The following is a 72,089-nucleotide window of genomic DNA, read 5'->3' as shown; positions in this document are numbered from 1 at the left end:
GGCAAGGTTTCGGGCTATGTTAGTGTATGCATGAGTGTTTGTCTTGTGCCTGAGTGTATGTATCAGTGTCTATCTGGATGTGTCAGTGCCTGGATAAGTGTGTGTCTGCATGTATGAGTGTATGGGTGAGTTTGTATCTGGGTGTGTTAGTGCATGCATCAGTGTTTGTCTGGGTGTCTCAATGTATGAATCAGTGTCTATCTGGGTGTCTCAGTGTTTGAATTAGTACGTGCTTGCATGTATCAGTGCAGGGATGAGTGAGTGCCTTGATGTGTCAGAGTTATCACCAGTGTGTGCCTGGGTGTGTCAGTGTATGTATTAGTGTCTGCCTGGTGTGTTACTACGTATGTCTGTGTGTGCTTGGGTATATGAGTGTATGGATAAGTATGTATCTGGCTATGTTAGTGTATGCATCAGTGTTTGTATGGGTGTCTCAATGTATGCATTTCTATGTATATGGGTATGTCAGTGTGTAGATTAGTACGTGCCTGCGTGTATCTTTGTATACGTGAGTGAGTTCCTGGTCATGTCAGGGTACATATCAGTGAGTGCCTAGGTGTGTTAGTGTATCCATTAGTGTCTGCCTGGGTGTGTTAGTGTAGATGTCAGTGCGTGAACGGAGGTTTGAGTATATGGATGAGTGTGTACCTGGCTATGTTAGTGTATGCACCAGTGTTTGTCTGGGCATGTCAGCGTATGCATCAGTGTCTGTGAGTATGTTAGAAGACATGTCAGGGTGTGCCTGGGTGTGTTAGTGTTTGGATAAGTGTGTGCCTGGGTGTATGAGTGTATTGATGAGTATGTATCTGGATATGTTAGTATGTGCATCAGTGTTTGTCTCAGTGTCTCAATGTATGCATTGGTGCTTATCAGGGTGTGTCAGTGTTTGAATTAGTGCGTGCCTGCATGCATCTTTGTATACATGAGTGAACCTTTGGATGTGTCAGGGTGTTAGTTTATGCATCACTCTTTGCCTGGGTATGTCAGTGTATTCATCATTGTTTGTCTGGGTGTGTCAGTGTCTGGGTTAGTATGTGCCTGTATGAATCAGTGTTTAGATCAGTGTGTCCCTGGTTGAGTTAGGCTATATATCAGTATGTCCCTGGGCGGGTCAGTGTGTGTATATATGTGTATGCCCGGGTGTGTTTTTCAAGTAGTGTGTATTGCTGTTTTAATATTATTAACTATATGTACAAGGTATCTGTATGGATAATGTATGAGTGAACCAATATAACATTAGCTACTGACATTACTGCAAAAAAGACGTCCTTTAACCCCTTTGCAACCAAGGACGTAACTGTTACGTCCTTGGCTGCTGCGCTGGGGCGCCAAGGACGTAACCGTTACGTCCTTGGACTGGCTAATGGAGGGAGCGCTAGAGCCTCGCCTCGGTGCCCCCACTGCAGGGATGGAAGAGGAATCGCTTCCTCTTTCACCCCCACCCCTCCCCCTGCCTCCTCTGTGGTGACTGATGACATCAGCGCGCGATCTTGCGCTGACTTCATCAGAGGCCTGCCTCTCCGCACTGGAAGCTCAGCTTCCAGCGCCGATCGGAGGAGAAATGCTTTTGCCGAGAAAGGCATCACAGGAAAGGAAAGGCCTTTCCTTTGATGTCTTTCTCAGCATTTATGCTGCACAGGCAATGCGATCTGGCACCAGAAATGCCCACTAGACACCAGGGAGTTTTTTTTTTTAGGTTATTGATATGCAAGGAGCGGCCCTTTGGGCAAGGGCTGCTCCCCAGGGGGCCAAATTATTTTTAGCCCATTTCTGCCCCCCCTGGGGGGAGAAACCCCCTAGACACTAGGGATGATTTTTGTTTGTTTCTTTTTTTTATATGTGGGGAGCGACCCCTTAGGCAACGATCGCTCCCCAGGGGCAAAATTACGTTTAGGCTATTTCTGCCCCCCTTGGGGGCAGATCGGCCTTTTTTTATTAGGCCAATCTGCCCCCAAGTGGGGCAGAAACCAATAGACACCAGGGAATTTATTTTCTATATTTATATTATTGAATGAGGGGAACGGCCCCTCGGGCCAGGGCCGCTCCCCAGGGGGGGCAAAATATATCCGATAGACACCAGGGATATATATTTTTTGTTGACCTCGTTTTTTTTTATATATGGGGAGCGACCCCCTTAGGCAAGGGTAGCTCCCCTGGGGGGGTGGAAATTGTATTTAGGCCATTTCTGCACCCCTTGGGGTAGATCGGCCTATTTTTATTAGGCCAAACCACTAGACACCAGGGATTTTTATTTTTTTTGTGTCAATTTCATACTAGGGGAGTGACCCCTTAGGCAAAGGTCACTCCCTGGTGGGGGGGGATTTATTTTAGGCCATTTCTGCTCCCCTTGGAGGCAGATCAGCCTATTTCTATTAGGCCTATGTGCCTCCGGGGGGCAGAAAACACTTAGGTACAAGGGATTGGTGTGTGTGTATGTGTGTGTTTTGTTTAGGCAAGGGTCGCTCCCCATGGGGGCACATTACTGTTGGCCATATCTGCCCCCTTGGGGGCAGATCGGCCTGTTTTTGGAAGGCCCATCTGCTCCCAAAGGGGGCAGAAAGCCCACCAGAGACCAGGGAAGATTTGTTTTCTAAAATAAGAGGTTAGGAGTATGGCCATACCCCCACCCCAAATAAATGGGGATAAAGTTATTCTGCCCACCAGGAGGCAGATAGGGCAATTACCCCCGATCCACACCCAGGGGTGGCAGAAAGTCTACTAGATGCCAGGAAACTTAAAAGAAACAAAAAATATAGGGGTGGTAGCTACCAATCAGTAAGGGCATGGTTATGCCCCCACCCCAACTGAAGGGGGTAACAGTCTTTCAGCTCTCCGCCCCACACACTAAAACATTTTATCCCATGGCAAGCAAGAGGAAATTTGATTATTTTGGGTTTTGGTTTTACATTTGGACCATGAGAGCTTGGCTAACTCTCAAAATCGTCCCACTTGGAACGGTGAGGGCTGCACTTTTTGGACTTTGGGATGCTGCATCACATCAGAAAACTAAACTTCTGGGTGAGTCCAGGGTGATGTGCTTCACATGCACCCCCCACCATTGTCTTACCCACAATGCCCTGCAAACCTATAATTTTGCTGGAAATCACACATTTTTCAGCATTTTTGTGATGGACCCTTCCAGAATCTGCAGGAATCCACAAAATTCCTACCACCCAGCATTGTCTCATCTATACGGATAAAAAGTCTGCCCCACTTGTCAACCTAAAAAAAAATTTTTCCAACTTTTTTCAACTGCCCTTTTGGGCCCACTTTGTTTCCTTCTCAGTTTCAACATGTTTTTGGCTCTTCCCTGTTACAGGCACTTGTCCACCTACACAAGTGAGGTATCGTTTTTACTGGGAGACTGAGGGGAACGTTGGGTGGTAGGAAATTTGTCCTGGTGCATTGATCCCACACAGAAATGTTGGAAAAATTTGATTTTTAGCTAAATTTGAGCTTTGCTGAGGACTCTGGGTAAGAAAACACAGGGGATCCACGCAAGTCACACCTCCCTGGACTCCCTCGGGTGTCTAGTTTTCAGAAATGTCTGTGTTTTCTAAGTATTCCTGTATGGCTGCTGAGCCCAGGACCAAAAACGCAGGTGCCCCCCCGTAAAAACAGGTAGTTTTGTATTTGATAATTTTGATGTGTCCAGATAGTGTTTTGGGACACTTCCTGTCACGGGCGCTAGGCCTACCCACACAAGTGAGGTACTATTTTTATCAGGAGAGTTGGGGGAACGCTGGGTGGAAGGAAATGTGTGGCTTCTTTCAGATTTCAGAACTTTCTGTCACTAAACTGTGAGGAAAAAGTTTTTTTTGCCACATTTTGAGGTTTGCAAAGGATTCTGGGCAGCAGAACCTGGTGAGAGCCCCACAAGTCACCCCATCCTGGATTCCCCTAGATGTCGTTTTTAAAAATGCACAGGTTTGGTAGGTTTCCCTAGGTGCTGGCTAAGCTAGAGGCCATAATCTACAACGAGGAACTTTGCAAAAAACACGTCCGATTTCAATGTTAAAATGTGATGTGTCCATGTTGTGTTTCCTGCAGCGAGCATTAGGCCTACCCACACAAGTGAGGTACCATTTTTATCGGGAAACTTGGGGGAACACAGAATAGCAAAACAAGTGTTATTGCACCTTGTCTTTCTCCACATTTTTTCCTTCCAAATGTAAGACAGTGTGTAAAAAAGACATCTATTTGAGAAATGCCCTGTAATTCACATGCTACTTAGTGTGGGCACCCCGGAATTCAGAGATGTGCAAATAACCACTGCTTCTCAACACCTTGGCCCTCATTCTGACCCTGGCGGTCGGTGATAAAGCGGCGGCCAAGCCGCCAACAGGCCGGCGGTCTAAAATATGCAATTCTGACCCTGGCGGGAACCGCCAACACAGCCCGCCAACTTAACACTCCAACCGCCACAGCGGTACAAACAAACAGCGCGGCGGTTCCCGCCAACAGCCCGGCGGCAGACAAAGTACCGCCCACCCTATTACGACCCACCAATCTGCCACCTTTTCCGGGGCGGGAGCACCGCCGATAAGAACACGGCGGAAACAGACTACGAACGGGAAAACGCTCACCTCTACGCACTCCACGCGAGATTCCGGCAGTATGGAGCCAGAGTTACAGGTCATCCCCGCACTCCTATTCCTCCTCATATACCAGGAGCACGCCCGGCGGCGCGGAAGACATCGGTGAGTACTGCACCTACGACACAGGGGAGGGAAAAGATTACCGGCACACACCCACCCACCCACACCCACTACAACACACACATCAATGCATTCCCACAGATCACTGTCACAACCCACAAACCACCCCCCTCCGAAATAATGCAAAGACCAAAAGAAGAGATCATAAACGGGCAGATATATTGAAATATGTACGCCATTAATCCCAATAAATAAATAAACTATGTACAAAATATATACAGCTACTAAATGTAGTCCAACCACTGTCCGTGGATCACAGGGGTCCTGTGCAAAGGGGCAAGGCCCAGTCCCACGACAAGAACTCCACGGAGAGAACACTGCAGGGGCATCAGAAAGAAAATAGGACAGGCACCTCAGGGGGAAGGGAAGGGGGGGCACCTCAGCCACTTGAGTACACGACGCCAGATCCACGAGGGGACTCCATGACCACTGGGCCATCCTGGGGAGAGCAAAGCCACAGTCCAAACAGTCCATACAGTGGGTGGCCTGCCCACTGGCCCATCCTGGGGAGAGCAAAGCCACAGTCCAAACAGTCCATACAGTGGGTGGCCTGCCCACTGGCCCATCCTGGGGAGAGCAAAGCCACAGTCCATACAGTCCATACAGTGGGTGGCCTGCCCACTGGGCCATCCTGGGGAGAGCAAAGCCACAGTCCATACAGTCCATACAGTGGGTGGCCTGCCCACTGGGCCATCCTGGGGAGAGCAAAGCCACAGTCCATACAGTCCATAACAGACCCCACTGCCACTGGAGGAGGCAAGTTGGCCAGAGGACATCCTGCAGCCCTGCCCGAGATAGATCCTGCCCTGTCACGTCTGCCAAAGGGCCAGCGGTTCTTGCCCTGAAGGGCCCAGTTCAGCGGTTCATGAGACGGCTGGGCCCAGTTCAGCGGTTCTTGAGACGGCGGGGCCCAGTTCAGCGGTTCTTGAGACGGCGGGGCCCAGTTCAGCGGTTCTTGCCTTGAAGGGCCCAGTTCAGCGGTTCTTGCCTTGAAGGGCCCAGTTCAGCGGTTCTTGAGACGGCGGGGCCCAGTTTAGCGGTTCTTGCCTTGAAGGGCCCAGTTCAGCGGTTCTTGAGACGGCGGGGCCCAGTTCAGCGGTTCTTGAGACGGCGGGGCCCAGTTCAGCGGTTCTTGCCTTGAAGGGCCCAGTTCAGCGGTTCTTGCCTTGAAGGGCCCAGTTCAGCGGTTCTTGAGACGGCGGGGCCCAGTTCAGCGGTTCTTGCCTTGAAGGGCCCAGTTCAGCGGTTCTTGCCTTGAAGGGCCCAGTTCAGCGGTTCTTGAGACGGCGGGGCCCAGTTCAGCGGTTCTTGCCTTGAAGGGCCCAGTTCAGCGGTTCTTGCCTTGAAGGGCCCAGTTCAGCGGTTCTTGAGACGGCGGGGCCCAGTTCAGCGGTTCTTGAGACGGCGGGGCCCAGTTCAGCGGTTCTTGCCTTGAAGGGCCCAGTTCAGCGGTTCTTGCCTTGAAGGGCCCAGTTCAGCGGTTCTTGAGACGGCGGGGCCCAGTTCAGCGGTTCTTGCCTTGAAGGGCCCAGTTCAGCGGTTCTTGCCTTGAAGGGCCCAGTTCAGCGGTTCTTGAGACGGCGGGGCCCAGTTCAGCGGTTCTTGCCTTGAAGGGCCCAGTTCAGCGGTTCTTGCCTTGAAGGGCCCAGTTCAGCGGTTCTTGAGACGGCGGGGCCCAGTTCAGCGGTTCTTGAGACGGCGGGGCCCAGTTCAGCGGTTCTTGCCTTGAAGGGCCCAGTTCAGCGGTTCTTGAGACGGCGGACGGTCTATGGCCAACTGCTAAATGCCTGGTGGTGCCCTCCTGGGCAGCGGGGATGGTGCTCCTTCACTGCCCACCTGGGCTGTGGGTGGTGGGGCCCTCCTGGCCAGCTGGGCTGGGTCCTCCCTGGGCAGCGGCTATGGGGCTGGTGGGCTCTCCCGGGGCAGCTGTGCCGGTTCCTCCCGGGGCAGCGGCTATGGGGGTTGTGGGCTCCTCCTGGGCAGCAGGCCTGCTGCCTGACCTCTCCAACTTGCTGCCCTTGCCCTCCTTAGTCGTCGGCCTGTGGCCCTTTCCTCCCTTTGGAGCTGTGGCTGGTGACTGTCTCTGGGTGGTGTCCGGGGGGGATGTAGAAGGCGGGCTCCTGCGGCGCCCCTTCCGCCTTCTGCTCCTCTTCCCAGGGGGTGGGCTGGCTGTCCCCTTGCTGCTGGGCGAAGATCCAGACATGCGGGCTGGCGGGCTCCAATACCCCTGCACCCTTGTCAAGGGGGCTGCAGGGCTGGTGGTGGCTGAGGTGCTCTTCTTACCCCGACGAGAAGGAGGGGGGGGCTCAGGGTCAGGAAAGAAGTTAGTAGTGGCGAGGAAGAGCTTCTTGGGACAATGGAGAGTGGTAGGTACAGTGGGAATGGGAGTGGAGGGAGAGGATGTGGTTGTAGGTGAGTCACGTTTGCTGTCTTTGGGTGCAGGTGCAGGAGGGATAGGCTGTCGTGAGGTGGATGGCTGTTGGGTGGGTGGGTGGCTGCGTTTGTGTGGTGTGGAAGAGGGTGTGACAGACACAGTGGGAGAGGACACAGGGGACGTGTAAATGGCAGTGGGGGTGGTGACTGCACGTGTGCGGACTGGAGTGGAGGGTGTGCTGGTGATGGAAACACTGGCTGATGGTGAGGTGAATGGAGGTGTGAGTGTAGACATCACAGGGAGGGAGGAGGGAGACGAGGAGGTGGGGGTCACAGAGGTGGTAGTGACTGTTGGCATGTCTGCATCGGAATGTTGCGTGTGTGAATGTCTGCGTGATCTGTGGTGCTTATGTTTGGATGAGCTTCTCTTGGGTGTTGAGGTGTGTGCAGGCTGGTCTGATGGTGTGGGTGGGACAGGCAGAGGAACAGGAGACTGGGAGGAGGGAGTTAGTAGAGGCAGGCAGGAGACAGGGACAATGGCTGCCGTCAGTGCTGAGGCCAGAGCCTGGAACGATCGCTGATGGGCAGCCTGACCCGAATGAATGCCCTCCAGGTACGCATTGCTGCGATGAACCTCCCTCTCCACCCCCTGGATGGCATTCAAAAGGGTAGTCTGCCCAACAATGAGCGTTCGGAGGAGGTCAATGACCTCCTCACTGAGGGCAGCGGGGGTAACAGGGGCAGGGCCTGAGGTGCCTGGGGTGAAGGAGATGCCCGGCTTCCTGGCAGAGCGGGCACGGGGCGAACGCGGAGGGGCTGCTGGGAGGGCGGAGATGGTGCGCTGGGTGGCGGCTGTACCTGTAATGGCGGGGGGCACGGATGGTGCCACCCCCGCAAGGGAGCCCCCTTCCGAGGACGTGTCCGTGTCGCTGCAGGCTCCAGTCGTCCCCGTCGTGGAGCTCCCCTCGCCCTCCGTCTCACTGGTCCAGTCTGACTCTGTGGCATGGCCCTCCTGGGCCATGTGAGATGCAGCTCCCTCCTGCCCCGATGCCACTTCTCCTCCGCCTGATGATGCTGATGCACACAAGCACAGAAAGACAAACAAAAAGGGGGGGGGAGAGAGAAATAAAGGGATATTGAGTACATGGATCTCCGGTACAGTTAGCGGACATGGCAGACACAGATGCCCCCTGCACTAAGTTGCGCACTTGGGGTACGCTACGCATTCCGTGGAACATGCCCTACACGCCTAGAGTTGACAACTGCACCCATGGATGACACGGCCCAGGGATGGCTGTACTGACAAACTACTGAGGGTGGTGGCTGGGGACACAGGGGCTTACGGGGGTGCCCAGCCTACAGATATCGCCCTGGCCTAGGGGGACCCCCAGCCCTCCTCCCCCACCCAGACACCTCCACTGCGCGACAACAGAGTAGATAATGCTTGTACTCACCCCCTTGTGTCTGCTGTGCTGCCCTCACGCGCCCATCCAAATCAGGGTAGGCCACCGCCAGGATCCGGAACATCAGGGGGCTCAGTTGACGGCAGGCACCCCGCCTACGTTGGGAGGCCATCCCCAGCAGAGACTCGGCGGTCTTCTTGGTCCCGCGGCGGATGTCCTCCCACCTCTTGCGGCAGTGGGTGCCCCGTCGATGGTGGACCCCCAGGGCCCGGACTTCCTTGGCGATGGCACGCCAAATCCCGATCTTCTCATGGGCGCGGACCTATGTGACACGTACAGGGAGGGAGAAATACCACGTTCAAGTTACTCAGCATTTTCCTTTCCAGTGGCCCAACGCCCCCCATCCCCGCCAGGCCCCCCGCCAGGCCCCCCGCCATGCCCAACATGCCCCCCATCCCCGCCAGGCCCCCCGCCAGGCCCCCCGCCATGCCCAACATGCCCCCCATCCCCGCCAGGCCCAACATGCCCCACATCCCCGCCAGGCCCCCCGCCATGCCCCCCGCCAGGCCCAACATGCCCCCCATCCCCGCCAGGCCCCCCGCCAGGCCCAACATGCCCCCCATCCCCGCCAGGCCCCCCGCCATGCCCAACATGCCCCCCATCCCCGCCAGGCCCCCCGCCAGGCCCAACATGCCCCCCATCCCCGCCAGGCCCCCCGCCATGCCCCCGCCATGCCCAACATGCCCCCCATCCCCGCCATGCCCCCCGCCATGCCCAACATGCCCCCCATCCCCGCCAGGCCCCCCGCCAGGCCCCCCGCCAGCCCCAACATGCCCCCCATCCCCGCCAGGCCCCCAAGCCAGCCAGTGGCCCCAAATCCATATTGAATTAAACTCACTTGTTGGTCTGGAGGACCGTAGAGTAGCGCATACTGGGGGAGGACCCCATCCACAAGTTTCTCCAACTCCTCTCCAGTGAAGGCAGGGGCCCTTTCCCCAGTCGCAGCAGCCATTGTCCCTTCCAGACCGAGGTCACAGCAACACTTGCAGTATAGGTCCTCTCCTGTGAATGTTCAAGTCGCAAGTGGATAAGTAGATAGAAAATGGCGGTCACGTCCGCGGCGGTGCGTACCGCGGCGGTGCGTCCCGCCACCGCCGGCGCCCTTCGCCATTGGCTCCTGAAACCCATAGGCTTCAATGTTAACCAATGCGGCTTCGCGCCACGGTCTTGGCCCGCCGCCCGCCGCGGTGTGCCACGCCAGCGCATTGACCTCACATCCCATTGTCACACTTCACAGGTCAGGCAGCCGCCATTTCCAGGGCCCACATGGCTCAATTTCAACTGCGTCACACAGGCCTAGGCCTTGCATAGCCACTCAGACACGCCATTCACTGCATAGAGAATCGTATACTGTGCTAGCTGTGAGTACGTACCTGTGGGTTGCTTGACTGTGTGCTCCATGTTGTCCTTCCTAGGCACCGTCCGCTGGGTTGGGCGAGGAGACGGATGAATCCTCCCGTGTACCGACCGCTGGTGGACCTGTCGACAATGGAAGAACGCCACATTATCCTGACCTACCGTCTTAACCGTGCCACTATCCATGAACTGTGTGCCCGGCTGGAGCCCGACCTGATGTCCCCCATCCGCCAACCCACAGGGATTCCCCCTCTGGTGCAGGTCATGTCAGTACTACATTTCTTGGCAAGTGGGTCATTTCAGACAACAGTGGGAATTGCTTCTGGGATGTCTCAGCCCATGTTTTCGAAGGTGTTATCCAGAGTGTTGTCTGCCCTGATGAAATACGTGAGGAACTACATCATTTTCCCTGAGGTGGGCGAATTGGCTACAGTGAAGGGTGATTTCTACGCCCTTGGACATATTCCCAACGTAATTGGTGCCATTGATGGGACCCATGTGGCTTTGGTTCCCCCAAGAGACAGGGAGCAGGTGTACAGGAACAGAAAAAGTTACCATTCCATGAACATCCAGGTGGTGTGTTTGGCTGACCAGTACATCTCGCATGTAAATGCCAAATTCCCAGGGTCAGTGCATGACGCCTACATCCTCAGGAATAGCAGCATCCCTTACGTGATGGAACAGCTACAGAGACACCGTGTCTGGCTAGTGGGGGACTCTGGGTACCCCAACCTGTCGTGGCTACTGACCCCAGTAAGGAATCCCCGGACCAGGGCAGAGGAACGGTACAATGAGGCCCATGGGCGTACTAGGAGGGTGATCGAACGCACCTTTGGCCTCCTGAAGGCCAGGTTTAGGTGCCTGCATATGACAGGTGGATCCCTAATGTACTCACCTAAGAAGGTGTGTCACATCATCGTGGCCTGCTGCATGCTTCACAACCTGGCTTTGCGCCGCCAGGTGCCTTTCCTGCAGGAGGATGGTCGAGACGGTGGTGTTGTGCCAGCGGTGGAACCTGAGGAGAGTGACGAGGAGGAAGACGACGGGGCTGAAACAGACAACAGGGACAGAATCATTGAACAGTACTTCCAATAGGACACAGGTAACATTTCAAAGATAATTTAGTAAATGTTAACTACTCTGCTGCATCTCTGCTGCCTGTCTATTTGCCCCAGTGTATGATGACTGAGTTTTGGCTTTTCCCTCCCTATTTCAGATCTGGGGTCCCCACTACGAGTCCTGTGCTTCGTTTCCCCATGGACTACAGCTTTGTGGCAGCTGTTTGTTGACTTCACCATGTACAAGGACATATTTGCACTGTCATGTCAATTACAATCTATTGAAATCACAGCCAGACTCCTGATATTTTGGTGCAAAATAGGTGTTTGTTGAAGTGCTCAAAATGGGATGGGTGGTTTCAAGTGGGTGGGGGCTATGGTGAAGGAATGTCCATGGCAGAGTCCAGAGTAACAGTCACACAGGTGCATTGTCCAGAGGCCTGTGGAGAGATGGAGCATGGGCAGTTCAAGGATGGACAGGGTGACAATGTGGGACAGTGGGATGACATCAGGTGGTATCCATTGCTGGCGGGGGTCTTGACATCCTACTCTGTCTTCTTGCGAGATCTCAGGGCCCTCTTGCGGGGTGGTTCTTCTCCTGCAGGAGGTGGGGGTCTGGTGGGCTGCTGCTGTGCGGGGGCCTCCTGTCCACTAGCGCCGGCGGAGGTGGATGGCTGTTCTTGGTCCAGGCTAGTGGCAGGGGCCCTTGGGTGTTGTTCAGTGTCCGCCCTGCTGTTTACGAGGTCCTGCAGCAGCCCTACCATGGTAACCAGGGTGGTGTTGATGGCTCTGATGTCCTCCCTGTACCCCCGATAGTGTTCCTCCTGCAGCACCTGGATCTCCTGGAACCGGGCCAGTACCGTCGCCATCGTCTCCTGGGAGCGGTTGTATGCTCCCATGATGGTGGTGAGGACCTCGTGGAGAGTGGGTTCCCTGGGCCTCTCCTCCCCCCCCTGTCGCACAGCTGCCTGCCGAGTTGCCCTGTTTCCCTGGGCCTCTGCCCCCTGGCCGGTGTGCCCACTACCACTGCCCCCAGGTCCCTGTTGTTGTTGGGGTGGTGGGTTATCCTGGGTGCCCTGTAGTGGTAGACACACCGCAGATTGACGCGCCCTGGAGACAGAGGCATGGGCCCGCTGGGAGGGAGCTGTGCTGGTGTTCCCAGAGGGGTTAGGGTCTGTAGTGGCCTGTGCCTGTGTGAGGGGAACCGACTGTCCAGAGGTCCCCGATGGTCCGGGCTGGTCATCGGTGTCCAGGTCGACAGAGCTGCTGTCATCGCTGACGGCCTCTTGGGTGGGGGGTGTGGAGAATTCTGGCCCCTCCGCCGCGGTGTGTTGACGGTCGGGTCCTGCAGGGGTATAGAGGTATGGTTATAGTTTCCATGTGTGGCATATGGGTGTATCTGTGGGTTCTCGTGTCCCCAAGTGCTGGCATTCGTGTGTGGGGGCTTTGGTGAGGGTGGCTTGTGAGGGGGATGTGTATATGCATTGGGCATGCTTTGGTGATGGGTGTCCATGCTTAGTGGACGCATGCAGGCCTAGGTTTTGGGATGTGTGGGTTGTGATGGTGAGACATTGGCGGGGAATAGGTGTGCTGGGGGTGGGGGTGAGGATGGTGGTGGGGGTGAGGATGGTGGTGGGGGTGAGGATGGTGGTGGGGGTGAGGGTGGGGGTGAGGATGGGGGTGGGGGTGAGGGTGGGGTTCGAGGATGGGGGTGAGGGTTGGGGTCTGATTTGGCATGCAGGTGGGGGGGAAGCAGTATTGAAGCTTCAACTTACCAGTATCCATTCCTCCGCCGACTCCTGCGAGGCCGTCAGGATGCAGGATGTTCAAGACTTCCTCCTCCCATGATGTGAATTGTGGGGGTTGAGGTGGGGGTCCTCCGCCAGTCTTCTGCACGGCGATGTTGTGCCTGGATACCATGGAACGCACCTTCCCCCGTAGGTCGTTCCATCGCTTCCTGATGTCTTCCCGATTTCTGGGGTGCTGTCCCACTGCGTTCACCCTGTCGACAATCCTCTGCCATAGCTCCGTCCTCCGGGCAATGCTGGTGTATTGTATCTGTGTGCCGAACAGCTGGGGCTCTACCCGAACGATTTCCTCCACCATGACCCTGAGTTCTTCGTCTGTGAAGCGGGGTTGTCTTTGGGGTGCCATGGGGTGGTGTGTATGATGTGTGGGGTGGAGTATGTGTATTTAAGTGAGTTGAGTGTGGTGGTGTGTGTTGTTTTGTGTGTGGATAGTGTGTGGGTGATGGTGTTGAGTGGCTGTGGCTGTTATGTTTTGGATGCTGGTGTCTCGCTCTTGTCTTCTTTACGAATTTTTAAGCGTAGGGGTTTGTGGGTGATGTGGGTGGGTGTTTTATATTGTATTGTGTGTGTGGGAGTGGTGTGTGTATGTGTATCAGGTGTGTGGGATTCAAATCGTCCAATGTGGGTGAGTTTTGTTCGTTTGTGTGTATTCTGACCGCGCCGGTGTGTCCCGCCAATGGAATACCGCGTTTGAATGACCGCCGCGTGGATTCGTGGGTCGTAATGGCATGGGCGTATTTCTGTTGGCGTGGCGGTGGAGGTTTGGTCACCTCCACCTTTCCGCCGACCGCTGGTCTGGCGGTCTGTTGTGGCGGTCGGATTTTCGGAGGTTTGCCTTCTGCGGGTCAGAATGACCGTGGCGGGTTTCCGCGACCGCGGCGGGATTATGGAGGATTTCTGACCGGCGGTAGGCGCCTTTTACCGCCGAGGTCAGAATGACCACCCTTATCTTGTGCCCAGTTTGGAAGTTCAAAGGTTTTCTTGAAACCTTTTTTTCACTCTTTATATTTCAGCAAATGAATTGCTGTATACCCAGTATGGAATGAAAGCCCATTGCAAGGTGCAGCTCATTTATTGACTCTGGGTACCTAGGGTCCTTGATGAACCTACAAGCCCTATATATCCCCGCAACCAGAAGAGTCCAGCAGACGCTCCTTCCATCTTGCAGGCACATTGCCCACCAAACCAAGTGCTGCTGCCTAGGCCTGCAAGCACTTCCTGGAACAGGACCAGGCCAGTTCCATCAGAGGAACATCACCAACCACCGCAAGCCTCACGGGCAAACATTGGTATCAACCCATCCATGCTCACTCAACCACATCTGCCAGACCAACCCCGACAGCCAACCTTACAAACCCCAGGCATTTAGACAGGATAACTCAGCCACAATCTGGGGTACGACTTGTTTCATGGAACGTGGCAGGTCTGAAATCAATTCTTCCCCTCCCATCCTTCTCCTCCTTTAATGACGAACATGACATATGCCTCCTCCAGGAAACATGGTCACTCGATCCACTTTTCCGAACAGGCTACACAAATTTCCACATCCCTGCTGTGGCCAGTACGAGAGGCAGGCCCTCAGGGGGCCTGACAATCTGGATCAAAACATCACTTAGCTGCCACATATCACAGCTACCTACCGTCTCTCCCGACCTGTTAGGCCTTCGTCTATCCTTTGGGACTGACTCTGTGGTGAACATCTTTAATATCTACACTCGAGGGGTCAGGGGGGGTCAAGTCTCCAAAACCCTCTGCGCCCTTGTAGCCTTTTTACAAACTTATCCCCGCCATCACAAAACCATTGTGGCTGGGGACTTCAACGTCACATTCGAACCCCTTGACTGGGATGATCTCAGGTCCACCCGCGAGGAAGATCAAGCCTGGTCTATCCCCGCCCTGTCAATCCCACCCATCAAGAGATGGACGTCGGTCGCTATTCAGGTCAAATCACTGACCATGGAGTTTGGGCTCAGGGTGCTAAATGGCAGAACCAATTCAGACACCAATGGTAGTCACACGTACAACAAAACCAACCACACCAGCAGAATCGATTATTGCCTATTCGATATAAGATTATGGCCTCTAGTCATCGATATGACGATCATCGAAAGGACTGAAAGTGATCACAACCCTCTCTCTGTCCACACATTAGCCCTAGGTAACCTCCCAGCCACGTCTACCTCCGCAGCAGTAGCACCCGAGGGTATTAGCCTGGCCAACAATAAAAGACACCTAAAATGGGACAAGATCGTGGCTCGGCCCGCACTCATCAACGCTGCCAATAACACCCTAAAATCCACACTAATGGACCTAGAGGCAGGTTCTGCAACTCCCCACCAGGAAATAAGCTCAATCCACACCTCCTACTTTAGGGATATCGCAGCACACTTCTCAGTACCCCCTGCCCACGACGACAAACGACCCAAAGGCAGGCACCGCTGGTTCAACAAAACGTGTCGGTCCCTAAACAAGCGCCTAGTTCAAGCCATTAAATCCAAGGACCCCACCGCCATCCGCGTAGCTAGGAAGTCCTATAAATCTGCAATACGCATAGCCAAGCGTGATCAAGATATCAAATGGTGGACAGCACTCAGCGACGCTGTGCGCAAGAGGAATTATAGTCTGTTCTGGTCCTTGGCAGCGCGAGGCCCAGAAACTAGTGGTTTGGTCATTACAACCAACATTGCCCCAAGAGACTGGATAGTTCACTTTAGTAGTCTGTACTCCCCTGATCATGATAGCCCCACCTCTGTTTGTACGGGCCCCCTCCTAATTCACTCATTAGCACCCACCACCGCAGCACCCCTGCTGTTCCATCAAAGTGATATAACCTACTCTCTAAGCACTTTAAAACGCGGCAGGGCCCCTGGATCAGACTGCGTCCCAGCAGACCTATTCTCAACAGACCTAGCATCCTGGTCAAGATACCTCACCATTCTAGCTAACGCAATATGATCTGGGGCGCCAATTCCCGACTCTTGGAAAGTGGCAATTGTTATTCCAATCTTTAAAAAGGGCGACAGATCTCTTCCCTGTAACTATAGACCTATTAGTCTAATTGACTGTGTCCAAAAAGTCTTCTGCCACTGCCTCCTAGGAAAGATCGAAGAATGGATGACTGACCACGATATCCTTAGCCCCCTCCAAGCCGGTTTCCGAAAGAAGATTTCCACCACCGATCAAGCCCTCAGATTCCTATTATTATATTGGAAAACAGTGTTCATTGGTAAAAGCAGCCTCTATGTAGCTTTTGTGGACCTCAAATCTGCTTTTGACTTAGTACCTCGCAACAAACTTTGGGTCACTCTCTCTCGGATGGGAATCCCGGAGCACACCCTTGCCATTTTGATACGACTCCACGAGGGCAACTACGCACAAGTCAGGTGGGGCAACAAGGGCCAACTAACTGATAGAATCCACGTTTCCCGGGGTGTGCGGCAAGGCTGCGTACTTGCCCCGACCCTCTTTTCCCTGTATATCAATGAAATTGTCCCCTCCCTCCTCAGACTGCAGGCTGACGCACCTTCACTTGGCACACAAAAAATCCCAGTCTTACTTTTTGCCGATGACACTCTTTTGATATCCAAGACCCCCAGTGGTCTAAGGAAACTCCTTGCGTGCTTCGAGCATTTCTGCTCATCACAGGGACTCGAAATAAACGCCTCGAAAACAAAACTAATGACCCTTAATCCCCACAGATCTTTCAAAGGGAAGTTTACTTTAGAGGGCTCCTCACTTGAGAAGGTGGGCATTTTCAGCTACCTGTGCATAACACTCACTGACAACATGTCCTGGAAGCCACACATAGGAAAACAAGCCCTTAAATTAAGACAAACAACTGGGGCTCTACTAAAAAACTTCCACCTCTCACACACAAAACCAATTCGCCCAGCATTACAGTTATACGAAGCCCAGGCCGTTTCCTCAGCGCTTTACGGGGCTGAACTTTGGGGCTATACCAAAACCCAAGACCTAACCACAGCTGAAAACAACTTCCTAAGAAACCTTGTATCCCTTCCGCTAAGCACCCCACTGTTCCCTCTTTTCAAGGATCTCGGCATCAAACGCATTGGTCACAAAGCCCGCCTGCGACCTCTGCTGTACTGGCGGCGTCTCTGGACCACTCCGGAGCTCGACATCTTCACTGAAGCTCTACAGGTCATCCTAAAAGCCAACCATCTTCACAGAATCCCCTGGCTACGATGCATCAAGGATTTACTATACTCACTCGGGCTCGATGATCTCTGGAACTCACCAGCCACGTCAGTCTTTCCCTCGAAAAGCGAACTAAAGAAACTATACTGGCAAATGGCCAACTACGAAGACACAAGGGCTGCACTCCACACTACATTATCTTGTGACTTTGCCAACCTAAAAGAGTCATGCAAGTACAAAGCTTTTTGGGACCTAATCACGGCCCCAAGGGAAAGGAAACTGTACTTCCAGCTCCGCATTGGAACACTCCCATTAAAACTTTTCACCAGCAGCTGGTCACACAATGAATCTACTGCATGCCCAGCTTGCAAAGCCCCCGTCGAGAATCTCCCTCACCTCCTTTTTGCATGCCCCGCGTATACCGCCCCCGTAGGAAATGGCTGGCCCCGGCATGCAGACTACTGGGAGTACGCTGCTCTGCGCTAGCCCTGCGAATCCTCAGATCAGACACCAGGCCAACGCTAGTGATCGCCATCGCCAAATTCCTCGGAGCTAGTTGGCTTGTCAGAGGGAAAACTCTTCTGGACAAAGACTCCAAATAAGACTGTCCCAACATCCTGCGCAGCGCATTTAATTTTATTTCATTTTATTCCATTTATAATCCATTTTTATCTCACTTTTTCCATTTTATCTTATCTTTTACTCCCTTTTATCATTATATTTACCTGTAATTTTATTATGTGTATTTATTTGTATTTATTACTGCTCGCGCTTTTTTGGCTCTTGTAGCCGCATTAAAGCTTCTTTGAATTGAATTGAGTCCAGCAGACGTAACGGTATATTGCTTTCCAAATCTGACATCACAGGAAGAAGTTACAGAGTAAAACATGGAGAAAAATAGCTTTTTTTTAACCTCAATTTCAATATTTTTTTATTTCAGCTGTTATTTTCTGTAGGAAAACGTTGTAGGATCTACACAAATTACCCTTTGCTGAATTCATAATTGTTTCTACTTTTCAGAAATGTTTAGCTTTCTGGGATCTAGCATTGGTTTCACACCCATTTCTGTCACTAACTGGAAGGAGGCTGAAAGCATAAAAAATAGTAAAAATGGGGTATGTTCCAGTAAAATGCCAAACTTGTGTTGAAAAATTGGGTATTCTGATTCAAGCCTGCCTGTTCATGAAAGCTGGGAAGCTCGTGATTTTAGTACCACAAACCCTTTGTTGATGCCATTTTCAGGGAAAAAAACACAAGCCTTCTTCTGCAACCCTTTTTTCCCATTCTTTTGAAAAAAACTATTTTTTTGCTGTTTTTTGGCTACTTTTTTGGTCTCCATCAGGGGTATCTCTAGAATCCCTATGATGTTGGAAACAAATGACTCGAATTTGGCGTGGGTAGCCTATGTGGACAAAAAGTTATGAGGGCCTAAGCGTGAACTGCCCCAAACAGCCAAAAAAAACTCCTTGGCATCTCAGGGGGAAAAGGCCTGGCAGCGAAGGGGTTACGCTGTGTTATTAATTTATCTATTAAACCTTCACAATCTGTAATAAAAAAGGTACTGTTAATAATAAAACACAACAAACTTATATCATTGTATAGCAATTACACATATTATTTAAGCATGTTATGTTTCCTTGCCCACTGTTGTTAGTTTCTATACTTTTGCACTATAAATGAAGCATATATAAATACTCATCACTGAACACTGGGGCGAAAAACAGTCATATGGACTGTAAAATATGTGTTAAATAATATAATGTGTATTATACTTTTATAATATAAGAAATGTGTATCAATCATAGAGGGAGGTGAAAATGTGCATAAGACATCACCCATGATATGACATATGATGTCATAAAAACTGGTAATCGATTCAAGATAAGTAGAATGTATCAGTGGTGTTATTATTTTTATAGTTTTCCAGCTGTTCTTGAAACAGAAGTTTAGTAGTTTTCCATTTTTGCTTCAGTAGATTTTTGTCCTGGATTGTAGTTTGTGATTTGAGTTTCCAATTTAGTGAAATGTCTGTTGTTTCCTTGCAAGAGTAAATACATTTGAAGATTTGGAATCCATTGTGAAGACATCACCCATGTTAGGATGTACGGCGTCTTAACTTGCTCTGTTAAAAGTTCCAGAGGTGTACTATTCCATGTCTCCTGTAATACTCATCCTTAGAACTTTTGTTCAAGGACGAGAAGGTAAGAATTTGGTCATTTATAGGGTAATCTCTGCTTGAATGTAAGATTGCTATCATTAACCTCCTTGCATTTGTTACGTAGATGGTGGAATGTCCATTTGTAACACTTAGGCCCTCATTATGGCCCTGGCGGACAGCGGTATTTTGGAGAAGAGTACTGCCAACAGGCTGGTGGTACTCTTCCCCAAAATATGACATTGGCGGTTTAGCTCAAGCCAAACTGCCAACATACCACTCCGTTCGCCAGAGCGGTAACAGCCAATGGGCTGGAGACTTGAGTCTCCAGCCAGGTGGCCGTCACTATCCCACCCGCGGGATTATGACCCCGCCTACCGCCATGGTTTTCATGGCTTCCTTACCACCACAAAAAGTGACAGGGAATTCCTTCCCTGTCAATGATAGGGGTCTCCCCCTTCCACTCCCCAGACTCCACCCACACCCTCCCCCTCCCACTCCAGACCCCCCACGACATACACGCACATTCACGCACCATCATACACATGCATACAAACATTCATACCCACATTCACCCACGCATGCATTCATCCGTTCACACACACACTGACATACATACACGCACCCTTGCATTCACACAACACAACATACATGCACACTCACAACCATGCATGCACACACGCATTCCACATGCCACACACACGCACACACAAACATACACCCACACCCCCACCACACACAACACCCCCCACCCACTCCCCTGTAGGGGCACCCGACTTACCTTTTGTGAGGGGGTCCTCCGGCAGGAGACGGGACGGGGCACTGCTGCCAGCAGCAGCATCTGCCAGCAGAACACTGCAAAGCTGTATCATGGGTCATGATACGGTCTGCGGCGGTCTACTGGCGTGGTGCTGCTGCTGGCAGCAGCACCACCATACTGCCGTCCGCCACGGTGACCGCAGCCGGAATTCCGCCATCCTTCTGGCGGAATTCCGGCTACGGTCATAAAATGGTGGACGGTAGGTAGCCGAGGCGATGGTGTTATGGTGGCCGTCGCCCCGGCGGTAGGCGGTCAATACCGCCAATGTTATAATGAGGGCCTTAGTCCTATATGAAAAATAATGGCTACATAGGTATATGTTTTACCAGAAATAGAGATTTGTGCAACTTTAAGATGTGTAATTTGTAAAATTTCCAATTTAGTTCCATCTGTATTGCATCACTGTAGCATTAAGATAATATATTTGCCATTTCTTCTTATGTTCAAGAGTTGCATCTTGTGCAGGTACTGTTCTGTGATGCATCTTTAAAAAAAAATCTAAACTTACAGTTTTCCAGTCTGTTACAGTTAAGTAGATAAAACAGTCTGAATCTGTTTCTGTTTTTGAAGAAAAAGAAAAATTTTCACAATTATGCTGCCATGAGTAACTTAATCCAATTAGGTAATCAAAAGGTACCATCTTCTCTTCTAAGATACCAAATAGGACCATCAAGAATTCTTGTGATCTTCTGGAGTGTCGTGAGTCAAGTGTACAGATACAGTGCACAGGTCTGCAAGATGTCTAATAGAAGTTGCAGATTATGGTTTTGTTCTATTACTGCACAGGCGTTGTAACAACGTAAAGAGTGCAGAGCACAGTTTTTTAATCCTTTTTCTGTTTAATTGCATGATCCAGAGGGGGTAAGGAGAATAGGGCATTAAGCACTTCATTGGCATAGTAGTTGGCTCCAGAGAGGCTTGAGCACTGGTAAGCAGGAATTTCATCACTAGTTTTGTATTTTTTTCTCCAATACTTCTTTCTTCTCCTTTTTCCTCATGCATGTCAGTATGATAGTTTGTAAACTTTAATTTTTCTAAGATTCTACGTTTTTCATAAACTGGGTACCGTCCTCAATGAGGCGCAGACAGGCTTCTTAAACGGTTATACTCTATCACCCAAACTTCTGGTCAACGTCTGCTGCCCTCTCTAGCTCCTCTGGCTGCTGCTGCCTCTGCATTTTGCCTCCTCCACCCGCAGGCTCATCCTGTGCCTCATCCCTGTTGGTCTTTTGGCCATCACAAGTAAGTATTTCTCTCTGTCACTCTTTCACTTTTGCTTTTTTCTGCCTTTTTTCTCTTGTTTTTCCTTCTATTTTTCCTTTCTCCCCTCTTTTTCTCTGCCCCCCTGTGAAGCACCTTTCCTGCCTTCCCGCCTCCCAGCTGACCGCTCCACCACCCCCTCCCTTTCTTAATGGCAGCCGCAACGCTGTGAGAGGACAACTGCATTGACCTCCTGGTCAGCGTCTGCTGCCCTTACCTTCTCCTCTGGCTGCTGCTGCCTCTGCCTTTTTCCTGGGACGAACTGAGAGTCTCCTGACTCTCAGTTGGAGGTCTTCCTCCACCAGCAGGCTCGTCCCTGCGCCTCACCCCTGGTGGTCTAGTGGCCATCACAACTAAGTATTTCTATTTGTCGCTTTTTCACTCTTGCTTTTTCACCCTTTTTTCTCTTGTTTTTCCCTATATTTTTCCTTTCACCCCTCTTTTCCTCTGCCCCCTCCCCCACAAAGCACCTTCCCCACCTTCCTGCCTCCCAGCTGACCGCTCGCCGCCCCCCTTCTCCTTCTTAATGGTGGCCACAGCGCGGCCATGAAGCAGACGCACCAAGGGTGCGCCACAGGCAAGTCCGTCTGCTCCTGTCTGCCCCTGGACCATGCCCTGCTCCAGGAACCCTGGATCTTCATTAAACCGCCCCCTGGGCTGGCTCCATTATGACTCTGAGACCCTCCTCCGCATCCACACCAGACATCTCAGCAATTGCTGCATCATCTCCCCCAAGGACACCCATGGACCTTTCACCTGTAGGAACTTCCATTTCAGCTCCAGCCTCAACAAGCAGAAGGTACTCTCCGCACACAAAAATACCAACAACCTCCACAACCCCATCAACTGCTTGCTCCTGAACATCCACTCCCTTCACAAACACGCCTCCAAACTCTGGGATTTGATCTACACCGCCCGAACGGACATCGCCTTCCCCACCTCGGGACCAGACATCCCCATCGCCTTCCTGACGGCTACAGCATTCTAAGGAGGGACTGGCCTTCCCGCCCAGATGGAGGACTCACCATCATACACAAGCCTTCACTACGTGTCAAGGCCACCCCAGAACAATGCACCACCATGGAACACCTTCACTTCCTGGTCCACTTCAACCACAACTTCTCCATCTGAGGTACCCTGGTGTACAGACTACCCGGCCCCCACCTAGCTTTCATAGACAAAGTTGTAGACATCACTACCCCCCAGACCCTGGCGTCAGACGACCACCTCTTCCTCGGCAACTTGAATTTCCACCTTGAGGACTGTGCTGACCCTAACACCATTACTCTACTCGACAACCTCACCATCCACATCCACAGATAGCTGGTCTCCACACCCACACACATCGCAGGACACACACTGGACACCATCTTCACCTTAAGTAACCGGAGCACCATCAAGACCATCTCCACCCCAGACTGGATCGACCACCGCTGCATACACTTCACAATCACTGCACTCAGCAGCTGCACCCGCATACCCAGGAGCCCCCACAGGAAATGGACTGAAATCACCAACGAGCAAGTCACCTCATTGCTCACCAAATCCTTCCCTCCTCCCTCCGATGACGTCAACACAGCAGCGCACAATCTCAACGCATGGATCACCGAATGCGCCAACACTCTAGCTTCCCTCCGGCTGGCATTTGCTAAACGGGCCCCTAAAAAAGCCATCTGGTTCACCACTGAACTCCAAGAATCGAAGCGTAACCGCATACATTTAGAGAAAAAATGGAGGAACAGCCAAACCAGCGAATACCATGCCTCATTCAGAGCCGCAACCGCCGCCCATCGTCGAAAAATCAATAACACAAGGAAGGATGCACTCCGGAGTGCATTAACTCCTCAACACACAACTCTAAGGACCTCTTCTCTGTCATCATCGAGTTCACAGTTCACCCCTCCAAAGCCACCAGCATCTCCCCTGTAATAGGACCTCTGTGACAAACTTGCCACATTTTTCCACCATCTACGACAGCTTCCTCCTGGAAAATCCTGGCACCAGAAACTGTGACTGTCCCACCCCCACCCTGTACCCACCAAGACCATCCACAGCCGGTCAATGCTCACCACAGATGAAACAATCAGCATCATGAACAGCACCCACTCCGGAGCCCCCACGGGCCCCTGCCGGCACCACATATACATCAGAACCAGCGCATTCATCGCCCCAAGCTCTGGGAATACAATCAACTGCTCCATCAACACTGACACATCCCAGAGGACGGGAAACACACCAAAATATGCCTTCTCCTGAAGAAACCTTTGGCCAACCCATCAGAACTAATGAAATTCTATCCCTTCTTGCTACTACCCTACCCCGCCAAATTACTGGAGAAAGCAATCAACGTACAACTATGGAATTTAATTGAGGCCAACAACTCCCTGGACAGCTCCCAGTCCGGCTTCTGCAGCAACCACAGCACAGAGACAGCCCTTGTGACAGCCACCAATGGCATCCAATTCCTCCTAGACTGTAGCCACACTGCAGTGCTCATACTCCTCGACCTCTCAGCAGCATTCAACACAGTGTCCAATAGCACTCTGCGCACCAGGCTCCACGACATAGAAATCCACGAAAGAGCCCTGTAATGGATCCACTCCTTCCTCTCCGGGAGGACACAGAGTGTCAGAGTGTCAGAGTGTCAGACTCCCACCTTACACTTCCAGACGCACAGGGGTCAACTGCAGAGTCCCCCAAGGATCTTCACTGTGTCCCACACTGTTCAACATATACATGGCCCCTCTAGCTGCCATCGTCAGAAGTCACAGTATAAACATTGTGTCATATGCCGATGACACACAACTCATCATTTCCCTCACTGAGGACACAGACAAAAAGGAACTTCCACTGAGGAATGGAAGCCGTCGCCACCTAGATGCGAGAAAGCTGCCTCAAGCTCAACTCCGACAATACTGAGCCCATCATCTTAGGAAACGCCACCTCAGCTTGGGATGACTCCTGGTGGCCCACATCCCTCAGCGTCCCCCCCTTCACCGACTGAGCAAGCCCACCACCTAGGAATCATCCTCGACTCCTCCCTTTCCATGACCTGTCAGGTAACTCAGTTGCCTTCTTCTGCTGGCACACACTCCGCACACTTCGGAAGATCTTCAGATGGATTCCAACAGGCTGTCGTAGGACAGTCACCCACGTCTTAGTCACTAGCAAGCTCGACTACAGCAATACCCTCTACGCCGGCACCTCAACTAGAAACATAAAATAACCACAACTCATCCTGAATGCCGCCATCAGAGTCATTCTGGACCTCCCTCACCAAGAACACATCTCCCAACACCTGAGGACCCTCCAATGGCTACTCACCCACACAGGCCATACACAACACAGGACAAGCCTACCTGAACCACAGCGTCTCCTTCCACACCCCCGCTAAATCCCTCCGCTCTACTCAGATGGCCCTGGCCACCATCCCTTGCATCCACAAAACCACCCTCGGAGGATGAACCTTCACCTACATTGCAGCAAAGAGCTGGAACAACCTCCCCCTGCACCTCAGACAAAGCCCGTCACTCACCATCTTCAGGAAGAACCTCAAGACGTGGCTCTTTGGATGGGGCCCCTCCCATCCCCTTGAGATCGCCACGGGTGAGTAACCGTCCTCTACAAAAACTGATTGATTGATTGAACTTGATTCAGCATTTACTTTACTGTCATCAAACTCTATCAGATACAAACCATACAAAGCCATGTCAAAGCTACAAATGACATACCTTCCTTGAATACAGTGCTACTAATGTTAATAAATGCTGCATCTATACTTAAACATTGAGACTTATGTATAGTTAAAGAATATGCCAAAGACACTGGAAAAGGCTTTCTGCAAACATACAAGTCTTTTACAAGTATGAAACGTACAACAGATTTTGCCATATGATTTACATATTCAACTTGATTAAACTTAACAGCTAGGTATTCAACCTCATTCCTGTTCAGATATAAAATGAAATCAATTATTTTACCCATTGCACCGTTAACTACTCCTTCCTCAACATTTAAATTACGCCGTAAAATAACCCTACATGTAAACATGTTTCTAATCTTGCAGTTTTTGAAATATACATCTCCAGTGAATCCAATTTTGATTGTAGTTTTTCAGTCAATAGTACTGTCACACCCTGGTGTTCTATTTTATCAATTGCTATCAGATCCAATATTTCTTTGGTTTCTAGTTGATTTACTTGATCATTAAAAGAGAAACATTCTTGAAAGTAGGCATTAGACATACAATTGTTTTTTGTTTTTGAATAAACTTAGACACTAGCTGTGCTGAAGAATTTTCTGTAGAGGATAGGTTATTTGTGAGTCAATTTTCCAAGCAACTTTTACTTTCTTTAGAATTAACTCTTACTCTAATATCCTTTAGAATATTTCCATATTCCATTTCCAATGCTTGACGTATGTTTCTAAGTAGCTCCTTGTACTCGAAATTTAACCATATATTTACATTTCCAATACTCCCTATTGAATTTTGAGTTTCTTCATGTGGAAGTGTTTTGAAGACAGGCTGTCCTTTTACAGGGGTCAGTTACAGTAAATCTCCAAAAACAATCACACGCTTACCACCAAAAAGTACATCATATTCTGTTTTTAGTATTTGCTGAATTCTTAGAAGGTTGAAGGCTTGCATTAGATTTGACACCATGCTCTCGTCATCGTTGATTAAAAGTTTAAATTTTTTCAAAATTCTGGAAACATCATGACAAGCTTCACCAGACAACTTTTGATACTCCAGTTTATTACTATCCTCTACATGTGACATAACTAACCAATGCAAAGTGACTTCTTTGGTATTGTGTGCAGCTAATCCAGTAGGAGCTGTTACTACACATGATAAAATGCAGTATGCAGTCTTTTGTAGGTATGTGGGAAGAACTTGGATTAAAAAGCTTTTTCCAGTTCCAGCTTGTCCACTAACATATGGTAGAATTGGATTAAATGTTTCCCATTTACATTCGTTTTTTATGTGCAGAAATCCATGCTCTATTTTTTCTTTCACTTCCACATTTATTTCATTCTGCTTCTTATTTAGTTGTGCAACTAAGTGTTCCAAGTCAATATTTTCTTTTCTTGCTTGTAATATAGTAGTTTCCACTTCATTCATAGCTATATCTGCTTAATTTTCAAATATAGGTTGTCCAAGAGAATCTTGACTTACAAGTCCAGAACTTTGGCTGCTTTGTGAGCTATCTTTTGCTATCTCTGTAGCAATTGTTTATTCCTGTTCAATCTCATCCCTTAACATTTTAAGATAGCTTGGGACGACTGAACTCTGAATGGAGTCTTTTGTAGCTTTGAAAGAATCTTCATAAGAATTGTATTGTCCGAGTAATTCAGTTTCAGACCGCCAAGGCTTGACCAGTTGGAGAAGTGCTAAGTAGAAAAACTCTCTTTTCCCCAGAGTTCAACAAGTGAGTTTTCTATGGTTTATTAAGTTACCTTTTGCATGTCGACCCAGACAACCATCACAACCATCTGCAGCATATGTCCCTTCATCAACGATTTCTGTCACATTGTTTCTGTTCCTATAATGTTTCTAAATTTCATATAGACACATATTTTTGAGGTGTGGACTTCTTCTTGGATAGTAGGTATTCAACAAATTTATTTTTACAATATCTGTACTCTGTGGATCAAACTCTGCTAGGTAGTGAATCTCTGAAAAATACTTCAACACTCTGTTTTGCATGTTTGCAAGGCCTAGACTAACCCAAACAATTCCTTTAGACGTTGGGTACCAGCTAGCCGAACTCAACCTGTCACAACATTCAAAAGAGCATATTTCCCTATGCGAAAGCATTTTCAAGCTCAAACCATACAATTTCTTGGATAGAGATTTTTCTGCAGAAATTTCTTCTCACATTTCCTTCATTTCTGTTTTCTCTGACTTGGTGATGAATGAAGGACGTAGCAAACAACAGCAATGGAATTGTCTGACACAAACTGTATGTCCATATTTGCATTCCATAATTTCAGAATGTCAGGATTATAATCATTAATATATTTAGAGGCCTCTGATCTTCTAAGATCATATGCATTTTTGGGTGATTTTCTTGTCGATGTGTGTATCACTGCAGACAAAAAGCTTTTTGCTCTTCCTTGGGAAATGATAGGCCTTGGAAATCTTAAACAACATCTTATATAAAATTTCCCTTTACATCTGTACAGCAATGGTTGCAACATCTATGTATTTGGAACCGTAGAATTTGCTGTTGAAGCGTTTTGCTATTACTCTCCTCTGGGATAGTACATCTAATACACTGTTCTATGAAAGGCAGTACACACTCATCACAGCATATGTATATGAGGAGCACCTCTTGCATGGTATTCTTTTCTCCAAAAAGAATCTGTGACTTGTCAAAGAGGAAGATTTGTTTTATTACATATGAAAGCCAGCATTGCTTGAAACTTGTGATTGAAATACCTACATATATTAGCAGGATCTTAAGAGGAAAGTTCTCCTGGTGTCTTCATATGAATATCATTAATGTTACAGTTTGCTTTCCTTAGAAATTCAAGTAAATCATCCCATGCATACTCTGCACAACTAAGTGTTACAAACCAAGTAGGTGGACCTAAGTTTCGATGCATACATGTAAATTCTCCGTGACAACGGTACCAGCATTCATTAGTGCTGTGTTGACATATCATCAAATTATAACATCATACTCCAGATTTCCATCCTTACCTTGCATTTCATCAAACAACATCCCTTGCAAGAAGATTTGGCAGATTAACCCCTGCTTTAAGAATATGGATAACAGCATAAGAGAGTCTGGACAAGCCACTCTCAAACAACAGATGGAATATATAGGGAATATATTGACGAATACAGTCTTGTTGACCTGTATTAAATTGCTGGAATTCGTATGGGTCGATCATCGTAGCAGCCTCCTACTGCTGTGGGAAATAGCTCTGGAAAGCAAAAAGCCTCTCAATTTTTTTCCCACTCACTTATTGGAGCTTCTCTAGCTTGTTTCATTTGAAACAGATCAATGCCATCACCAACAGCATCTTCTGAATGTAGTGGGTGAATACTATAGTGCTCCTTATTTCTTCTGACTTCTGCGTATCCACTTTTTCTATTTGTCCACTTGATTATAGTACTTCATCATCAATACTAAATTTCCAATAGTATCAACATTTGTGCACAGAACATTATTATTTTTTAAATATATCAACGCTTTTTTTTAGTTTATTCACATCCACTAACTCTTGCCAGATTGTTTTACTTTTTGTGGGCACTCCATTTACTAGAACAATGAGAAGTAGCTCTATATCTTTCGCAACACCTACAGTGTCAACATTTTTCTTAAAATCTAAAGATAAATACACAGAGCTCCCTTTAAGTCCTTCCTGTAGTTCTCTTGGTGGCAGTTTTTCTGTCTTTGGCTCCATTCAAACTATTGCTTGAAATGGATGGAGAGTGTGTATTACAATAGATTCATACACACTTAATTGATCAAGTTCTTGTGGTATTGGTACCAATTCTAATCTATTATAAATTGATCCAGATGGCATTTTTTATCCTCTAATTTATTATAACAATACTTACATATTGTTTACTTTGTGTCCAAATTAAAGTGTTCTTTTACAAATTGATATGCACCAAATCCCTGCTACTCTTCATTGTTGTCTTGCTCAGTTGTATAAATACAATTACATTACAAGTTTGTTTCTTGTTGTGAGTGCAGCAACAACAAATTTAAACATACTGGGTTTTTTCAGAACATAATGCATTGAAATTTCATATCCCCTTTCTAAATTTGTCACTACCCATCTGTGTTCCCTGTTGTTTTACTCCTGCAGTCATTACGTCCTCATTTTATTTATACTCTTGTCCTGGACCAAAGAAACCAATTTGAATGTCTTCACAAACCTTCTCAATCTCTGCCGCAGTTCCATGTAATAGAGCTCTATTCATATTTCTTAAACATAAAGCTGGAGCTTTTACATTTTAAAGTCTCCTAACCTATTTGCACTTTTTTGAATGATGCATAGCTAATATTCAAAAGTGAAGAAAAGTACTTCTACACACTTTCTTTGCAAGACACACCAGTGAATGTCATTGTAAGCTAGTGCATTTTCTAACTTTGCATGGATCTAATCCTCGAAGCATTTTTATTTTCTGTTTGAGACTTCTCCATGAAAATTCTTCTAGGAAAGTTTTCAATTCATCAATTGATTCTTGAAGGACAGTACACATACTGCTACACATCCACTTGTACACAGGAGCCTGTTTACGCCTTTCTTGCACTTCTTTAGCTACCACTTCTTCTATATTCCTAGGACCCATCTGTTCTTTTTCTATGGAACTGCCATCCTTTATTTTGTGGCCATGACCACTTGTGTCAACTGCATGTACTAATGTGTTCTCTTATAAGCAGCTCTCTCTTCATTAAAAATGGTTCTGTGCTATATGTGTACATCCATTCCCCTCGAAATACTTTACAAAATTATCTTTGCTAATAAGCCTTTTCCTTAATGTTCTTTTTCTCATACAGAAGAATGTTTTGTCTAGTGTCTTCATACTTAACATTAGTATAAAAGGTTTCCTCTTCAGAACAAATGCTTTGTCCACTATACTTTCAATATATTGTTTTTGTATTCCTATAGTACTTTTCCTCTTATACTTCTTCATGTTCTTGAGCAAATTGTGCATTAATCCACTTTGAAACAAATTCCTCTTATCTCTTTAAACTGTTTCTGTCTCTGAGTCAGATTCTGTGTTTCCTCATTACTTTTTCTATTTTTAGAAGTATGTATTCCTTCCTGTTCTGTTTATCATTTGATTTACAACTCCTGCTTTTACTGGACAAATTTCTTTCACTTTGCAATGTTGCACATACTTTTTTCAGAACTCCCTTAGTACTCTTACCAGCTGTTCTTTTTTTCTTCTCCACATTCTCCATCTTTGTTGTCCTTTTTTGTCAGTTTCAATTATGTAGTATTATTTCCTCTGTTTCTTTATTCTTTCTCTCTTATCAGGCATTCTGATTTTTCAGCAAAAATGAATATCTGCAAATCACAATAAAACAATACATTTACCTCTACAGAAAGTAGTATTAAATTAAATAATACACATAGATGGTATACCAGTGTCTCTGGTGCCAAGTATATGTATATCACTGATTGTCTTGGTGAGGGGTGAGTTATTAGTAGTAGTAAAACTAAACATTAGGGGGGGTCATTCCAACCCTGGCGGTCTGTGTTAAAGCGGTGGCTAACCCAACAGGCAGGCGGTAAAAAAAATGGAATTCTGACCCTGGCGGGAACCGCCAACACAGCCCACCACTTTAACACTCCGACCGCCACGGCGGGACAAACAAACAGCGCGGCGGTCACCGCCAACAGACAGGCGGCAGAAATTGTACCGCCCACCCTATCACGACCCACCAATCCGCCACCTTTTCCAGGACGGGAGCCCCGCCGATAAAAACACGGCGGAAACAGAGCACGAACGGGAAAACGCTCACCTCTATACACTCCACGAGGAATCTGGACAGCATGGAATCCGAATTAAACATCCTTCCAGCTATTGTCTACCTGCTCCTCTACCAGGAGCACGAACGCCGCCGCAGGAGACAACGGTGAGTACTGCACCTACGACACAGGGGAGGGGGGAGGAGAAAAGGTTACGGGCACACACATACGCAACACCCCCCCCCCAAATCCCTACACACCAATGAAGAGCAACAAGTCAGAGTGACACCCCCCAAACCCCCCGGAATAATGCAAAGACAAAATAAAAAGATCATTAAAATTTAAGAATATTATAGCATATTTGAAGTTAAGTGAAATATGAAATCTATAAAATAAATATATTACAACATGAACAATATATACATAGTCCAAAAGTCCGGCACATATTGGCAACATTCCATTGTTCGTGGGCCAATGTGCATAAACACATGGGCAAAGCCCATACACGAGACCCGATTCCATTGGAGAGAACACTGCTGGGGCATCAGATAATAAAACGACAGGCACCTCAGGGGGGAGGGAATGGGGGGCACCTCAGCCACATGAGTCCACGACGCCAGATCCACGATGGGCCTCCATGCCCACTGTACCATCCTGGGGAGTGCAAAGCCACAGTCCATCAGGTGGATTACAGACTCCACTGGTTATGGAGGAGGCATGTTGGCCAGAGTGCTTCGTGAAGCCCTGCCCGACACAGATCCGGCCCTGCCAATGGGCCAGCGGTGCTTGAGATGAAGGGCCCAGCGGAGCTGGTCCGAGACGGCGGGGCCCAGCGGAGCGGTGCTTGAGTTGAAGGGCCCAGCGGAGCGGTGCTTGAGATGAAGGGCCCAGCGGAGCGATGCTTGACAGGAAGGGCCCAGCGGAGCGGTGCTTGACAGGAAGGGCCCAGCGGAGCGGTGCTTGAGTTATAGGGCCCAGCGGAGCGGGGCTTGAGATGAAGGGCCCAGCGGAGCGGTGCTTGAGATGAAGGGCCCAGCGGAGCGGTGTTTGAGATGAAGGGCCCACCGGAGCGGTGCTTGACAGGAAGGGCCCAGCGGAGCGGTGCTTGAGATGAAGGGCCCAGCGGAGCGGTGCTTGACAGGAAGGGCCCAGCGGAGCGGTGCTTGACAGGAAGGGCCCAGGGGAGCGGTGCTTGACAGGAAGGGCCCAGCGGAGCGGTGCTTGAGTTGAAGGGCACAGCGGAGCGGTGCTTGAGATGAAGGGCCCAGCGGAGCGGTGCTTGAGATGAAGGGCCCAGCGGAGCGGTGCTTGAGATGAAGGGCCCAGCGGAGCGGTGCTTGACAGGAAGGGCCCAGCGTAGCGGTGCTTGAGATGAAGGGCCCAGCGGAGCGGTGCTTGACAGGAAGGGCCCAGCGGAGCGGTGCTTGAGATGAAGGGCCCAGCGGAGCGGTGCTTGACAGGAAGGGCCCAGCGGAGCGGTGCTGGAATTGAAGGGCCCAGCGGAGCGGTGCTTGACAGGAAGGGCCCAGCGGAGCGGTGCTGGAGTTGAAGGGCCCAGCGCAGCGGTGCTTGACAGGAAGGGCCCAGCGGAGCGGAGCTTGACAGGAAGGGCCCTGTTCAGCGGTGCTTGTCTTGGCGGGGCCCTGTTCAGCGGTGCTTCTCACGGCGGGGCCCTGTTCAGCGGTGCTTCTCACGGCGTGGCCCTGTTCAGCGGTGCTTCTCACGGCGGGCCCTGTTCAGCGGTGCTTGTCTTGGCGGGGCCCTGTTCAGCGGTGCTTCTCACGGCGGGGCCCTGTTCAGCGGTGCTTGTCTTGTGTTCCATGGGAACCAGATCTGGCCAATAATTCCCGCTCAGTCGCCATCTGACCTTTCGCTTGCGGGGCCCTCCTGTGCTGGAGTCCTGGGCCCATGGGTGTCCTCCGTCACACCCCAAATGGGGCTGGTGGGGCCCTCCTGGGCAGCTCGCCTGCTGCCGGACTTCTTCGCCCTGCTGCCCTTGCCCTCCTTGGCAGAATCTCTGGGGCCCTTGCCTCCCTTTGTGGATGGGCCAGGTGACGGTGCAAGGCTGGTGTCCTTGGGGGCAGCCGTCTCAGGCCTGTCGCGCCGGCCCTTCCCTTTTTTGGTTCTTTTCCCAGGGGGTGGGCTGGCTGTCCCCTTGCTGCTGGCCGATGTTCCTGCCCTAGGAGCTGGTGGACTCCAATAGCCCTGAACGATGGTCCTAGTAGTTGCAGGGCTTGTGGTGGCTGAGGGGCTGATTGGAGTCTTACGAGATGGAGGGGGTGGGTCAGTTGTTGGAAAGAGGTCAAGGTTGGAAAGGAAAATCAATTTAGAAAGACAGGAACGGGTAGTTGTAGTGGGTATGGGAGTGGAGGAAGAGGATGTGGTTGTAGGAGAGTCAAGTGTGCTGTCTTTGGGTGCAGGTGTTTGTGACAGAGGCTGTCGTGAGGTGGATGGCTGTTGGGTGGGTGGCTGCCTGCGTTTGTGTGGTTTGGAAGAGGGGGTGATAGACACACTGGGAGAGGACACAGGGGACGTGTAAATGGCAGTGGGGGTGGTGACTGCACGTGTGCGGACTGTTCTGGTGGGTGTGGTGGTGATGGACGTACTGGCATATGGTGGTGTGCATGCAGGTGTGAGTGGAGACGTCACAGGGAGGGAGGAGGAAGACGAGGAGGAGGGGGACACAGAGGAGGCAGTGGATGTTGGCATGTCTGCATGTGGATGTTGCTTGTGTGAATGCTTGTGTGATCTGTGGTGCTTATGTCTGGATGAGCTGCCCTTGGGTGTTGAGGTGTGTGCAGGCTGGTCTGTAGGTGTGTCTGGGATAGGCAGAGGAACAGGGGAGTGGGACTGGGTTGAGGAAGTTGGAGGGGGGAGGCTAGACACAGGGACAATTGCTGCCGTCAGTGCTGAGGCCAGAGCGTTGAACGATCACTGATGGGCAGCCTGACCCGAATGAATGCCCTCCAGGTATGCATTGCTCCGATGCACCTCCCTTTCTACCCCCTGGATGGCATTCAAAAGGGTAGACTGCCCAACAATGAGCGTCTGAAGGAGGTCAATGATCCAACTGGGGCAGGACCTGAGGTGCCAGGGGCGAAGGAGATGGACGGCTTCCTGGCCGAGCGGGCACGGGGCGAAAGCTGAGGGGCTGCTGGGAGGGCGGAGCTGGTGCGCTGGGTGGCGGCTGTACCTGTTGTTGCGGTGGGCACGGATGTTGCCGCCACCACAAGGGAGCTCCCTTCCGTGGACGTGTCGGTGTCGCTGACGTCTCCACGGGTCCCCGTTGTGGAGCTCCCCTCGCCCTCCGTCTCACTGGTTAAGTCCGAGTCTGTTGCAGTGCCCTCCGGGGCCATGTGAGATGCAGCTCCCTCGTGCGCCAATGCCACTTCTCCTCCGCCTGATGATGCTAATGCACACATGAACAGGAAAACCAAAAAAAAGGGGGGGAGAAGAAAGAAAGACATGTTGAGTGCATGCATTGGCGGCACCGTTGGCGGAGAGGACAGACACAGAAGCCCCCTGCACTACGCCGCGCACTCGGGGTACACTACTCAATTATTGTGACTTGGCCTACAAGTTTATGGATGACAAATGCACACATAGGTGAGCCCAGACCATGGATAGCTGTACTTAGCACCCTACAGAGGTGGGGGGCGGGGGCACAGGGCCATGCCTAACGGAGGGGCCTAGCCTACAGAAACCGCCCTGGCCTAGAGATAGCCACAGACCTCCTCCCCCACCCAGACACCTCCACTGTGCGCTAATATAGCAGAATGTGCTGATACTCACCCCCTTGTGTCTGCTGTGATGTCCTCACGCGCCCATCCAAATCGGGGTAGGCCACCGCCAGGATCCGGGACATCAGGGGGGTCAATTGACGACTGGCACCCCTCCTACGTTAGGAGGCCATCCCAGCAGAGCCTCGGCGGTCTTTCTGCTCCCGCGGCGGATGTCCTCCCACCTCTTGCGGCAGTGGGTGCCCCGTCTGTTGTGGACCCCCAGGGCCCGGACGTCCTTGGCGATGGCACGCCAAATGTCGATCTTCTGATGGGCGCTGACCTATGTGACATGTACAGGGTGGAAAAATAAATATCATCACTTTTCTGCATGGTCGATGTGAGTGGCCCCCCCTCTCCAACCTTGCCATGTGGTACATGCTCTCATCTGTCGTGCGTTGCACTCCTCATTCGCTCCCCTCCCCACCATCTTACATCCACCCCACTCAACACAGGCATAGCCCATACTACGTGCTCCCTGTGTACTTACCTGTTGGTCTGGAGGACCGTAGAGTAGCGCATACTGGGGGAGGACCCCATCAACAAGTTTCTCCAATTCCTCAGATGTGAAGGCAGGGGCCCTTTCCCCAGTCGCAGCAGCCATTGTATCTTCCAGACCGAGGTCACAGCAGCACTTGCAGTATAGGTCCTCTCCTGTGGATGATCAGGTCTCGAGTGATTAAGCAGTTAGAAAATGGCGGTCACGCCCTGGCGGTGCGTACCGCGACCGCCGGCGCACATCGTCATTGGCTCCTGAGACCCATAGGGTTCAATGTTAACCAATGCTGCTTTGCGCCGCGGTCTTCGACCGCCTACCGCCACGGTGTGCCACGCCAGCGCATTGACCTCACATCCCATTGTCACACTTCACAGGTCAGGCAGCCGCCATTTCAAGGGCCCACATGGCTTAATTTCTACTGCGTCACACAGGCCTAGGCCTTGCATTGCCACTCATACAAGCCATTCAATGCATAGCGAATCGTGTACTGTGCAAGCTGTGGTTACGTACCTGTGGGTTGCTTGACTCTGTGCTCCATGTTGTCCTTCCTAGGCACCGTCCGCTGGGACTTGCGAGGAGATGGAGGAATCCTCCCGTGTACAGACCGTTGGTGGACCTGTCAACAATGGAAGAAAGACATGTCATACTGACATACAGACTTGACCGAGCCACTATACAGGAACTGTGTGCCCAGCTGGAGCCAGACCTGATGTCCCCCATTCGCCAACCCACAGGGATTCCCCCTCTGGTGCAGGTTCTGTCAGTACTCCATTTTTTGGCAAGTGGATCATTCCAAACAACAGTGGCCATATCATCAGGGATGTCTCAGCCTATGTTTTCTAAGGTTTTGTCCAGAGTGTTGTCTGCCCTGATGAAATACATGCGGATCTACATTGTTTTCCCTGAGGTGGGTGATTTGGCTACAGTGAAGGGTGATTTCTATGCCCTTGGACATATCCCCAACATCATTGGTACAATTGATGGGACCCATGTGGCTTTGGTTCCCCCCAGTGGAAGTGAGCAGGTGTACAGGAACAGAAAAAGTTATCATTCAATGAATGTCCAGGTGGTCTGTTTGGCTGACCAGTACATCTCCCATGTAAATGCCAAGTTCCCTGGGTCAGTGCATGACGCGTACATCATGCGAAATAGCAGCATCCCTTATGTGATGTAACAGCTACAGAGACACCGTGTGTGGCTAATAGGTGACTCTGGTTACCCCAACCTGTCGTGGCTACTTACCCCAGTGAGGAATCCCAGGACAAGGGCAGAGGAACGGTACAATGAGGCCCATGGGCGAACTAGGAGGATTATAGAAAGAACCTTCGGCCTCCTGAAGGCCAGGTTTAGGTGCCTGCATATGACAGGTGGATCCCTAATGTACTCACCAAAGAAGGTGTGCCATATCATCGTGGCCTGCTGTATGCTTCACAACCTGGCTTTGCGACGCCAGGTGCCTTTCCTGCAGGAGGATGGTCCAGATGGTGGTGTTGTAGCAGCTGTGGAGCCTGTGGAGAGTGAAGAGGAGGAAGACGACGGGGGCGACACAGACAACAGGGACACAGTGATACAACAGTATTTTCAGTAGCACACAGGTACGAATCAACCCCGCCATTTTACATTTACTTAAAGTCTCCTGCCTCTCTACTGTCTGAGTTCCCCCCCAGTTCCTGTTAACTGAGTTGTGACTTTCCCTTCTGTTTTCAGAGCTGTGGGCCCCACTGTGTGACCTCTGCTTTGTTTGCCCATGGACTACAGCTGTGTGACAGTGGTATGTTGTCATCACAATGTAACTGAACATTTCTGCACCGTTATGTCTAATACATTTGTTCAAAATACAAGCAGACTCCAGATTTTTTAAGTGCAATAAGTGATTTAATTAAAGTGCTACATTTAGGAACATGATTGTAAAACGGTGATGGGTGATGGTGGAGTAATGTCCATGGCAGAGTCCAGTTCTCAGTCTCACAGGTGCATTGTCCATATGCCTGTGGAAGGATGGAGCAGGGGCAGTTCAAGGTTGGACAGGGTGACAATGTGGGACAGTGGGATGACATCAGGGGGTATCGTTTGTTGGCGGGGGTCTTGGCATCCTACTCTGTCTTCTTGTGAGATCTCAGGTTCCGCTTGCGGGGTGGTTCTTCTTCTGCAGGAGGTGGGGTTCTGGTGGCCTGTCGTTGTGTGGGGGCCTCCTGTCCACGAGCGCCGGCAGAGGTGGTAGGCTGTTCCTGGTCCAGGCTAGTGACAGGGGCCCTTTGTGGTGCCACATGGTCCCGCAATGTGGTGACTATCTGGTTAAGGGCCACGACGATGGTCCCCATTGCGGAACTAATGTTCCTCAGTTCCTCTCTGAACCCCATGTACTGTTCCTCCTGCAGTACCTGGATCTCCTGGAACCTGGCCAGTACCGTAGCCATCGTCTCCTGGGAGTGGTGGTATGCTCCCATGATGGAGGAGAGGGCCTCTTGGAGAGTCGGTTCCCTGGGCCTGTCCCCCCCCCCCTGTCGAACAGCAGCCCTCCCAGTTCCCCTGTTTCCCTGGGCCTCTGTCCCCTGGACTGTGTGCCCACTACCACTGCCCCCAGGTCCCTGTTGTTGTTGGGGTGGTGGGTCAACCTGGGTGCCCTGTAGTGGTGGACACACCGCTGATTGACGTGTCCTGGAGACAGAGGCATGGGCCCGCTGGGTGGGAGCTGTGCTGGTGTTCCCAGAGGGGGTTGGGTCTGGTGTAGCCTGTGGCTATCTGTGGGGAACCGACTGTCCCGAGGTCCCCGATGGGCCGGGCTGGTCATCTGGGTCCAGGGAGACAGAGCTGCTGTCATAACTGGGGGCCTCTTCTGGGGGTGGGATGGACATCTCTGGACCCTCCGTGGCGGTGTGGTGGGGTTCGGGTCCTGCAGGGGTATAAGAGTATGGTTATTGCTTCTGTGTGTGGCATTTCGTGTAATGGGTGGGTGGCCGTGTACCCCTGTGCTGGCATTCCCTTGTGGGGGCTTTTGTGACGGTGGCTTGTGGGGGTGATGGGTGTGTGCAGTGGGCATGCTTTGGGGATGGGTGTCCATGCTTTGGGAACGCATGCAGGGCTAGGTTTTGGGATGGGTGGGATGTGATGGTGAGCTATTTGCAAGGAGTTGGTGTGATGGGGGTGGGGGTGAGGGTGGGGGTATGATTTGGCATGTAGGTGGGGTGGGGGGAATGAAGTAGTGGGGATTTGACTTACCAGAGTCCATTCCTCCGCCTACTCCTGCGAGGCCCTCAGGATGCAGGATGTGCAAGACTTCCTCCTCCCATGCTGTGAATTCTGGGGGAGTAGGTGGGGGTCCGCCGCCAGTCTTCTGCACCGCGATGTTGTGCCTTGATACCATGGAACGCACCTTCCCCCGTAGGTCGTTCCACCGCTTCCTGATGTCGTCCCGATTGCGTGGATGCTGTCCCACAGCGTTGACCCTGTCCACTATTCTTTGCCATAGCTCCATCTTCCTGGCAATGGTGGTGTGCTGCACCTGTGCCCCGAAGAGCTGGGGCTCTACACAAACTATTTCCTCCACCATGACCCTGAGTTCTGCGTCAGAGAACCTGGGGTGTCTTTGGGGTGCCATGGGGTGGTGTGGATGAGGTGAGGGGTGGTGTATGTGTTATAGAGTGTGGTGAGTGTGGTGGTGTATGGTGTTTTGTGCGTGGAAATTGTGTGGGTGATGTTGTGATTTGCCTCTGTGTGATGGTCTACTCTATGCTGTGCTCTCTCTCTCTGTCTTTCAGTCGCAATTGTGGTTGTAAGGGTTTGTGGGTGATGTGGGTGTGTGTTTTATATTTAATTGGGTGTGTGGAAGTGGTGTGTGTATGTGTCTCAGGTGTGTGTATTTTGATTTGTCCAATGTGGTAGTGTTTTGTAAAGGTGTGTGTATTTTGAGCGCGGCGGTGTGTACCGCCAATGGAATACCGCGGTTGAAAGACCGCTGCGGGGATTTGTGGGGCGGAATGGTATGGGCGTATTTCTGTTGGCGTGACGGTGGAGGTTTGGTCATCGCCAGTTTCCCGCTGACCTTTGGTGTGGCGGACTTTTGTTGTTGTCGGGTTTTTGGCGGTTTGCCAGTTGCGGGTCAGAATGACCGTGGCGGTTTACCGCGACCGTGGCGGTGTTATTGCGGTCTTCTGACCGGCGGTAAGTGCCTTTTACCGCCGAGGTCAGAATGACCCCCTAAGTCCTAGAAAATTGATTCTTAATAGCAAGGCCTGCACATTTGATATGTAAAATACCATAGGAGTCTGCAAGTGTGTGTTTGACTCAGTGAAACTTAGAAAGACATGTTTAATGTCTTACGCATAAAGCACCTACCCCTATGACCTACCTACAGACTAGCTGAGTGCTACATTTTCTGCAGTATAAGGATAGTTTGATAATTCTCAAGCAGGCTTTCTAAGGGGTACTCGTGGTGATAGTAAAAAGTGTGCACGTACAGTCTACATTATTACACCACAGCCATGTTGAAAGTAGTCCTTGTCTAGAGAGGTGAGTAGGTTGTGTCAGTATTTGACTATATATCTGACTGACTGTATTAATATGTCTAGGAGAATCCCACCAAATATTTAAGTGAATGTGGCAAATACAGGGATATGTAACTATGTGTGGAACTGGCTCCACTACTACACACTGAGGCTCACCAGTAGTAGACCCGAACCATGTTAAAATCTCTGCTAGTCTGAGTGACTCAATCTGATACTACAGCAGCCTTGATGTATTCATGAATATATAAGTAGTTCTTTCTGTGTCTCACTGGGTGTGTCAGTAGTATATCCTTTTCTTAATAGTTATATCGCTTTCAGTAGGGCTGAGAAACTGCATATAAAGATGGGCATACCAACTACAAGTTCACCTCTGAGTTACTTAAACTCAGAAGGACAATTTTCACCTTTTAATCACAAACCACCCTGATGTATCCTACCTACAGCCCACCTAATGGAGAAGTTATGTTTAGTAAAAGGGGAGTGTAACATTTGTGAAGCAGGTTTTGTAATGCAAAGTCAAGCTGACAGTAAACCTGCACACTGAGGCTCACCAGTAGTAAGCCCAAACCATGTTTAAATGACTGCATGTCTGAATAAGTGACTATGGTATGACAGTACTTGACTACATATTGGAGTAACTGTCAGTTGCCTACTAGGTCTGATACTACAGCATACATAGGTGCTGTCTGGATGTACGCATGAATGTATAGATAGCTCTTTCAGTGTCTGACTGGTTGTGTGAGTGGTCTATCCTTTTTTAATAGGTATATGATTAGCACTATGGGTGGTAGAGTGCATTTATAGCTGGGAATATCAGTCTGCAATGGCACATCTAAGTCAGATAAACTCAGGAGGACAACGTTAATCTTTTAATAACTAAGCACCCTGCACCCTACCTACAACCTACATAAGGAGTGTGTTTTGTGTTTAATACTGAACTGTAACCAGATTCTTTAATGCCAACTTGAGCTCTCAGTAAAAGTGAACCCTTAGGCTCACCACTTGTAGGCCCAAAATATGTTTAAATAACTTATTTTCTCAATAAGGGACTTGGTTGTTAGAGTACTTCACTACATATTACAGTGATTGTATCAGTTACTGACTTGATATCCTAATACAGCATACACAGCTGCTGTCCGTATGCATGCATGAATGTAGAAGTGTCTCTTTCTGTGTATAACTTCATGTGTTAGTGGTCTATGTTTTGTTCATATGAGTTTCAGTAAAGCTGGCAGAGTACCTATATGCCTGGCATACCACTCTGCATGTCCACATCTAAGTCACTTAAACTCAGAAGTACAATTTTTGCCTTTTAATCACTAACCACCCTGATCTATGCCTATGTACAGCCTACCTGAGGGGTAGGTTTTCTGTTGTAAAATGGGTGATTAACACTTCTCAAACAGGATTTCTAAAGCCAAATCAAACTGACTGTAAAACTGGACACTTACACTCACCAATGGTAGGTATAAACTATGTTTAAATGGCTGCATTATGAACTACTTGAGTACATATTGGAATAACTGTAACAGTTACTAACTATGTCTGATACTACAGCATACATGGTTGCTGTCTGGATGTATCCATAAATGTATAAGTGGCCTTTTCTGTGTCTGACTGGATGTGTGAGGGGTCTAGCCTTTTCACAATAGTTATGTGACTTGTAGCATGGCTGACAGAGTGGATATATACCTGGGCATCTCAGTCTGCAGGTGCACATCTAAGTCACTTAAACTCAAAAGGATAATTTTCACCTTTTGATCACTATCTACCATGCTCTGTGCATATGTACAGCCTACCTAAGAGGTACATTCTCTACACTAAAACAGGTGTGAAACACTTCTCAAACTGGTTTTGTAAAGCAAAGTCAAACTGACAGTAGAACTAGACACTTAGATTTACCAATAGTGGGCCCAAACAATTTGAAATAACTGCTTTTGTCAATAAGTGACTAGGTTATGAGAGTACTTCGGTACATATCACAATGAGTGTATCAGTTGATAACTAGGTAATATACTATAGTATATATACCCGCTGTTTGAATGTATGCATCAATGTATATGTAGCTCTTTCAATGTGTAACTTCCTGTGTGAGTCGTCTATCCTTTGTTTAATAGTTATATCACTTTCAGTATAGATGGCAGAGTGCACATATGTCTGAGCATATCAGTCTCAAACTGCATATCTAAGTCAGTTAAATTTAGACAGGAAATGTTTACGTTTTAATTACAAACCACCCCGTTGTATGCCTAACTACAGGCTATCTAAGGGGTAAGTTTTGTATATTAAAAAGGGTGTGTAAAAGTTGCCAAGCAGGTTTTGTAATGCTAGGTCAAGCTGACAATAAAACTGGACACTCAGGCTCTCTAGTAGTAGCCCCAAACCATGGTTAAATAACTGCTTCTGTGAATGCATGACTAGATTATGACACTACTTCATTATATGTTGCAGTGACTGTTTCAGTTGGTAACCAGACGTCATACTACAGCACACATAGCTACTATCTGGATGTGTACATAAATGTATAAAGTGCTCTTTCAGTGTGTCACTGGGTGTGTGACTATTCTATCCTTTTCTTAACATGCATATGAATTGCAGATTGGCAGGCACTGTACATATATGACTTGGAGCATTTGTGGGAATCTGCATATAAACTAGGCATAAGCGTCTGCTAGAGCTCATCTTAGAGAAACTCAAAAAGAACAACTGACTTTTTAACCAGAAATAACTCTGCTAAATCACATAGCTACAACTTAGTTTAGATATCAGTTTTGTGTAGTAAAAAGAAAGTTTAACCTTTGTGAAATCATATTTCAAGACCAACTAGCAATAAAAATGCAAACTAGGGCTCTTCAGTAGTATACTCAAACCATGATTAAACAGCTACTTATATTAATATCCAACCATATTGCATAAGTACTCCACAATATATTTGTGTATGAACGTGTATTTGCATTTTCAGTACCACATTCAATGTGAAAAGTTATATCCTTTTCTAAACACGTTAATTGGAGTATGTGTGGAAAAATTCCATATATAACTAACCATTTAATTGTAACAAGCACATTTACATTTATAATGCTTAATATACCATCTTTAATTTTTCATCACAAAGCACTATACTTTCTGCCCTACCTATACCCTACCTCAGATATAATTTATCTATATCAAAAAATTACATGAATACTTCTCATGTAGATTTTCTAATTCACATAAACTCTTTCATTCTTCCTCAATATGGTTCTCACTTTCATTACCCTTATAACTTTACCAATACATTTTCAAATAAACATGTACCTGTTAAGTGTGTTTGCTGATGTGTATATTTCTCTGTCAGTATCAGTTAAAATTGCTTCTCACTGAAAATGCGCAAATAAGTAGCATAAGAATTGTACACCACTCTTACACCAGGCAACGTTTAATGGCAACCTTTTCAACTTTACTTTGAAGGTTATTCAATCAGAAAGACAATCACAATCTTGATTTCATCTTTAACTTTTGTTATACCACTTATCACTGGCTGCTATAGTTAACCCTTCCCAACACTCCTCAAAAGATAACCCAATTTGATAGTGGTTTTTGTCAGGCCCACGGGCCCACTGTGGTGCTCAGTGCGAACCCCCATGTAAATCCACAGATCCATCACAGATACGCAGATTCATGCGGGAGTAATACATTTGTGTTTGCAAGCTATTTGAACACAAAGTTATATATAAACCATTTTATATAAAGAAAAATAGACCCATACTAGCTAATTTTCTTTAGACTATACCTATACCTAGTAGATTTCTGAGTACCAAGTCACAGTCTACCCTTTGTTTATACCCTTTCCCGTCATAGTTCAGTAGCTGTGCTACCATGGTAAATATTCAGTAACCATTTGCTGTAGCAGAAGGTCACAAGCTCATAACAGTTTCAGAGATCACCATGGTTAGTCTCAAAGCAACTTCAGCAGGTGTGGTTGAAACATATCACAAACACCAAAAGTTTTTTCAAATTGTCTAAAGCTATTCCAACATGTACTTACTTTCCTCCTAATAACACTACCTAGCTTCATGTACCAACATATGTACATCAACCAATTAAATGTGTTCTTAGAAATGATAACTTCTTCCCTCTATTTCAACTCAATTCATTTCAAAACTGCCTCATACAACTGCAGCCTTGTCCTGTGTGGTACTCAAGCTTCCCTCCAGAATGCTCAGAGTGTGGATTGTGGGACACAGCTTTGTGTTTTGGGCCAGAGAGAGTGCAAGATATATTAGTATTGGCAGGGACCTGGGTTTATCTAATGTGGATATCACTTGGATTGGCGAGAGAGGATCAAAGTGGCATTAATTGCTCCCTTTAGTTGATAGCGTTAAGGATTGCCAACATCCAGCCCTCATGATTGTGCACTGTGGTGGCAATGACCTAGGCACAGTTACTGGGATAGATTGGAAATTCTAAAGAAAGATAACTTTGGAAAATTAACAGCATTTTTCCCACACACTGCCTTTGTTTTTCTAACATTTGCCAAAGGCAAAAATGGAACCAGTCAACTAAGTTATGTCCACAAATAGACAAATCCAGGAAACATGCTAATAAAACAGTTTCTTCATTCCTCAGAAACCATAACTAGGGCTCTATATACCACAATAATATATGATTTGATATGAATGGTATGTACAGAAACAATGGAGTTCACGTAATAGACAAAGGCAACAGAGTGTTCCTCCAGAACTTCAAAGACTGCATCCTGCTCCATGTGCCGTTATCAACTACACACCATAAACACAAAGGTTCTTTTCAGAGGCAACCCTCTTACCATAAACATTATCTTTTTTTAATTTCACATTTTTTGACCCTGAAAATATCAAGTAAAACACCTTTGCACAAATTTACACCCATTATCAAACATTATGCCACATTTATATTAACCTCCCAGGGGCAGGCTATTTCTACCCTGACCCATTCATGGTCATTGAACCCCACATTTCAGCCCCAAGACCTTCTCCCAATAAAACAAAAAAGCAGCAGCAATTTTTTCTGTGAGGTTCCAGCCAGCCAAGACTGTGTGAGAGTGCATGTGAGAGTGTGTGCCTGGGTGTGTGAGTTTGTGTGTATGGGTGTGAGAGTGTGTGCCTGAGTGTGAGAATGAGTGTAAAAAGCTCTATCTAACTGTGAGAGTAGGTGTGTGAGGGTATGTCTGGGTGTGTCTGGGTGTCAGACTGGGTGTGACAATGTCTGTCTGAGTGGGAGACTGGGTCTGAGAGAGTCTGACTGGATGTGAGAGTGAATGTGAGAGTGTCTCTCTCAGTGTGAGAGGGTGTGTCTCAGGGTGTGAGTGTGTGTCAGAGGGTGTGTCTCTGTGTGAGAGTGGGTGTGAGAGGTAGTGTCTTGATGTGACAGTGGGTGTGAGAGGGTGTGTTTGGCTGTAAGAGACTGGGTGTAAGTGTGTCTTTCTGGGAGTGAAAGGGTGTGCCTGGGTGTGCGAGTGGCTGCAAGAGGTTGTGTGTAGGTGTGACACTGGGTGTGAGAGTGTGTGTGAGAGAGTCTGAGATTGTGAGATTGGATGTGAGAGTGTCTGGGTGTAAGAGGGTGTGTCTAGGAGTGAAAGTTGGTGTAAGAGGGTATGTCTGGGTGACAGAGTAGGTGTGAGAGAGTGCATCTGAGTGTGAGAGTGTGTGCCTGGGTGTGAGAGGGTGTGTCTGGGTGTGAGAGTGGGTGTGAGAGGGTGTGTCAGGGTCTGAGAGTGGGTGTGAGAGTGTGTGTCAGGCTGTGAGGATGGTGTTAGAGTGTGTGTCTGGGTGTGAGACTGGGTGTGAGAGTCTCTGTGGCTGAATGTGAGAGTGTCTCTATGGATGGCTGAGTGAGAGCATGAGTATATATATATAAATATATGTGTGTATTTTTTTGGGGGGATGTTTTACGAGATCCATGGATCCACGAACAGATTTACACCAGGGCCTGCATTGAGCACCATGGATAAACCCACGGTTCTTGGAAAACTTTAAAAAAAAAAAAAGGTTTTAGCAGCTTCAGCCAAATATCTAGGGTTCAAGCCCTTTTTCTGCCCCAGGACCATTCCCCGATAAAACAAAATGACAGCTGCAGTGGTCCCTTGGGCTGAAATGGGGGTTACAATGCACACAAACTGGTCAGAGTAGAGGTTCCCTGACACCAGGGGGATCATATTAATGTGGCTTAGTTATCAATTATTTAAAAAAAAATACTTAATAGTATTTTTTTCGTTTTCTGAAATCTGTGGATCCATCCACAGGGCTAAGCGCGGCAACCAGTGTAACTCCGCCAGTGGATTTGCAGATCTCCAAAAACTTTCAAATAAAACTATTTATACATTGTTTACACCCAAGTGGGCCAATATTATAATGAGGAAAAACTTATAAAATAAAACAGAATAAAATAATGAGTGGGGCACCAAAATAAACTACAGTAATAGAAATGCGTCTGAACATCCTATCACGCAGATATGGCAAACTGCCCCAAATCCTAGCGAGTACTGCCCACAGTGGGCTAATGAGAAAAACAAGAAATGCATATATAAAAAAAGAAATGTATATATAAAAAACATAATGATACAGTTTCTTTTGCTCAGCTCCTCAAATACAGGTGGAGCTGGGCAAGAGAACCAAGTCGCATGGGTACTGTAATGTAGTAGAGATGGTGATAGCTGAAATTTCTGGAAGGAGAGCCCCACCCTGTGTAAACATAAACAAACACAGCAAAAATGTAAAAGCAATCAATATAACCATTGTTGACATACATCATCAGAGATACGATGAACTTTTTTTAAAATTTGCGAAACATCATATTACAACTTTCCCCTGCTATCCCTACCATACACACTATCCTGAAACCAACTTCCCTACTTATAGGCTAAGGGGAAACCCACCTTGTTAATCACCTAAATGGATATGCATCCCTTTATCAAAATTAAGACCAGGGGGAACCCTGGTGTCAAGTTCCAAAATGTACTTGGATTTAAGTTGTCTCCACTTGTGTATGTGGTTCCTACCCCTTCTGGATTGGGAACTCTATACAGGGGGAAAAAAAAGATTAAGTTCTTATTTCACCTGTGTTCTGCATCAAAATGGTGCTTTCCATGATATTGTTTATCTCCGCTATTGATGGCTCTCATGTGCTCTAGCAAGCATTTCTTTACTTGGTGTGTCATGCTCCCAATGTACATTTTTTCACACGGGCACACTAGGGCGTGTACACAAAAATCAGAATATATACCATAGTCCCATTGGGACGAGATTTCCAATTATGAACTCCATTATTTTTTTGTAAATGATAGGTCATAATATTTGTATCAGATGATGATTTTTATTATGATATTCTGGTATTGTATTCTCCTGACACCTCATTTGACAGGTGGATCAAGAACCCAAAGAAGAGCGAGCATCAACAGTGCAAAGGAAACTACAGGAATGAAGCGGTAAAAGTGAAAAAAGCATATTTATGGGTATCCCATTAATCTAAATCTGAGCACAGCAGTATTCCTAATAGCAGGAACTCTACAGATTTAAATAACAAAGTGTCAACCTTGACTCCAAAGAGAATGCAGAAGAAGTTTAAAGTGCATCACAGGCCTTGCTATGCCTAGTATTTGACTCTAATTAGGGTCTGTAATGTCTTAAGAACCCTCAAGTCTAAACCTGATCACAATTTGAAAGATCCAAAAGCACAATATAAAAAAATAGACATGTCCATGGAAGTATTTTGGATTTTTTTATTTTTATTTTATTTTTTAAGTTTTATGTAGCAGAAACTGACCCCGAAGGCCATTGGCATACATTACATAAGCATTATATTATATTATGCAAGGTCAGTTTTTTCCAAGCATGGGGGGATTAAGGCCGATATTTATACTTTTTTTGTGCTGCGTTTGCGTAATTTTTTGATGGAAAAGCGGCACAAACTTTGTATGTTTGTGCCACTTTGCATCACAAAATGACACAAATGCGGCACAAAAAAAGTACAAATATGTGCCTAATGGCCTCATTTACTAAGAAGTGGTGCAGCGCTGTTTTCCCTACTGCTGGTGTTAAAAATTGGCTACCAACGCAGGAACCTTTGCACCATAAAGAATTAATAATGGTGATTTGCTAGTCCTATGTGTGCTGCACAATGCAGTACACATAGAAATAGCAAATTGCCATTATTTAATGATTGTACATATGCAGGAAGGGACACCTTCCTGCACATTAACAATCATTAATGGTGTTTTTTGCAGAATGCAGCACACATAGGAAAAGCAAAAACGAAGAGAAATAAATGTATTTCTTCTTATTGCGCCATGCTAACGTCACCCCTGTGGTCAAAGGCAAACTTACAGTCAATCAGTGATAGGAAGTTAGGCTGGGTTCAAAGAGCAGAAGTGGACTGTTACTGAGTTGTGGTGTAGTGATCTTTAAAATGGTGTGTCCTCAGCTTGAGACTTGTCAGAACTACAGATGAAAAGTGATATAAAGTATTTTCATATATAAGACTGTGCTAAACTTATGCTGGTCTTGATAAAGCATAGAAAATTATGTTATGCTCCCTGCTTTGAAAAAGAACATGGAAAATCACTTGAGAGACAGTAACATGAGGCAGATGTGTTTTGTAGTCACTGAAAAGAGAGTAGATCCTGAGGAGATTCTCGCAAAATGTCTCCTAATTTGGTGGTGCATTGAACACTGGGATCAGGGCTTGTGGCTGAGTGAGAGATACCACCAGACCTGGATGGATGGAGGAACCCAAAACTTAGATCATCATTGAGAGATGGTCTGTAATTAAAAAAGTTAAAGATTCTGCCACACCATTCATCATCCCCCTAAACCATTCCAGGCCATCATTATTTGATTGCCTCAGAATGAGGAATCACATGTGACACCCACATAGTGCTTAATTGGAGCCAGTGGTTGGACCGACACTTATTTTTCTTTTTTTGACTTTTACCCAGGGCAAGAGAGAGAAAAACACACAAGGAGGAAAGACACATGAAGAAAAATACAGAAACAATATGCCAAATGGCATAAGCTGGAAGAGTGAGATAAAGAGTCAGGTAGTGTCTGGTGGTGAAATAAAGAGGTGTGAGGTGGAATCAAGATACACAGAAGTAGCAAACCTCGTAGTCGGCACAGAAACTTTGAGTAATGCTGGCCTAAGACTACTGGACACAACTTTGGCCACAGCATGCATTTTTAAACAAATTACCACTGCCCAGATTAAATGGTTTCAACTCTGCTTGCAGTTCCCATTGAGTTACCACTCACATCTGGGACTAGCTGGCATGTTCCCGCTCACTGTCAGTGATTACCACTCCACCGACTCCAGCGAGCTGCGTAGTATAACGTATTTAAGGAATTAGAAGAGGATTTGAAGGACTTGACTATGCAGATTAATTCAGGTCGGGGTTCAGCACTGCCTTCCACCAGGAAGAGGCCCTAACTCAGTGGTCTTCAAACATTTTAATGTTGTGCCTCCCTCCAGTGGGAAAAATCATTGGAGCCCCACCTCCACATTTTTAACAATCATTCTGTTAAATTGGCAACGTTTAAATATGTCTAGGCTTATTTAAACATTGCAGTTATGTTGCGTTACTCTTTTAAAAATGCAATAGATGATGCTGAATATACCATCCTGGTCCGGCAGACCTTACTAACATATAAAAGTATCCAGTGTGATTAATGTGGGTGGTGATGGTGATTTTGCAGGGTATTTGGAGTCCCTTCCTTTTTTAACACACTCCAAGCTTGGATATACATGACAGCTTTTGTTAGTGATGGCCCATTTTTGAGTAATTTAATGATGCTCATTTTTCTCTGCTTAAAACAAAGCCCTGTTATCAGCATAATGCTTCTTTTGGCCAGAGCCTGGCGCACCTGATGAAGCAGAAATGAAGGTTTTACATTTATTAGCGCTTAAACGTAGTGTTGAAATAATCATGTGTGACTTTAACCGAACTAATAAAGATTGTACGGGGACAAAATGTGCCCTCAGAGTAGTTTGCCAACATTTATAAGCGTGCTTTATATAACGTGATGTATTAGAAGTGCACTAATCCGACATAATCGTAAACGTACACCACGATTTGCTTGTTTGAAATGTTTTAGCTTAGCATAACTTTAGTGGAGGCTTTGGCCTAGTTGCCTGGTCCCACGACTTAGAAGGTCGTATTTTTCCAATGTGCTAATAAACGTGTATTTTTGCTTGAAGCTGTACTTTTCCACTGAGATCGTTCACATGCTTATCTTAAGGTTTCGTGCCAGCCTGGCATTTTTCTCTTTGCTCCAAGGTCAATCTGCAGGTGCGGACAATGGAAGCTCTGAAAGTGAGTTAATTGGTATAAAATGTTGCAACTTGCGTACCCGTCTCCAAGGATAATGTATGCTTAAGTAAAAGCTTGAGAACTGTTGTTTTTGATTGGACAATTTGAAGCCAACCTATGAACCCTCCAATGGAAGTCCCTACTGGATTTGAACTGTTGTCTATTTAAACCAGGTGCACGAGAAGAAAGCGGCCATTACCAGCCATTGCAGCCATTACCAGCTCGATACCCGCCATTTTGCAGGACTTTGCAGCTATTATGGCCCACCTTGCTGCGACGCCATTTTGAAAGAGACTTTGATGCTTTCTCTAATCGAGAGAAAGAGACTTTAAATGATTCTTGCCCTAGAGACTTTAACTTTGATCCCTTTGCATGAAGTAGTAGTTTTACTTTGCCGCCGTGAGGCAATTGCCCCGTCCACCCCTGCCCCTTTGCCCCATCTCATGCTGATCGAGAAACAGTACCTGTGAGACGAAGACTTCCTTGAATGCTGATTGTAATTGGTAAATATGAAAGGAAATTGTACAATTGCATTGTGTTTCTTTTAGGTAACCAACTGCTGATTTTTGGATAAGATCCCTAGCTAGGAGTTTTTCCAAATTAATGTTGCTAAATTGTTTTTGCATGAAGTCCCACATGCCGATGCTAATTTGAGGTTAGATGAGTATTCCTTTTGTTGCACGATGCAATTTGAGACCTTGTTATGCTGACTAAATGTATGCAATAAGCTCATTACAGATTATAGTATTAGTGATTTGCATTGCTATTATCGAATGTCTTGTTATTCAAATGCTGCATAGATTACACCTGTTTCGTCGTTATGGACAGCTATTAATGTTCATTTACGTATATCATTTGGTGTTGAGACACATCTATATTGTGCTAGCTTTGTTAATATAGGGAAATAAATTCATTAACTTTGAATAAACTGGTGTGGTCATTCCTGACCGAAAGGTCAGGGTTCGCCGAAATGTATTCTGGATTAATTGTTAAGTGTTATGTTGATCAGGGTATTGCTTATGTTCGTTATTGATTATTGATCTGATTAAATTGACTGATCTCGGGTGAAGAGAGTCACACTTAGCCAAAAGATTCATCGGCCTAAAGAGCGTCCAAAATACAGGTAAATTATTAGTACGGAACGCTCTATCAGTAGATGGTAGCAGAGGAAGATTTCGCCTTTTGGGACCCCTCACTCGTAAAGTACATGGTGTTGAATTAACGGTTACGCCTTTGAGACCCCACTCGAGAAGTTGAATTAGATTTTTCTTGGATAAAACTGATTGAGAAAATGATGATGGGCTAGGTCCACCGCGACTTTCCCGGGATCTCGGAGCTTGCGAATGGAGAGAATGGAGGTGTGGAATCAGCGTTGGCGGTACTAGTGATGGTATGAGTGAAGTTAGGGTTTTGCGCTTGCACAGCTTATTGCCGCAGATTGTGTGAAAAGGTTGCGAGGATTTTTTTTTTTTCTTTTTAGAGGATAGCGGAGATGCGACTCCGAGTGTAGAAGTAGGGAAGTCGTCGAACTTCATAGAAATAGCGGAGGTGCAACTCCGAGTGTGAGAGTAGGGAAGTCGTCGAACTTCATGTGCATGTGGCGCTTCGTGCATAAAAAGGTCCACGTGGTTGTTGTTGTTGAGACGGGCCCTGCGAGGTCAAGAGACTCCGGAGTATGTTGTTTTATGTTGTGGTCTGGTCGGTTTAGTAGGTTGATCGGGCGTGGTCAACGAGTCGGTACGTGTGTTAAGGGAGTGAAAGAAAACTTCGACTTCGGGCTTTGACAAAATTCTAAGTGCACTAGAATAGATCATTGACAAGTTGAGAGCAGTCTGCGGGTCAGATTTGCTTGCGAACGTGGGGACCGAGAAAGATGGAATAACTGCCGAGGCTAGTGAAAAATCCCTAAGGTCCTGAAGCGATTGTGTTACCCTTCCTGTAGTAAACCGACAGATCTGTTTTATTTTGGTAGCTCGCGATACATGCCAGAAGTTGTTACGAGAGGAGCTGAGTGAAGGAGGATTAGCCGCGAGGCTTTGTCAGCCGCAGTGTGTGTGAGTGTGACATCACTAGGAGCCGCGCTGGGATAGGTTGGTTGGAGAGAAGGGTCGCGCACGGATTGGACGCAGTCCGTGGGGCTCGATTGGAAGGGGAAAGGCAAGCGAAGAGTATTCCGGGAATTAAAGTCACCCATTAATTACAAACTTTGTGAAATAAAAGACGAGAAAATGAAATTTTTTAAAGCATTAAGGAGTGCGATGAAGGGGGAGTCTTACATTAAAGCGAGCGTAGGAGAAGAGACTCCACCCGAAGGTACACCAGCTTACATTGTAATGGAGGAAAAAGGGGTAGCTCCGTGCCTTTGGCTAAAGCAATGGCACAAGTTGACAGAGAAACATGGGAGCGTAGCATTCCCGATCCATGGGACATTCAATATAAGGATCCTAGAGAATTTGAGATTCGCGATGTACGACATGAAGGTACCTCCAAGGCCAGCACAGTTTGAGGCTCTAGCAATTTGGGAACTGATGGCTAGACAGCAACAGCAAAATAAGTTCGAGACCAGGATAAGAAAGGTAGAAAAGACACTAGCGGACGCTAGGTGGGATAATGCACAGAAGGTGTGGAGGTCAGATGTATTGCAGGGGATAAAATTGTTTCCCGCAATTACTAAGGAAGAAGAGGAGACAGGTAAGAAAGCTACCTGTAAGACAAACAGGAGGTGTTCCAAGGATAGAGAGGACGAGGAAAAGTTGAGAAGAGAAGAGGAGTTAGAGGATGAGGAGTTAATCATGCAATTGCTGAACGACCGTCCACCACCTTATGCAGAGAGTGGACAAGGTCCAAGTACTAGTTCTGCCCCTCCGGCACCGGTACAGAACAGTGAAACTCAGAGTTCAGGAGCATCATCGGGATCTAAGGACCCAAGTTTACTGTTCACCCCGCAGATACCGCAGGTTAGGAGAATATATCCAGATGTGCCCATGTTGAAACCAGCAGAAAATTATCAGCCGCAGGTCCCAAGGTACTACAGCAGTGACAACAGTACGGGAATGATTCTAGATCCAACCGTAATGGGAGGACAGAATGGTCACAACCCAACATTGGCACAAGCTGAATCAACCCAGTTTTTGATGCCTCAAAAGCAGATGCAAGGGGGAAACGCACATGCTCAGATGACGGGAAGTCAGATGGGCATGCCGGCAATGATGACCCATAGTGTGGGAATGAACATGTCTCAGAACATGGGAAATGGACAGAACCCAGATGCGATATCACTACCCATTACTGTAGGTCCACCGGTACCTTTGTACAGTCAGCCTAACTTGGGTATGAGCGGCCAGGGATCAATACTGCAGAATGGGACAGAAAGGAGGTGCATAGAAAACACTCCAGGGATAACTCCGATAGCGGCTCAGCCAATTGGATCTGGGTCCTTGATGGAGTTTAGTCCCATATGTGCTCAGTCAACACTGGTGAGGTTGAGTCCCCCACTGGTGATACCGCTATCATCGAACACTGAAAAGTTGCCGCAACCATCAATGGCAGTCGACGTGAATGCTACACTTATGGGGTTGAATGCGCAACAGCTGACACAGTGGTTCAACAGTCTGAATTCCACACAAAGCTCAGCCAGTGGAAAGGGGGAAGACTATTTGAATAGGGTCAGGTTGAACATGGAAGCACAAGAATTGGTGGAAGGGACTATGGGTGTGAATAGGTTAGAGTCCTACTCGGAAGAAGAGCTGAGGTATCTATGTCCAAGGATTTCGAGAGAAGTGAACAAGGTACATAAAAGCTTGCAAGAAATAGCTGACAAAAACGGGGTTGATATAGACAAGATGAAACATTTGAGCAGGAGCTATAGGTTGGATTTCGGGACCACAGATTTTGAACACATGAGGTCAGCAGGCATGAAGGCACACCTTAGAGAATTGCTGCAGAGTGCACAAGTGTGGAGGTGCTTAGACAAATGGGAAAGCAGATGGGTAAAGAGAAAGGAAAAGAGGAGGGACAGTGCCCCAGAGCTCAACGAGAAAAGACCACAGAGTAGTGATGCAGTAACCATGTTACCAATGAGGGAGACAGCAGGGGGGAAATTAATACATGTACCGTGGCACAGAAGCGACATTCAGTCTTTTACGGACGATTTTCCCAAACTGAGAGAGAAACCGATTGAATGGTATCAACAGACTGATAGGTTTGTGAAGCTTGCAAAATGTCTCTGGGAAGACCTGAACACTCTCTTTGAGATTGTGGTTCCGGCAGATTTGTGGGAGGATTGCAAAAGAGCTGTAGGTTGGCCGACAAGTGAACAAGAAAGAGACAGGGATACGGGTGCACCATCACCTACGGTGATGAGCTTGTACTATAAGGTGATTGAGCATTTGAAGACGAAGGTTGCCGCGAAAAATGTGGATTGGCAGAAGATCGATCGAACTGCCCAAGAGGCTAAAGAGTCGATTCATAGTTACTATGAGAGGTTGTTGAAGGCGTTCAAGAACTACAGTGGCACGGAAACAATAGAGGCGAAGGACATGCTTCATTTTGTGTTTAGGTTTGTGGAAGGGCTGAGACCAGAGATTAGTCAGATGATAAAGTCGCATTTGATTTGTTGGCAGTCGAAACCGATTGATGAGGTGTTGAATTATGCGAAATACTGTAGCGACGAAATTGAAGTGAAACAGAAAAAGTTGAAGGAGAAAGTGATGATGATGCAACTTAAAGCAGCTCAGACAGGTCTGCAAGGTTTGCAAGGGTTGCAAGGGTTCCAACAGCAGGTACCGCAACAGCAGCCGCAGTTGCAGGGAAATATGATGTTTCAGCCACAGGCGAGAGGCAGAGGCAGAGGAGGTTTTGCGAATAATGGTCCTGATTTGAACACTGTTGTGACTCCGAATGGTGTGCAGGCATTGAAAAAGGTGATGCCGTGTCACGTGTGCGGAATTGTCGGACATTGGAAACGCGAGTGCCCGATGGTGGTGCAGGAAGGTGCAGGTGTTGGTCAGCAAAACAATGATGTCAATGCATTTCAGACAATGAGGGGACCGAAAATGAGAGGTCCAAACCCAAATTTTCAATCCATAAATCAGTTGCAGGGATTACAACCTATGCAGCCGCAGCAGATGCAGATGCCCCGTATGCAGATGACGCAAATGCAGCCAATGCAACAGCAGTTACCCATGGTACCTAATCAGCAAATGCAAATACCTTTGGCACCAATGAGTCAGCAGCAAGTGATGGTTCCTCCACAGGTCTCGGGTCAGGTAATGAATACAAATGGCACCGTACAACAGTTCCCATTACACAGTGAGAGTGGAATAAACAATGTATGGGAGAGTGAAAGTTCAGGAGAGGAAGGAGATTGTGTGCTTGCAGCATCCTTGGAAGTTGATCAAAAGGGTCCGTACGTGGAGGGAAGAGTAATGGGTCATCGTGTCTCATTCTTGGTTGACACAGGAGCCACACGTTCAACTGTTAAGAGTATTGAAGTACCAAATTTGCCACTCTCAGGGAGAACAGTTCAAGTGGTGGGAGTAGCAAACAGGCACCTGACAAACCCAATCACAGATCCAGTACCAGTCAGCATCGGTAACTATCAAGGGTTACAAAAATTTGTGGTATGTGACTCAAGCCCGATAGCACTGTTAGGGAGAGACCTATTGTGCAAATTGGGTTGTTCGATTATGTGTTCGAACGATGGAATCAAAATTCAGACGAGCAGTGATGGGGAAGAAGAGGACAGTGTAGAGGGGGATGAGATGGAAACTGTCGATGAAGAGTATCCTCTGATTTGTCTTTTCCCGATGATAACTGAAGAAGATATTCCAGCTGAATTACGGGAAACAGTCGGAAAGGAAGTGTGGGATATGACAGGGAAAGAGGTGGGATTGATGAAAGGAGTGGAACCAGTGAAAGTGACTGTAAAACCCAATGCAACTTTTCCCCAGACCCCACAATACCACATGGCACAAGATACCCTCATGAAAGTTGCCCAACTCATTGACGAATTTGTAAAACAGGGAGTACTGAAAGAAGTGTTAAGCAGTCCATGTAATTCACCAATCATGGGACTAATAAAGCCAAGTGGAAAGGTCCGAATTGTGCAGGACTTGAGGAAAATAAATGACATCATAGTTAAATGTTGCCCTGTCGTACCAAATCCAGCTGTGATAATGTTCCAAGTCCCTTGCGATGCCGAGTGGTTCTCAGTCATCGACTTGTCACAAGCATTCTTTTCGGTGCCTCTTCATGAGGACAGCCAATTTCTCTTTTGTTTCAAATTCCTAGACAGAGTGTACAGTTGGTGTCGAATTCCTCAAGGGTTCTCTGAGTCACCGTCAATATTCAATCAGATTCTAAAGAAAGACTTGGAAGCATTAGAATTGCCATTCGAATCAACCCTAGTACAGTACATTGATGACTTACTGATTGCATCTAAGACAGAAAGTGGCTGCACAGCCGACACCATTGCTCTGTTGAACCATTTGGGAAGGAATGGACACAAGGTGTCTCCTTCGAAGTTGCAGTTTTGTCAGAAGAAAGTGAAATACTTGGGTCACCAGATAGAGAAAGGGTCACGGAGAATAATGAAGGAAAGAATAACAAGTGTACTTCAAATGAGTCCACCAAAGACAAGGAGGGAGGTGAGGAGGTTTTTGGGGATGGTGAGCTACTGTCGTCAGTGGATTCCCAACTTCTCAACTCTAGCGAAGCCTTTACTGAAACTGACCCAGAAGGATGCCTTGGATCAAATTGAGCTGAAAGGAGATGAGATGGATGCTTTTATTGAATTGAAAGAATGCATGTGCAGGGCTCCAGCTTTAGGTATGCCTGATTACACAAAGCCTTTCACATTGTTTTGCCATGAACGTGATGCATGTTCTTTGTCTGTCTTGACTCAAGCCCATGGTGGCATAAACAGACCAGTAGCGTATTTTTCAGCTACTTTGGATCCGGTCGCAGCAGCACTTCCAGGGTGTTTGCGCGCCGTAGCAGCAGTTGGTATCAGCCTCACTCAGAGTGAAGGAATAGTGATGGGACACCCAGTAACAGTCATGGTCCCTCACTCAGTTGAGATACTTTTGACCCGATCCCGAACGCAACACATGACTGGAGCAAGACTCACAAGGTATGAAACGATAATTCTGGGCTCACCGAACGTGCAGCTGAAAAGGTGCACTACGTTGAATCCAGCAACCTTGCTTCCTGGAGAAAATGCTGAAATTGAGAACGTTGAAGACGTCGAGCATGACTGCCTTCAGGTGACTGAATTTTGCACAAAACCTCGACCTGACATTAAGGATACTAAGCTTGATGAAAATGACCAAATCGTTTTCGTTGATGGTTCATGTCTAAGAGATGGGATGGGAATTTTGAAAGCAGGATATGCTGTATGTACTGTAACAGGTGTCTTGGAAGCATCCTGGCTCCAAGGAGTCTATTCTGCACAAGTAGCAGAACTTGTAGCCCTTACAAGAGCATGTCAACTGTCTGCATTGATGAAAGTCACCATTTACACTGATAGTCAGTACGGGTTTGGAATTGTGCATGACTTTGGACAACTATGGTCACAGAGAGGTTTCCTGACTTCTTCAGGATCCCCAGTGAAAAACGGGGAGAGAATAAGGGAATTGTTACACGCCATTCAAATGCCAGCCGAAGTTGCAGTGGTAAAGTGTAGTGCTCATACAAAAGGACAGGACTATGTTTCTCTGGGAAATGCATATGCGGATCAAGTCGCAAGATTTTGTGCCTTGAACTGTATATTACTCAGAGATGAATGGAATTCAATAAATGAACCAGAACTCGAACCAGCTGAAGCATTTGCCTTGAAGGTTGTAGATACAATAGATGAACTAAAAGCATTACAGAATAACGTCAGGGAGGATGAAAGAGATTCCTGGATTAAATCACAATGTATAAAGAGACCAGATGAGTTATGGGTTTCAAATGAGGGAAAATTTGTTTTGCCAAATGGTCTCTTATCACAGCTTGCGCGGTTCTATCATGGGCAAGCTCACCTAGGGAGAGATGCCATGATAAGATTGTTCAAAACTGATTGGTTTAACCCCAGATTTCGTCAAGCTGCAGAAGCAGTTTGCCATCGATGTGTCACTTGCCAGCAGATGAACCCAGGAAAGGGAACAGTTGTGAACGCGAGCCACATTGGCAGGGCCAGTGGCCCATTTAGTAGGATGCAGATGGACTTCATTGAGATGCCTGTGCATGGAGGTCTAAAGTATGTGTTGGTGATTGTGTGCATTTTTAGTCACTGGATTGAAGCGTACCCCACACGTAAAAATGACAGCCTTACAGTTGCAAAACTATTGTTGAGGGAGTTGATACCACGTTTCGGATTCCCGATCTCTTTAGAATCAGATAGGGGAAGTCACTTCAATAACGAGGTGATAAAGTTACTTTGCGAAGCGCTGAACATTGAGCAAAAACTGCATTGTAGCTATCGCCCTGAAGCATCAGGACTGGTGGAGCAGATGAATGGTACACTGAAATCAAGAATGGCGAAAATATGTGCATCGACAAATTTGAAATGGCCTGACGCATTGCCTTTGGTGTTAATGTCAATGAGAAACACCCCTGACGGAAAGACCGGATTGTCTCCGCACGAAATTCTCATGGGCAGGGCTATGAGACTGCCTGCAGTTCCCGCAGACGCGCTTTTGAATATTGCAGATGATATGGTGTTGGACTACTGCAAAGGTCTGGCTGACGTGGTTCGCTCTTTCTCTCACCAGGTGGAAGCGACCACCTTGCCACCGATCCAAGGTCCAGGACACACACTGAAAGCAGGTGACTGGGTCGTGGTAAAGAAGCACGTGAGGAAGTCGTGTCTGGAACCCCGTTGGAAAGGCCCTTTCCAAGTGATCCTGACGACAACTACCGCTGTGAAGTGTGCGGGAGTTCCCAACTGGATTCACGCCAGTCACACGAAGAAAGTGTTGTGTCCCACAGATGAGGAAGTTGAAGCGCTGAAACTGCCAGTGCCTGATAAAACAGTGCTGAGCGCTGAGACAGAGCAAAACAGAACTGAAAGCGAACAGGCAGGAACAGAAGAGAGAGAAATATTCTCTCAGGACGAAGCAACAGATTCACTTGGGGAAGACCAAATAGAAACCTCAGATAGCGACGAAGCAGCTGAAGGTGACAAAGAGCCTGAAGCAGCTGAGGGTAGCAAAGAGCCTGAAGCAGCTGAAGGTGACAAAGAACCTGAAGCAGCTGAAAGCGATAAAGAGCCTGACGAAAGTAACGGTGGCGAAGGGCTCGAAAAAGGTGAAAAAGCAGGAGAGCCTGATCAGAGGAGGGCTTTCCCAGAAGCAGACGGTACAGAAAAAGAAAAAGAGAACGTGATTGGTTCCCCAGAAGGAGGGGACAAGGCAGAACAGAACGAAAAAGTTCAAGCTTCCACAGAAAAGATCGCAGGTCCATCAAATGGACACGGTGCGAAGAGGAGACTAAGTATATCACCAGTAAAACAAAGAACTAGAGAAAATTTGAACGACGGAGAAAGGCCAAAAGTGAAAGAGAAAAGAAAGGAAGTGACTGTCGTGGTACCAACCTCAAGTGAAGGAAAAGACTTGGCCAAAGAGGAAAGTACCAGTGAGGCAGAATCGAAAAGAGAAGCAAAATTGAAAAGGAAAAGGATACCAAACAGGAGATATTCCGGTCCAGAATGGGCGTATGCAGTCAATGACGATTGGACTGATGAATTTGTATCTCTAAGCCTCGAGAACGAAGAAGAAGAGATACCAATAGAAAAGAAAAGTTTTATGGACTCTGTTGATTGAAAGGGTGATAAATGACATTGCTTGCTACAATCTAACGTGATACAAACAACCAGCTGAGACATTGCTAAACCGGATGAGACACTTGCTGAACTGATAAAAGACTGAGTTATTGCCGAATTGAGACAAATGCTGCTAACCGATAAGTGACTGGCCTCTTGAAGAAGACTGTGTGAACATTGCGCTCGTTCAGCTTTGTAACTGAATTGCTAAATAGTTTCTTTATAGGTGCTTCTAGCTCTCTGATTCTATACAGATCATGGCTACACAAAACAGTAGAGTGAAATGTTGTAAATATGCGTGTATAGGCTTGATAATTGCATGTGTATTAATAATAATGGCAGTAGTACTTGGAATGCATGGTAAGGGTGAGAATGAGAAAATTGACGCTTCTACTTTTGCTCCTGTTACTGTCACTGAACTAACCGCACTAAAAAGACTAGAATTAGATGAGAGACACTTGCATGATAAAAAGGAGCTTTCGTATAATGTTTTCTATCGCTTGCTAACAGAATATGTTGAGACTATGGATGCGAAAGATTGTTATGTGTGTACACAGATACCGACATCAGTAAAGGAAGGGGTGACTTATCACCACATGCCTCTTACATACGGGATTACATGTAGTATAGTAATGTCTAGGTTTTATGGTCAAACTAACATACAGTATTTTTACTCGAATTATGATGTTACCTTTGCATATGTTCCTATAATAGCGCAGCTAAGCCAGATTGCTAAAGATTGGGATGCTAAAATAATGAGGGAATTTTTCGAGCCAATGCAACCTTTTGAAACGGCTCACGCTCATAGGGAAAACCTTACCTGCTCGCTCTCTGCAGTAGAAATAAGCTTTTTAGATCGCACAGATGATAGAAGGGCACAAATGAATGCGAAATTAGAAAAGGAGCTAAGTAAGAGGACTTCAGTAGATCATTATGATTTTTCCGCAATAAAAACACAATTGAGAATAGCTTTAGATGCTTGGCATGTAGGGAAATTTTGTATATATCGAGGTGAATCTTATTATGACAACATTTTCGTAGGAGCGAGTGAGTGTAAACATACGTTTATCTTTAAGGCCAAATGGACATTCATGATGGACGGACTTGACCCTGTCATTCCAGGTGTATATTACATTTGTGGATATAATGCCTATTATCGTCTTCCAAAGGGATGGTGGGGGAGATGTTATTTGGGTATAGTGTTACCAAAGGTTTATCAACTGGATGACCTATCGATGATTCAAAAGACACCTGGATCCCATCGTATCCAGAAAAGAGAGACCGCAGCTGCTGTGGTAGGAGATATATTTGGAGCCATGATTCCTTCATTGGGAGTTGTGTTGAATTCCATCAAAATAAGAAAGTTGTCTACTATAGTGGATAACATGTTGACAAAGTTTTCAGGTGCTATAATCCTGATAGATGCTGAACTTGCAGCGGAAAGAGCTATGACTCTTCAAAATAGGCTTGCTTTAGACATTCTTTTAGCAAAGGATGGCGGCGTTTGCAAAATGCTTGGTGCGCGCCACTGTTGCACGTATATTCCCGACAACAGTGTGAAAATTAAAACTATGCTTGCTAATTTAACAAAAGAGAGTGCAGATTTGAAGGAATTGAAAGAACCAGGAGTGTGGGAGAAGGTTGGAAAAGGACTTGCTTCAGTGGGAAATTGGATTGGGGGAATTTGGAATGGAATATTACTAAAAATAATACAGGGAATATTAATAGTACTGATTTGTATATTTGGAATTTGGGGAATAAAAAGGGGAATAATAATGATTATGGCAAGAATTAAAAGAAGGAAGGAAGAGAAAATGATGAAAAGAATGGCTGAAGAATACAAAGCGAAAACTAGGGGAATTAAAAGGAAAAGAGAACTGACAGAATTTTAATGGAATAAAATTTGTGGGAATAGTTTGTGTGATGACAAGTAGTCATCAGAGGAGGGATTGATGAAGCAGAAATGAAGGTTTTACATTTATTAGCGCTTAAACGTAGTGTTGAAATAATCATGTGTGACTTTAACCGAACTAATAAAGATTGTACGGGTACAAAATGTGCCCTCAGAGTAGTTTGCCAACATTTATAAGCGTGCTTTATATAACGTGATGTATTAGAAGTGCACTAATCCGACATAATCGTAAACGTACACCACGATTTGCTTGTTTGAAATGTTTTAGCTTAGCATAACTTTAGTGGAGGCTTTGGCCTAGTTGCCTGGTCCCACGATTTAGATGCTCGTATTTTTCCAATGTGCTAATAAACGTGTATTTTTGCTTGAAGCTGTACTTTTCCACTGAGATCGTTCACATGCTTATCTTAAGGTTTCGTGCCAGCCTGGCATTTTTCTCTTTGCTCCAAGGTCAATCTGCAGGTGCGGACAATGGAAGCTCTGAAAGTGAGTTAATTGGTATAAAATGTTGCAACTTGCGTACCCGTCTCCAAGGATAATGTATGCTTAAGTAAAAGCTTGAGAACTGTTGTTTTTGATTGGACAATTTGAAGCCAACCTATGAACCCTCCAATGGAAGACCCTACTGGATTTGAACTGTTGTCTATTTAAACCAGGTGCACGAGAAGAAAGCGGCTATTACCAGCCATTGCAGCCATTACCAGCTCGATACCCGCCATTTTGCAGGACTTTGCAGCTATTATGGCCCACCTTGCTGCGACGCCATTTTGAAAGAGACTTTGATGCTTTCTCTAATCGAGAGAAAGAGACTTTAAATGATTCTTGCCCTAGAGACTTTAACTTTGATCCCTTTGCATGAAGTAGTAGTTTTACTTTGCCGCCGTGAGGCAATTGCCCCGTCCACCCCTGCCCCTTTGCCCCGTCTCATGCTGATCGAGAAACGGTACCTGTGAGACGAAGACTTCCTTGAATGCTGATTGTAATTGGTAAATATGAAAGGAAATTGTACAATTGCATTGTGTTTCTTTTAGGTAACCAACTGCTGATTTTTGGATAAGATCCCTAGCTAGGAGTTTTTCCAAATTAATGTTGCTAAATTGGTTTTGCATGAAGTCCCACATGCCGATGCTAATTTGAGGTTAGATGAGGATTCCTTTTGTTGCACGATGCAATTTGAGACCTTGTTATGCTGACTAAATGTATGCAATAAGCTCATTACAGATTATAGTATTAGTGATTTGCATTGCTATTATCGAATGTCTTGTTATTCAAATGCTGCATAGATTACACCTGTTTCGTCATTATGGACAGCTATTAATGTTCATTTACGTATATCATTTGGTGTTGAGACACATCTATATTGTGCTAGCTTTGTTAATATAGGGAAATAAATTCATTAACTTTGAATAAACTGGTGTGGTCATTCCTGACCGAAAGGTCAGGGTTCGCCGAAATGTATTCTGGATTAATTGTTAAGTGTTATGTTGATCAGGGTATTGCTTATGTTCGTTATTGATTATTGATCTGATTAAATTGACTGATCTCGGGTGAAGAGAGTCCCACTTAGCCAAAAGATTCATCGGCCTAAAGAGCGTCCAAAATACAGGTAAATTATTAGTACGGAACGCTCTATCACACCCACACAATTCGAATACCCATCCCCTTTACTTATGTGCAGATGGACAAACATGCACATGGCGCTGTAAGTTGTGCGAGCCGGAGCTTTGCTCTCCATCACGCATAAGGCACGACTCAGAGAAACAGCAAGAAGATCCTCGGGGACTCATATTCAGCCGAGGATTTGTTAGCTTGTGTTCCAGGCAAACAATAGTTCCAGGACACTGCGAGGACAAGGGAGGATTCCTCTGGGCGAAGGATTCGCTACTGAGATTTGTAAACTGTAATTATACCTTCAGAAACAGAGCTTAATTGGCGGTTGCAGGAGCCGTGCTTACGTTTTTCAGCCTGTGACTCACAGATATATTCATTTCATTGAGTAAAGCATCGCCCCCACCCACGGGTTCGTCAAATATCATCCGAATAATTCATAAAAGCTAGAAAAGGCAGGGGTTAAAAGTCAATATAAAAAGCAGGTGTCTGAGGAGTGCAGTCGGAAGGAATGAGTGAGCGGAGAGACAGCGCTTCTACACCCAACAGAATGGTTATTTACCCCAGTTCCATCTTCAGTCTTTTTCTATCAGGAGGAGTCAGGTGAAAGGTGTAAAGATCATTTCCTTCGAATTTCTGCTATTTCCAAAGCTATTTCCTTCCGAACAACATACTATAAATGCACGTGTTCAGTTTTGTTTTATAGACCGCTTAATTAGCTTGCCCCCCCTTAGGTGGTTCGCAAAGAGAGGTAAAGTGTGGTCTATTATTAATTACCATTGTTTTCTTTTATTGTATATTCAGACACATTTATTACTAATGTTCATCTTTTTCAACCCGAGTACTCTAATTCAATTTAAAAAAAACAGGGCGAAAAGCGGATGTTGCTGGATCACACAATGCGGAGTGCCCCCTTACAGAATGTAATGAGGGCCCCCCAGTCTCCCATATCTCACAGACATTCATTGGCCTTGAGCTAAATTGAGTCCTCCTGAATGGTTGTTAACCAGAGGAAAGGTTTGGGGGCGCCAGGCGCCAGAGGGGCTGCTTCCACTCCTGACAATGTACACAGACTCCATCCTTCAGGACTGAGTCACTAGCCCAGGCTTCAGTTCTAGGGGGCATATTTATACTTGTTTTGCACCGAATTTGCGTCATTTTTTTAATGTAAATTCAGTGCAAAACTAACTCCATATTTATACTTTGGCGCTAGACCCATCTAGCACCAAATTTATGGAGTTAAATTCGTTTTTTGAACGTGGAAACCTACTTTGCGTCAATGAGATGCAAAGTAGGCGTTCCCATACAAAAAATGACTCTATGGCCTTAGCGCCATATTTATAACCCCATGTCCAAATCACGCACAGGGGGAGGAGGGGTCAAATAATGATGCAAAACTTGCTTTGCACCATTATTTAATGCCTAGCCAGGGGAGGCGTTAGGGGACCTGTGGGCCTATTTCCATTGTGGAACACCATGGAATAAGCCCACAGGTGCCCTCCCCAGGCCCCAGTAACACCCCCACCCACAACAGAGGGACAGCGGAGGAGGGGGGAACCCATCCCAGGTAAGTATAGGTAAGTATTATATTTTTTAAGTGCTATAGGGGGCCCTGAAGTTGCCCCCCCTACATGGCACTGGGTGCACTGGCCAAACCCAGGGGACCCTGGTCCCCTGTGCTGGCCTTTGGGGTGGTGGGCATGACTCCTATCTTTTCTAAGGTATAGATGGTTCTGCGTCAGAAAATGAGGCTAGGCTGGCTGGAGTCATTTTTTTTTACTCTAACCTGCTTAACGTCACTTTTTGGTGCAAAATCCCCTTCTTCCATACCGCCTGCCCCACCTAGCTAAAGTCATTTTTTTTATGCTAGCCCACCCTTTGCACCGGCTTGCACCATTCCATAAATATGGTGCCCGGTTGGTGCTCAGAAATGGTGCAAGCTGGTGCTAAACATTTTGGTGCAAAATTACGTTGCTGCAGTTTTGCACCAAAAAGTATAAATCAGGGCCTAGGTGTTTCCCTACTTTTTGGGTCTCCCTCCCCTCCATCCAATTTCAGGAGGTGAAGATTTTTTTGTGTTCACTGGCTACTCAGCTGCATCAAAAATCTTCCTCAGACACCCCCTTATAAAGATAGAAAGTACTAATTGTTTTGAGAGTGGGCCTGCACTCGATCCCATAGAAATAATCTAGATGCACTAAGTAAAGCCTAAAATTAATGTTGGAAGTTAAAAATGATGTATCATTATTTCCTGGGAATATAAAAATGTGCACATGGTGTGGTTTCAAGAAGTGCATGAATTAGATGAAGTGAACAAGCAGGTACTCGGGAAACTAGTTGGACCCTTGTTCCAGAAGGCTTTGGGCTTGGGTTAGAAGAGCCTGAGTGCTCTCCTTCTTGCCACTCGGGACAAACAAAGAGATAATTACGAATGGGCATTTTCTTGAAATTCACACCATCATCATTTTAATGTATTTTGTGGCACAAGGCGTCTTGGTGCAAGGAATACTTAAGACTCTTAACAAAAAGCACAAATATTCAAACATCTGCAAAACTGCTCAAAATTAGAAATACTGTGCAGGGCTAGTGAGTTCTAAAGCTGGAGACCAAGGACCCTGAATGAATTTGGGCCCTGATCTTGCACAAAAGTATCGCAATTGTTTGAGCATTCAGCATAGTTTCCTTTCCTCGTGGAAATTACATGTAGAATTTGGCTGACTTTATATATGTTCTAATGTTTATTAAAAACCTTTTTCAGTATATAGGGGGTCATTACAACATTGGCGGTAAAAGCCACTTACTGCCATGCAGAAGACCGCCAACACACCGCCGTGGCCGTGGAATTCCTCCACAGTGATTATGACCCACAGCCCGGAATCCGCAAAAATCCAGACACCCACACAAGTCCGCCACACCAAAGGTTAGTGATAAACTGGCGATAACAAAACCTCCACCGTCACGCCAACAAGAATACACCCAAACTATCACGACCCACGAATCCACGCAGCGGTCTTTCAACCGCGGTATTCCATTGGCGGTACACACCGATGCGCTCAAAATACACACACATTTACAAAACACATCCACATTGGACAGTTCCCAATACACACACCTGATACACATACACACACCACTCCCACACATCCAATACAATATAAAACACACACCCACATCACCCACAAACCCTTACAACCAGAATTGCGACAGAAGGCCAGAGAGAGACACCACCAGAAACAACACTAGCATTCACAGGCACTCAACACCATCACACACACAACATCCAAGCACCTCACACAACACACCTCTAAATATCACCCCACACATCACAACAAACACCACCCCACACATCACCCACACCACCCATGGCCCCGCAAAGACACCCCAGGTTCTCTGAGGAGGAGCTCAGGGTCATGGTGGAGGAAATCATCCGGGTAGAGCCGCAGCTATTCGGATCACACCAGCACACCACCCTAGCTAGGAAGATGGAGCTATAGCGAAGAATCGTGGACAGGGTCAACACAGTGGGACAGCACCCAAGAACTAGGGATGACATCAGGAAGAGGTGGAACGACCTATGGGGGAAGGTGCGTTCCGTGGTCTCAAGACACCACATCGCGGTTCAGAGGACTGGCGGCAGACCCCCAACTCCTCCCCCACATCTAACAACATGGGAGGAGCAGGTCTTGACTATACTGCATCCTGAGGGCCTCGCAGGAGTAGCTGGAGGAATGGACTCTGGTAAGACACTCTTCACTACTTTCACCACCCCTACCTGCATGCCATCACATACCCCCACCCTCGCCCTCACCCCCATCACTCCAACTCCTCACAGATGTCCCAATATCACAAACCACACATCCCAAACCCAAGCCCTGCATGCAACAACAAAGCATGGACACCCATCACCAAAGCATGGCCACTGCACATACCCATACACCCCCCTAAACCATCATCACACAAGGTCCTACACAGGAATGCAAGCACTGCAGTACAGGGTCACCCATCCATTGGTCACCATGGCACATACAGATGCAATAATCATGCCTTTACACCCCAGCAGGACCCCTACCCAACATCACCAGACAGATATGTCCACTCCACCCACAGAAGAGGCCCACAGTGATGACAGCAGCTCTGTCCAACTGGATCAAGATGACCAGCCCGGCCCATCTGGGACCTCGGGACAGTCGGTTCCCCTCACACTTGCACTGGCCACTACAGAGCTTCCCCCATCTGAAAACACCAGCACAGCACCCACCCAGCAGGCCCATACCTCTGTCCCCAGGACACGTCAATCAGCAGTGTGTCCACCACTACAGGGAACGCAGGCTAACCCACCACCCCAACAACACCAGGGCCCTGCGGGCAGTGGTAGTGGCCACACAGTTCAGGGGACAGAGGCCCAGGAACACAGAGGAACTGGGAGGGCTGCTGTGCGACAGGGGGAGGACAGGCCCAGGGAACCCACTCTCCACGAGGCCCTCTCCAACATCATGGGAGCCTACCACCATTCCCAGGAGACGATGGCAACTGTACTGGCCAAGTTTCAGGAGACCCAGCGGCTGCAGGAGGAACAGTATTTGGGGTTCAGGGAGGAACTCAAATCCATCAATTCCACCCTGGGCACCATTGTAGGGGTGCTGAAGGAACTCCTGAACACCAGGAGGGACACTGTGGCACAACAAGGGGCCCCTGACACTAGCCTAGACGATGAACTGCCCATCACCTCCGCCGGCACTAGTGGACTGGAGGCACTGCCACAGGACCACCACACCAGCACCCCACCCCCTGCAGATGGAGAACCACCTGCAAGCGGTCCCTGAGATCCAGGATAAAGACAGAGAACAATGCCAAGACCCCTGCCAAGAAATGAGACCACCCTGAATAGCATCCTTCTGTCCCACTTTGTCACCCTGTCCATACTTAAACAGCCCCAGCTTCACTTCCTATGCCCCTCTGGACAATGCAACAGTGAGACTGATAGACTGGACTTTGCCATGGACATTCCTTCACCATCACCCCTGACCATTTTACAACACCCTCCAATATTGAGCACTTAAATTAACACCCTTAAATCACAAAACAATCAGGAGTCTGTCTGTGATTTCGAAATTGTGTATTAGCAATTACAGTGGCAAAATGCTATATCAAATGTAATGTCAACATACCTATGTCACACAGCTCTAGTCCATGTGAAAACAAAGCAGATGTCACACAGTGGGACCCACATCTGTGAAATCGTAAGGGAAAGTGACAATTCAGTGACCATACACTGGGTGAAAATGACAAACAGATGAGAGGTAGTAGAATTAAATCAGATGTAGCAGGCAGTGTTGTCTTCTTACCTGTGTCTCACTGGAAGTATTGCAGGATCACCGTGTTCCTGTTGTCTATGTCCTCTTCTTCTGCTTCCACGTCTTCACTGTCCACAGGCTCCACAGCTGCCACAACACCTCCATCTGGACCATACTCCTGCAGGAAAGGCACCTGTCATCGCAAAGCCAAGTTGTGAAGCATACAGCAGGCCACGATGATCTGGCATACCTTCTTTGGTGAGTAGAATAGGGAACCACCTGTCATGAGGCACCTGAACCTGGCCTTCAGGCGGTCGAAGGTCCGCTCTATAATCCTCCTAGTTCGCCCATGGGCCTCACTGTAGCGTTCCTCTGCCCTTGTCCTGGGATTCCTCACTGGGGTCAGTAGCCATGACAGGTTGGGGTAACAAGAGTCACCTGCAAATGGCGAGGGACAACTGTTAGACACACACTAACTCATAGGGACATCCCCAGACCCAGACAACTATTCACACTGTATTGGGTCCATGTCCTCACCTAATAGCCACACACGGTGCCTCTGGAGTTGCCCCATCACATAAGGGATGCTGCTATTCCTCAGAATGTAAGCGTCATGCACTGAGCCAGGGAATTTGGCATTCACATGGGAGATGTACTGGTCTGCCAAACACACCATCTGCACATTCATCGAATGGTAACTCTTCTGGTTTCTGTACACCTGTTCACTCCTGCAGGGGGACCAAGGCCACATGTGTCCCATCAATGGCACCTATGATGTTAGGGATATGTCCCAGGGCATAGAAATCACCTTTCACTGTAGGCAAATCCTCCACCTGAGGGAAAACGATGTAGCTCCCCATGTGTTTCAGCAGGGCAGACAACACTCTGGACAACACGTTGGAAAACATAGGCTGGGACATCCCTGATGCTATGGCCACTGTAGTTTGAAATTCCCCACTTGCTAGGAAATGGAGTACTGACAGCACCTGCACTTGAGGGGGCATTCCTGTGGGATGGCGGATAGCTGACATCAGGTCTGGCTCCAACTGGGCACACAGTTCCTGGATTGTGGCACAATCATGCCTGTAGGTGATGATCACATGTCGCTCCTCCATTGTCCACAGGTCCACCAGCGATCTGTACACCGGAGGATGCCGCCATCTCCTCACATGCCCCAGCGGACGGTGCCTATGGAGGAGAACAGCGAGCAGAGAGTCAACCAACTCTGAGGTACGTAAACACAGCTTACTCTGAAAATATTAGCAAATCGACATATGCCTGTATGAGTGTTTAGGCAAGGCCTAGATATGTGTGATGCAGTCCGAAATAATGCCATGTGGGCCCATGAAATGGGGGCTGCCTGACCTGTAAAGTGGGACAAGGGGATATGAGGTAACTCTGCTGGCGTTGTACACCGTCGCGGTAGGCGGTCGAAGACCGCGGTGCAATCCTGCATTGGTTAACATTGACCCTATGGGTCCCAGGAGCCAATGACGATGTACGCCGGTGGTGACGGTACGCACCGCCGCGGACTTGACCGCCATTTTCTCTCTGTTCTATCACTTGATACCTGATCTTCGACAGGAGAGGACCTACACTGCAAGTGCTGCTGTGACCTCAGTCTGGAAGATACAATGGCTTGTGTGTCTGGGGAAAGGGCGCCTGCCTTCAGCACGGAGGAGTTGGAGAAACTGGTGGATGGGGTCCTCCCCCAGTACATGCTACTGTACGGTCCTCCAGACAAACAGGTAAGTACACTGTGAGCATGCTGTATGGGCAATGCCTGTGTGGAGTGGTGTGGATGAAAGACAGTGCGGGGTGAGAATGAGGCGTGTATGAAACGACGGTGAGTGCATGTGCGTCATGGCAAGGGTAGAGATGCGGGCCAATGACTGTGACGGTGCGGACGGTAATTACTTCTATTTTTCCCCTGTACTATTCCTGTAGGTCAGCGCCCACCAGAAGAAGGGCATTTGGCGTTCCATTGCCAAGGAAGTCTGGACCCTAGGGGTCTACCACAGACGGAGCACCCACTGCTGGAAAAGATGGGAGGACATTCGTAGCTGGAGCAAGAAGATGGCGGAGGCCCAGCTGGGGATGGCATCCCAACGTGGGAGGGGTGCCCGTCGCACCATGACCCCCCTGATGTTCAGGATCCTGGCGGTGGCGTACCTGGATTTGGATGGGCACTTGAGGGCATCACAGCAGCCACAAGGGGGTTAGTACACCCTCATTCTGCTGATTTTGCACGCATTGAAGGTGTCTGGGTGGGGGAGGTGGGCTATTGGGTTCCCCTAGGCCAGGGCGAGTTTAGTAGGCAAGGACCCTTCTTAAGGCAGGCCCTGTGGCACCCCACCCCACCTGTGTATAGTGCCAACTACACCTAGTCAGGCTCCTGTGACATCCATGTGTGCAGCTATCGGGCATAGCCTTGTAACTCATGTCCCTGGGATTGAATAGGGAACTCCAAGTGCGCGGCGTAGTGCAGGGGGCTTCTGTGTCTGTAGTGTCCGCCAACTGTAGCGGTATTGCATGCACTCAACATGTCTTTCTTCTGTCTTCCCCCCCTTTTTGTGGTCTCCCTGTTCTTGTGTGCATTAGCATCATCAGGCGGAGGAGCAGTAGCACTGGGGCAGGAGGGAGCTGCATCCCACATGGCCCTAGAGGGCAACACTACGGAGTCTGAATTCACCAGTGGGACGTAGGGCGAAGGGAGCTCCACGGCGGGGACAGGAGCTTACACCAGCGATACGGACTCCACCTCTGATGGGAGCTCCCTTGCGGTGGCGGGCCCATCTGTGCCCCCTGCATCTACAGGTACAGACGCCACCCCCCTACCAGCACCGCCCTCTCAGCAGCCCCTCAGAGTGTGTCCCGTGCCCGCTCACCCAGGAGGGTGGGCATCTCCTTCACCCCAGGCACCTCAGCCCCTGCCCCTGTCACCCCTGCTGCCCTCAGTGAGGAGGCCATTGACCTCCTCAGGTCCCTCACTGTTGGGCAGTCTACCATTTTGAATGCCATCCAGGGTGTAGAGAGGCAGTTGCAACAAATGAATGCATACCTGGAGGGCATTCACTCTGGTCAGGCATCCCATCAGCGAGCTTTTCAGACTCTGGCCTCAGCACTGATGGCAGCCATTGTCCCTGTCTCAAGCCTCCCCCCTCCAACTTCCTCCACCCAGACCCAAACCCCTGTACCTCAGCCTATCCCAAGCACACCATCAGACCAGCATGCACACACCTCAACACACAAGGGTGGCTCTGGCAAACATAAGCACCACACATCCCACAGGCACTCACACAAGCATCATACCCATGCAGACACACCAACATCCACTGCCTCCACTGTGTTCCCCTCCTCCATGTCTCCCTCCTCTCTCCCTGTCTTGTCTCCACTCACACCTGCATGCACTACATCCTCAGCCACTACGTCCATCACCAGCACACCCACCACCACACCCCGCTCTCGTGCAGTCACCACCCCCACTACCATTCACACGTCCCCTGTGTCCTCTCCCAGTGTGTCTGTGAGGCCACCTCCCAAGGTACACAAATGCAGCCACACACCCACCCAACAGCCATCGACCTCATGACAGCCTCCAGCCCATGCACCTTCACCCAAAGTCACCAAACGTACACCTCTTACAACCACTACCTCTTCCTCCACTCCCAAACCCCCTCCAGTTACCCGTCCCAGTGTTCCTAAGAAACTTTTCCTGTCCAACCTTGACTTCTTTCCTTCACCTCCCCCACCCCTTCA

Source organism: Pleurodeles waltl, chromosome 7 (genome assembly GCF_031143425.1).
Source record: "Pleurodeles waltl isolate 20211129_DDA chromosome 7, aPleWal1.hap1.20221129, whole genome shotgun sequence".
In the NCBI taxonomy this organism is placed as follows: domain Eukaryota; kingdom Metazoa; phylum Chordata; class Amphibia; order Caudata; family Salamandridae; genus Pleurodeles; species Pleurodeles waltl.
The sequence above is the reverse complement of the archived record's forward strand: the minus strand, read 5'-3'. Positions refer to the sequence as shown.